Genomic DNA, 72089 nt, shown 5'->3' with positions numbered 1-72089 from the left:
GTTCCTGATAGTCCAAATTTCCTGGAAGTTTCATGTGTCATTCTGAGGCACAGACACCTGCCTTTCGTGCACTGGCAGTGGTGGCAGCAGTAATAGCAGCCATGGTAGCCTTGACTGTGTGTTTAATCTATCTTGTCCATTCCTAACTTTCAACTGGTATACTTAGATCTTTAAGGCAATTGTTGACATGTTATGGCTTAAGTCTGTCGTTGCCTTTTGTTTCTTGTTCTTTTGTTTCCATGTGAAAGGCTGATTTCAGTCATTCCCTAGGATGAAGGCAAAAGCCATAGCACCCAGGACCCAGGCTTCCTTCAGAGTAGAGCTCCCATATTCCAGTGCAAGACTCTTTCCACTTTTCAGTGAGGAACATTTTATAGAATTTAGTACCTGCAGCAGTGGAGCCTTGGGTTACAGAAATCATCAAGACCAACCATCTGGGGCTGGAAACAACTTCTCAAATTTATCATGGGAGGATTACCTAAGAGAAAATACACTGTGGTGGCTTCATCTTATACCCGCTGCTAGTTAAAATATATATCCCAGAGACATCATCTCTATCTCTTCCTTACTTAGAATTATCTACTTGAAACCTTCCCCATCCTGACCGGTTGAACTAAGATGGTATGCAAGTATTTTACATGGTGAAAAAGAGTGGAGGCCACTTCCGTGGCCCTTATGTGCTTCAAGTGAAATGGCAGTACATAGTCATGAGCAAGTATTTTTCTTAAGATGTTTAGAGCTCTCACAAATATGATCTCATTAATCCTTGAGGTAGACATCAAAGTCTTTATTGCTCTGCCATGAGTAGGAAGATTAAACAATGGAAACTTGCTCAAAGTCCCATGTAAGCCAGTACTAGTTGAATGAGAAAACTCCATTCTTAGATATATGAGATAATTGGATATGCTACTTGATGTCTGCAACACTAATTATATCTGATGCTTAGTTTATAATCCAACTGGACTTCTGCCTTCTCAGAAAGATGTGTGCAGCCTGGTTTGGTGAGAGCTGGCTCAGTCAGGGTTTATTTAGCATATATATATAATAATGTATGTGTCATACAAGGATGGTATAGACTTTTGCAGTGGTCTTTCACTGGATTTGTTCACTCATTACTTCCTGCATTCATTGAACACTTTTTGTCAAAAGCCACTAGAGTTGAGCATTGCTTGAGTCAGGAGGTGCAGAGGTAAAAGTACAGCTGGTTGAGAAAGGCAGCCAGGCAAGCAGATACTTGGGGAGAAGGGCTAAGGAAAATAGAAGGATGAGAAGCCAGGAGATTAAAAAAAAAAGTGGTCTAGATAAAACTTTTAAGAAGTGGCTGTCCTTTATTTAGAATTGGGAAGGCAGCCAAGAGGTCAACAGCTATTCTAAGTAGAGAATGTTCCAGATTGCAGGAAGGGACAGCCAATGCAAAGACATTGACTTAGCTCTAATAGTGCATCCATGAAAGGCAAGGAATTCAGTGTGGCTGGAGACCTGGATGGCAAGTGAGGATTTATGGAAAAGCAGATCAAGGGGAGAATCTCGGATGAGACTGAGAGGCCTTGAGTATCTGCCACCTCCAGGATAATGCATTGCAATAGAAAGAGCACATTCATTAGGATCAGAGGATCTAGTTTCAGTGCCCACTCTGACTTGTTTATGGAATTCCTGTCTTTCCCCTCCTCCCAGCCACCCAACCAGTTGTCCAAGGTGTCCAAGGCATTAAGCAAAGAATGGATTTACAAACTCATAAAAATACCAATGCAATGTCTCCTAATAGTTTGTGTGTGTGTCTGGATTTAAAATCAGCCAAGTGGAGCTTGAAGCCACTTTGCTCTGGTTATAGGATCTGATGAAGCTTAAGAAACTGGCTGGGGACCAGGCCATGCAGAGTAATTGTTTGCCAACATCTGCTTCCAAGGTACCTGGAGCCGCTGCCTTCAGCAACCACTTCCTGCTGTTTGCTTACAATGTGTCTTGGGAACACGTTCTCCAGGGACACAGCTCAGCGTTGGGAAAAATTGACAAATAAATCTGAGGACAGGTTCACTGTATCCACTAATAGCACTTTTCTTCACACACTCTCCCTGAACTCCTCCCTGAGAAAGCAGCTTCTGGGATCATTATCAGTTAAGATTGATGTCTTTTCTCTTCTTCCTTTCCTTTTTTATTCCTTTTTTATTTCCTCCAGGGAAAATGATTTATTGAGTTCAGTAGCCAAAACTGGAATACATCTAATACCATGTCCATTAAGCCAGAACCAATGCACTTACCACTCCGTTTAGAAAGCTGTCTACACCTAGACCCAGTAACAGCTGTGTTGACAGTCCCAGGATAAATGAGGAAAATGTTAGAGAGATTTAAAATGTGTGACTAAGTGACTTAATTCTTTGATGCTTCACTCTCAAGAGTGCTTGAAAGCTTTGATACTGCTGGAGTTAAATTCAATGACTGCCAAGGGTGATCACGATTTTCCAGGTTTATCTAAGGATAACTATTTGATGTATACACTTCACCAAGAAAAATACATGCACTGGTTCATACCCCTATGCCATAAAACATGTGCATGCACCTTCAGAGAGACATTGTGGGTGTTACAGTTATGCACTTCCACCTGAGAAGAGAGTGGGAGTAAATTTACATTATAACAGCTATGACCATAGATACATAGATGACTAATACTCTCAGTAACTTCTCAAGGAAAGCATTGTCGTTTTCACTCACAGGTGAAGAAACAAAGTCTCAGTGAGGCTGGGTCACTGGCTCAAAGACACTCAGTAACTGATACAAGATTTGTCTATGCCAACCCAGATCATCTTCTACAAATATGAGGTCTTTTACTCACAGAGAAATATAATCATTTCCTTTGCCTTCCATACTCTTCATTCATAAATATATTTATTCATTCAACCTGTTTATATATGCAGGATCTACTACACACCAGGCAGGACACATTTTGAGAAGCCTGCCACAGCTTAGAGAAAACACAATGAGAAGCAGCTCCATCCAGCTCCAAGTTTTGTTTGATCTCACATGCACAGAAACAGACCATTGTACAAGTCAGATAATCAAAATAATTGAAATTATCAATATCTATGAATGTCATTTCAATGATTTCAACAGGGACTTTCTTGATCTTAAGGAGGATCATTCATTTCTCAGCGCTGTTGTAAAAAAATTGTCATAAACCAAGTGGCTTAAAACATAAAATTTTGGGTTTTTATTTTTCATAGTTTTTGAGGCCAGAAGTCAGAAATCAAGGTGTTGGCAGAGTCACACTTTCTCCGAAGCCTCCAAGGGAGGATCCTTTCTCCTTCTTCCGGCTTCTAGCCATGGCTGGCAATCCTTGGCATTCCTTGACTTGTGACAGCATAATCTCGACTCTGTTATCACGTGGCCTTCTTCCACGTGTCTGTCTCTGAGTCCGCTCCTTTTAAGGACAACAGTTATTGGATTTAGTAAGGGACACCTGTGTTAATTAGCTTTATGTTACTATAAAAAAAATACCTGAGTCAATTGATTTACACAAGAGGAAAGATTTATTTTGGTTTATAGCTCTGGAAACTCCAGTTCAAGATTAGATGGCTCCATTGCCTTTCGTAAAGGTGCTAGATGGCAATGGTGAGGAGTGTCTATTATAATAGATACTTAAATCTCATAAGGCAGAAAACAAAGAGGGGGACTGGCTAGGGTAACACAATGCCTTTGAGGGCATACCTGCAATGACCCAAGGACTTCCCATCAGGCCCCACTTCCTAAAGATTCTACTAGCTCCCAATAGCACTACACTGGGAACCTAGCCTTTAACATATGAGCCTTTGAGGGACATTTAACATCCAAACCATAGCAATTCCTAATCCAGTATGACCTCATTATAACTTCAGTACATCTGCAAAGATTCTATTTCCAAGTAATGTTGCATTCCAAGGCTCCAGCTACACATAAATTTTGAGGGGATACTATTCAACCTGCTAAAATAGGAGTGCAATCAGGAAACATCTGGTTTGGCTTCTTAACAACTTGTTTGCTACCAACACCACTGTTTCCCAAGGCTGTGCCCTGCTGCCCACCATCTCACCCTATTCCCCTAACAAAAATCTTGGTCAGAAAGTCTCTTGAGAGATGCTCTTGCTCAGTGAGTCTTTTTTTCTTCAGACCTGGATGTTCAGAACAATGGATCAGTATTCTAAAATTCTTAGCTAAGATAAAAGAAATACCAGTGGAGCATGAGATCCAGATCAGACCAGACTGGGTTGATGATCTTGGAAAAGTTCTGTGAACCTGTTTCCTCATCTGTGTAAGAATTGGAATGTGTAACTCATGGGGCTCTTTAAAGGATTAAATTAGATAACAATTCAATGGTGTCAAATGGTAGCTAGTAGTAATCGTAGAAAATAGAAAGAAATGCAAACTCTGGGGGAGTCTCAGTAAGCTCTACTGCCCGGTCCATTATGACTTGGATGAATGAAAGTGGGAACTTCCTTCCCATTCAGTTTGCTCCAAAAACTGGTATAATCTTCTAATCACTGGATCAAGGAGACCCACTTTGCTTTGAGACAGAGATATGAAGAGATCAGATTTCCTAATAGCTCTGTCGCTGTCCATGAGCACCACTGCCTTCACATTTTATGTCTTGGCTTCCAACAATCCACAAAGTTTTCTTTCCATATCTGTTTTGTTTCCTGGTGGAAGAGTAAAGTTAAATGGGTAGTTAGGAGAGTTCCAAAACAGAAAGATAAAGGGAGACATATTATAAAATAATAATAATTAAAATAATGTACTTGAAACAATAAAAAGATGAAAATGACCACTGCATTCTATTTGTGCCAAAAGATGAAGTTGGAAAGTTAGATATAAAATGATGCCATTGATAATAAGGTCAATACAAACCAGAGATTTAGTAATAAATCTAATGAAAAATGTATAAGATGTTTATTCAGAAAACTCTAAACATTATTGAGAGAATTTTTTTGTGCATGAAAATTCACAAGTTAAGATGAAAGTTTACATATAAAAGGCCAAGAGTAGAAGATCAAAGTGTGAGGAGTTGTTTTGTTGAGTATCATGTTTTACAAAGCTTTGGTAATGAAGACTTTGTGATATTAAGAAAGAGCACACAAATAGATAAATGACAAAAAATTCAAACAAACCCAGAAATAGACTTGCTTGCATGGAGATATTTGATTTATGATAAAGTATTAGGGCAATAGTAAACTAAGTATGTTCATAAAATGGTGCTAGGTCACCTCAAATTTTTTATGGGAGAAAGCAATTGCAAAAAATACATTGCAGATGAATTATGAATCTCAATGTAAAAAGTAAACTAATAAAGTTTTGAGAATATAATAAAAAGGAATATTAAATGATTTGGCAGATGTAAACATTAGTTAAGTGGGAAATAAAAAGCACTAATTACAAAAATAACTTGGTTAAATTTAGGATCTTTTTCATTTAAATATTTAACTAACAAAAATTATAAGGCAATTTATAAATTGGGAAACTAGTTGATACACAGAAAACAGAACAAAATAAACATAGCTTGTATCCAGAGTATACAAACAATTTCTACAAATTAGTAAGAAAAGGCATATAATATAATCAACAAAACAACTGGCAAAAGATTCAAACACAAAATAGAATATCAGTATAGTAAACAAACATAAAAATTTTCAACAGCATTAGTAAGCAGGGAAATGCAAATAAAAACCACACATCAAAATGGCCAAGAAAAGGAAAAGATCAAGTGTTAACTAGAAAGTGGAGTAACCTGACATCTTAAGATTGTGTATAATGTGTGTGTAATTTCGTATAAAAGAATCTAGACACAGCAATTAAATGAAATAAGCTATATCATATATGCTGACATGAGTGAATCCCCAAAACATTATTGGGACAAAAATATGAAAAATAAAGCATATGAAAAAATGTTATTTATATAAATTTAAAAGTCACCCATAGATAGAGAAGTCAATATTATATATTGGTTATAGAAGTATATGTTTGTAAAAATATAAAAGCAATGACTGGTGTTATGATTTGGATCTTGAATGTCCCCCCAAAACTCGTATGCCAATGTCTTCCACTAGCCCGTGGTGCTAGTGGAAAGTGGTAGAACCTTTAGGAGGTGGGTCCCAGCAGAAGGCAGTTAGGTCATTAGGGCCATGTCCTTGAAGGTGATATTGGGATCTAGTCCCTTTTTTCACTCTCTCTACTTCCCTGGTACCAGGAGGTGAGTAGCTTTGCTCCTCCATGAGTTCCCTGCCATTATGCTCTGCCTTGCAACAGGCCCCAGAGCAATGAAACCAATTGGCTATGGACTGAAACCTCTAGAACCTTGAGCCAAAATGAATCTTTCTTCTGTTTAAGTTGATTATATCAGGTATTTTGTTATAATGACACAAAGCTGATGAACACAACTGGAAAACATGTGTCATGCTAATAGTAGTTGCCACAGAGAAGGGAGGTCAGAAATGAGAACGAATCTGTTTGTTAGAGATTTTTGTTCATTTGGGAATGTTTGCTCTCTTTAAAAGGGAAAGAATATAAAGTATATCCCCTAAGAATGGGGTGGTGGAAATATGTTTGTTTACATTTTGATTTTTAGGACTCTTCTAAACTTTGAACATTTTTTTTTCACAAAATATATCAATGAGCAATACCTAGCTCCAGTTGCCCTGACATTTACAGAGTACCTTTCTTCAGTCTCTCCCTCCATAGTGACCGTCATCATGTTCCTATTTGAAAATTCTATTCTTGTCTTTTCGTTCCATGTGTCCCCTTATGTGTCATAGTGGGGTTCTCTCCTTCTTTGTCCAGACCTGTGATGAACACTTGGTTGGATGGTCCAGATAGTCTCCCCTACCTGGCCTGACCTGGGCTTTTGTGACATCTTGCCCTTGCTCAGACCCTGACTTTACTCTTTCACTAGATGATATGTCCCCAAGGCTCCAACTTTCTGGAAAAGATATCACTTTGACCAAGTGATACCATCTGTAATTCAGACACAAGAGAGCCCAAGGGGGTGAGGGCCAACTACAGATCAGTGCTGTCATTTTCATTAGAAACCAGTTCAGATTGAACAAAATTGACATTTTGGGTTACCCAGATCCAAATCCTGTTTGGTTGAATGCACAGTTCATGTACTTCTCAACTGTGTTGAGGAATATTTCCATTAGAAGTGAGTGAAGTTTTCTGTTTGCCTATTTCATCTCTGGGTGAAGAAACCAAGGTTGGGTTGGACTAACAGATCCCACCCTATCCCTTATTGGGCACCATGACAGCCCACCACTCTTTTGTCTTCATATCCACTAACCAGGGGCATGGTGTGCATTCTATTTCTGACTTTACTCTTTCACTAGATGATATTAGATTTGTTGGATGTGAAATTTTGGTGCTCGTTCAGTCCATTGACTCTTGATATGAAGAAGGACCCAAGTGAGACCCCTAAAACTGAGTCTTGAGCAAATCTCAGATTTAGAGAATTCAGTAGGATTTCTGCAAGCTGTGAGAAGAAGAAACCCTTTTCCTCTCAAGGAGTTCTGGAGGTAGGAATTTTTCCTAGCAAACTTCTAAAAGGAGAAATTTGAGAGCATCTTTGGATCAGAAAGGGATTTCTCTCTTAGTTGAAATCTGAAACTTATGTAAGTGGATAAATGGAAAACATGACCAGAAAGATATGCTGGGAGCCTGTTGTGGAGGCTTAAGAATATTAGTCTGTCAAATTGACACTTCTATCAGTTAAGAGTACAAAACACACATTTTTATAGCAAAGGAGAAACACCATATGGATTGACTAACATCCTTGCTTATTGAACTGTCTTTCAGGCTACCAGGAGACAGGGACTATCTTCTGCTTTACAAAGTCACTCTATCCATTGCATGAATGTCCCTACAGAGCTTCAGTGTATCCATGCTTTGGGGAAAAGAGCTAATGATGAGCAGTGTTCATTGTTCTTAAACCAAACTCCTTACGGTCTGCATGTCACCTCTGTCTATCTCACACTCCATGTCTTTGTGCCACCCTTCCTATTGATTTAAAAATGATTATTAGGCACAGATTGCGGAGTAACCACAGAACTTGACATTTCTGAAGCATACTGTGAGCTGTGAGCAAGTCACAATGACCTATCTGCACCATCTTCAAGTGATCTTTGGTGTAATGAGAATCTAGCCCTGTTCCTCTCACTCACTGCCAAAGAACGAGCCTAAAGAATCTCAAGAAGATAGGATGGCTCAGGTGTGATGTCTTTTTCAGCAATGTTTATAAGAAGAAATGGGTTAGATAAATTGCAAGCAATCCTACCAGGCTCAAAGATGTGCTTTTTTTCTGAGAAACTTTAATAATATAGAGAAAATATTTCTGTTAAAATAAGTTTAAAAAATTACATACAAATGAGGGTATCTATCTACCTTTCTATCTATCAATCATCTGTGACATAATAGTTTTCATCCTTATCCCCGGAGGTTAAGTTCCAGTATCCGCAATGGACACCTGAAACCATGGATAGTACTGAACCCTATATATACTATATTTTTCTTGCATATACCTATGATAAGGTTTAATTTATAAATTAGGCACAATGAGAGATCAATAATAACACAACTAATAAATAGAATGATTATAGTAATATGCTATGATAAAAGTTATGTTAATGCTGTCCCTCTCTTTTTTATTCTCTCTCTCTCCCAGAATATCTTATTTCTGTTCTCCCCTTTTTCCTATGGTGATGTGAGATGATACAATGACTATATGATGATATCAAGTGAGATGAAAGATAAAGGCATTGGGATATAGCAAGAAGCTTTTATCTAAGGTTTTCCTGAGCACAAGCACTACAATACCATGACAGTCAATCTAATAACTGAGATGGCAGCTAGTAACTAACTTTTGGAAGGCTGTATATGAAAAAAAGGATGAGTCACATCCCAAGTGGAAGGGAATGGAATGCAATGGTGTGAGGTCTCATCACATTCCTCAGAATGATACACAATTTAAAACTTACAAATTGTGTATTTCTGGAATTTTCCAGTAAATATTTTCAGACTGTGGTTGATTATGGGTAACCCAAACTGTGGAAAGTGAAACTAAAGATAATGAGAGGTTACTATAGAAATCACGGCCCAATTCTATTAACTATATATGTGAACATATTTATCTATGAAGGGCTGGGAGAAGATATATTTAAGTGTTAGTACACGTTTGTCTGCATTGAGGACATTTAAAATATTTTTATTTGTCTCTAACACTTTTCCTCATTTTCCAGACTTCTTACAGTTGAACTGATATTAATTCCCTATTAATAACAAATATACTACTTTCCCATCAATAACAAAATGCATTATTGATGGGAAAGTAGTATATTTAACAACGATTTATCGTGTACTTAATATCTGCTTGAGGTTGACCTATTCAAATGGAGAAATAGAGAAAGAGAAAGGAAAACAAAGTTTGCTGTTCTCCAGAATGCAAAAACACTGTCTTCTTTAGCCCTGGCTGTGCAGTGGAACCACGAGGCTGACAGAAAGATGAGAGAAAATTTGGCTGCTCAGGCCAAGTCAACCTCACAGCCCAGAGTATCTGATGGAGTCCCCCAAGGCACCAAGGTAGGAGGCAGGCCTCCGGATTGTGTGTCCAGCCCTGCCGCTGCCTGTGGGTGACCAGGAGTCTTTCCCTCAGCCTCAGACTCTCCTCTGTCCCTTCCATGATCCGTGACTTCACACTCTTGAACCGTTCTCCTGAAATCTCACAGCCATGAGATTCTCCTATGTAGGAGAGATTTGCATCCTGCCTTTTAGTAAGAATGTCTTTCTTCAAGATCTCACTGTCCAATTCAGATGTCACCACAGCCACAGTTTACAGGATATGGATTCAGTCAAGAAGGCCAAATGTCATAAAGGGAGACCCACTCATTGGAGCATGGATTTTCTCTCTTCTGACTTGCTCAGCTATAAATGTCACTGTTCTGAATAATAAGCTGGGAATAATTACTTTCAAACCCCATCACCGCCCACAGCACCACCACCTGCTTGATTTCCCCTGGGTGTAAGGTGATCCCTGAAGGCTCCAATCACTTGCACATGTCTGTGAGCCATGCCACTTCCCTTCTGCTCTGTGTTTTGTCTTTTTACTCTTTGTATCTTTTTCGGGGACCATGTTCTGTCCCTTTTGCAATTACCCACATTGCAGGGCAACATCTGTTCCGTGTGTGTTCTCTTTGTAAGTTCAAATAGAGACAGAGCTCTGCTCAGATTCTGCAAGCTCCATCCCGTGCTGCAGGTCCTCAGGTTTCCAGACATAGGGCTAAAGAGGCACCACCTTCTGTCCCGTTGCCTGGCCCTTAGATTACCTAGAAACCAAGACTTGTCACAATCACCTGCTTTCCAGGTCAGGTGATGAGAAGGATCAAATTGAACTCTTCCAGGTCAGGGAACTCTGTGATTGCAAGGTCTTGCACACAGGTGAGCTGCGATTATTATTAGCTAGGAGATACCTATGATTCGAAGGATACGATTAGACTAGTCCTTTTCTAAATCCATGGTCCCTACAGCTTCAGTGAAAGATCCAGATAATCAGGCCACAGAGGAGAGACAGTGACATGGGACTGAAGGGTCAACATTTCATCTGTGTGCACTCCTGGCTGAGCAGGCACATTCTCTCTTCTGGACAAGCTTGGGCAGTGCAATCTAGCAGGTGTGCATGTTTGTAAACTCTCATCATGAGACTTTCCATTTAAATTCCAGTCTAGAATGGAGCATAACTTGAAGGGCATTATAGGAGGTTGTCAGAGCACCAAAGAGACAATATGGGTGTGAATCCTAGTCCACCACTGCCTGATGTGTGTTCTGAAGGGAAAATCTAATCTTTCAAGCCTCAGTTTCTTCATCTGCAATGTAACAAGAGAACCAGCCTACTGGATTGTATTAAGTGTAATTGGGTTAATACATGGGAACCCCTTTGCACAGTGTCTGGGAGAGAATAAGTGTTAGCTGTCAATACTATAATGAATATAAATTTAGACCCACCCATAATAGTCTTCAGTTACAGATCAAGAGCCCTCAACACTCTAAACATTCTAAAATGAACACAGCTTCTCCTAGACCACAGATGGGTGCAGAAAAGGTAACCAAAAATCAGTCAGGAAATTCTTGGGACTTGTCTGATGGAGACTGTACCCACACCATGGTCAGTTTATAGAAGAGCTGGAGACCTCCACCCTTTGAATCCAAGAAAGTGAGAGATTCAAATGATGTCTGGGCAGAAAAATGTAAGGCCGGATAGGGCAGGTGGGATCCAGACACCTGCAGGCTCTGTGTCCAGGAAGAGTCTAGCAGCTGGTGGCAGATTGCAAACTGAAGAAGGACTCTCAGCCCTACTGTCTCCCCTTACTGCTGTGTGACCTGCTCAGGTCCTTCATCTTCTCGGGGATTCACTTCCTCTTCTGCTCTGATTTCCTCCTCAGGTTCTAAAGGACAGAGAGCAATCCAGGAGGCAGGTGACCTTTGTGACCTGCTGTTGCTCTGACTGAGAGTTGTTATTGTCATGGTGGAATGAACATGGTTCTTGGTGTCCAGTCCTTGGAGAGGATGAGGCACAAGAATGGCCGGTCTCTTTCCCATGTGGTCAGTCCTTCTGCATAACTAAACCAAAGGCAGAGAACACAAGATAGTAGGGCTCTTTGCCAGAGGATGGAGAAACCATTTTAGTCAGCTCTGATAGAAGAATCTGGAATGTTTTTCTACACTGGATAAGGAGGTCTTTATCTTAGATCTTCTATAAAAAGGGAGTTAAAATGGGAAGGGGGAAAGACATCCTAAGAAGAGGCATGAGGAGACAAAGGATCAGGAACACACTGGAAAGCATTTATTAGTTTTTTGCACATATGAACACCTACTATATTCCAGGAGTTGGGTACAAATTTGAGGAAGAAACAGCCCTAAGCTCAAGATGTTCCTGGGGGCAGACAGGGACTCAGATGAGCCAGAGAGATGAAAACCATGACAGGGAAGCTGAGAGCACACCTGCAGGGACAGGGACAGGCCAACCAAATGCCCCAGTTTGTTCAGGACCACCCAAGTTTAGCAGTCTCATGTTCCGTCAAACTGGATCAGTTTGTCCTCCCAACTTGGGGCTTTGCATTATGGACTACGGAGTGCCCAGCCAAAATTTATATGCTAAAGCCCTACAATATGACTGTATTAGGAGATGGGATCTGTACATAGGAGATAAGGTTCAAATGAGGTCATTAGGTTGGATCTGACCCGATGTGACCAGCACCCTTATTATATGACATCAGGACACAGACACCCAGAGACAAGACCCCTTGTAAAGACACAAGGAGAGGACTCCATTTGAAAATTCAGGAGAGAGGCTTCATGAGAAACTAACCCTGCCAACACCTTGATCTTGGGTGTCTAGCCTCAAAGAACTCTGAGAATATACATTTCTATTGTTTAAGCCACCAGATCGCTGGTGCTTTATTATGGCAGCTCAAATAGTCTAGAGCCTTTGGTCAGAGCTAGACTTGAAACAAGATGGGGTAGTCATTCACCCAAGGTGTACAACCTGTGCATAAATACAGAAATAGATTTGTGGTCTAGTAGAATTCCGGTACACGTGGTTATGTTGGAGATATAGGCAGGTCCTTCATAATAAAGGCCTCATATGCTAAACTGGAGAGTTTGGAAATTGTCTACAAGGACCAGGGGAAACTGGAATGTTAAGTGGACTTGAGATATATGATCAGGCTTGAATTTTAGCCAATTACTAGGCTAAGTACAGCAGTGGCCTGTGGGCCCAAAGAGACTAGATGCTGACAGAGAGCTCCCGTGTGTTTTCAGCCCAGGATCCTGTCTTGGAGGGAACCAGCTGCACAGAGCCCTTTGCTTTCACCTTTGTCCTTGAAGACATGTGTCTAAGGCAAGTTCCTTTGGCCTATTGCTCTCAGTTTTCCCAAAGGTAAACTGAAATCATAAGTCATTACCTTCTCAGCCCACCCACATTGGCAAGGCTGGGTCCTCCCCTGGAGCCTCAAGTAAAGACTGTGAGGACAGGACCCCAGCAGGCAACCTTTGGAGACCCTCCTGCTCCGGCTCTTCCTTCTCCTCTGCTCTTTCTCCCCATATAGGAGTGAGAGGGGCGAGTGTGACATTTTCAGGCCCACCCACTGTGTATCCACCAGGACCTCCAGGCCACCTCTATGCTGGGTGCTGCTTCCTTATTCCTAGGGGAGAAATGCCACGGCAGTCAGCACATGCATGCGCAGTGAAACTGCAGCTGACACGTCACACAGTGCAAGCCCCCGAGCAGCTAACATAAGCACAGGTGCAAAGCAGAAAAAAAAAGTGAGGGGCGAAGGTCAGCTGTGCATCTGTGCTGAGCCCAGGCTGAAAGCTGAGCATTCACAGAGGACATTCGCTAATGGGGAAAGTTCTCCAACACTCATCCCGGCTGGGAAAAGCAAACATTCTTGAAACAGGTGGGGAGAGGCTTAGCTTTGGGGAAGGTTCAGAAAGGAAAAAAAATTAGAGATGCTATCCCAAACATTCACAGGCTGGACACTTGTAGGTGGTGCTGAATCCCACATTCAGGAATGGAGAGGGGCCCCTCTCCTTTCACTTTCAAGGACTCTGCTGGGACGTTGGTAAGTATGCTGAGCTACAGGTTCACGTCAAAGGGCAGGTGACTGTCAGAGACAACATTAATCCTAATGCAGTTAGAACCAGTGCTTGACCACATGTGCTCATAGCGGGTAGAAATCCATTTGGAAAGGGCCCCCTGAGCCTCAAGTCTCTAAAGGCCAGTGAACTTCACACTCATCAGTGAATTTTATTCAGTGCTGAATGGCTAATTTGTTCAATGACTGGTTTGAAGATTTACCAAACACATATAAAAATATATGTAGTAAAGTCTTCATCAATTTACATGGATGGATTGGCAGTCCCTTATAGTCTGTAAGATCGGGGGTTCATTCTCCCAGATCAGGGCTCAATCTCCTCTCCCTAACCCCAAGTTAGATGTCCAGGCAGAGCTATGTGCTGACCATCTTGTGCTTTTCCTCAACCAGGGAATTCCTCTGTGCTCTGGAACCCTCTGGGATCCCTATAACAGCGCAAAACGAACATTCCTTAAATATTGATAAGCTGATGAAATCATACATCAGTAAGAACTGTCGAATTCTGTATAGAGTCAAAAGAATCAAGTTGTTGACAAATCTGTTTATTTGATATGTTCACTGAACTGGCCATTTGGGAAATTGATTCTTTTTTTGTCTTTTATTGAACCAGAAGAGCAGCTAGGAACAAGCCAGCAGGAGAAAATGAAATTGCAGTATGGTGGGAAAATGGGCCTAGAGAGGGGAAGGAGGGAGTGCTCCATGGACTAGACCAAGCACAGGAGGTGGAGGGAAGTGGCAAAGAGAGAAAGAAGGAGGGAGGAGAATGAATCTGCTTCCCATGCTGAGGATGGAGAGCCTTTGCCATTCTCAAAATGCCTTCCCTTCCTTTTTCTCATTTGATCCTCACACAATCTTGTGATGTGCAAGGCAAATTTTAGATCCCATCTGCAGATGAGTCAACATGCCGAGAGATGTGATTTTCCAAGATTAGAGTTAGTACTTTACAGAACTTAGAGCTCAAACCCAGTTCTTGAGACTCTGAGATCTGCATTCTTGTCCATCTCACAGATGGACTGACAATGAAGAAGGAGAAAGAAACCCAAAGGAAGGGCCACGAGTATTTAATTCACTACTATGTTCTCAGTGCTTTGCACAAAGCAGGTGCATAGAAAATATTAAATGAATGCATGAATTAAAAAAAACAAGAGAGACACTAATAGAAATAGCTAATATTGACTGTGCCAAAAATTATCTCATTTAATTTTCAAGCATCTGTGGTCAGTCCTAGTATTAAACCTAGCCTTGCTTGCTCTTGGAATGGTTGAAGAAATCAATGGGCTTCATAACAATGCAACAAGTCTTGCAATGAAGCATGCAAGTCTCAGAGAAAATGCTTGACCAAGCAACGTTTTGCCAAAGGCAAAGTGCAGAGTAGCTTGATCGTGTAACAGGAAACAGAGTCTGTAACTGAATCCTTGAGTCCTGTTTATACTCAGATTCCTGGGCCATTTGGCTCAAATATTTAGGGAAATTCTAAATAGGTGACTGTGCTCAGTGAGCAGAAGCAGTGAGGGAGGGCTCACACTCCTTAGGATCAACAAGTCCAAGGGCCTTGGGCATCATTCCTGCCATCACTCCTGCCCTCTGTCCTTTCTGTTGTGCTAGTTCAGCCATGCATTGACTCTACATTGCCCTCCCTTGGAGACAGGCTCTGCTCTCTCATTGCAGCCTACTCGATAACCACAACCAGGTGATATGACCCTTCACATTACCTGGGATCGGAGGGTCTCAAACCTGAGCCTGTAGGGTTTATTAAAACACAGCTTGCTGGGCTCCTCTCTAGAGTTTCTGATTTGTTAAGTCTAGGGTGGAGCGAAGAATTTTCTTTCCTTGCAAATTCCCAGGTGATGCTGATGTTGCTGATCCAGGGAACACACTTAAAGAAGTAGAGCTTTAAGTGAAAATAAAAGTCTTGATCAGGAATTTGCATATTTAAGGATCAAGTGGCAATCTGTGCTGCCTATGTTTTCTCCACAAATCTCCTTAGCACACCCAGCTATTATTTATGAAGGTTATGTGTGTGTTACTGCCTCCACATATCCTAGACTCTGCTTTGAATGCCTGCCTCCTTTCCCCTCCCCACAGTGTCTTTGCCCATGTTATCTTACACAGACCCTTCCCTACTCTGCTAAATCCACTACTCCAGGAAGCCTTTTCTGGCCTTTTGTAGCAGGACATGTTCATTCCATATTTGCTCTTGGAATGGTTTATTTATTAGTTTCTACCTTCTGGCTTTGGAGCTCAGATCCTGTTCTTGCTACATCTGTGTCTTATATGCCCTGTTAAGATGTGGGCTTGCTGATGGGCAGTGTAGCACAGTGGTTTAGTGCATTGACTTTGGACTCTGACTGAGCTGGTTTCAAGTCTCATTTCTGCCCCTGATTAGCTGTGTGCACACTCATGGTCAATTCAGTCTCTTGAGGTCATGGTTTTCTCATCTGTAAAGGAGAGAAATTTATATTACTTGGGATGGTTTTAAACCTATTTTCAAATTCTTTGCTACTTCTCCCTTGAATGTGGACTGGCCTTTGTGACTTGTAACCAACAGAATGTTTGGAAGTGATGCTATAAGATTCTGAAGCGAGTCATAAGGGATAATAGAGTGTCTGTCCGGTTCCCTGGAGATGCTCTTGCTTAGAACCCAGTCTTTACATGTGAAAGAACCAAGCAAACACCTAGAGATCTGTGCAGCTTTTCGGCAAATAACTCCAGCTGAAGTCCCAGTGGATGGCCATAGTGAGTGAAACTCAAGGTGACTCCAGATCTCATCAAGATCTGTCTTAGTCTGTTCTATATTGCTATAACAAAATACCCAAGGCTGAACACATTATAAAGAATATATATATATATATATATATATATATATATCACAGTTTTGTTGGACTAAGCATGTGGTGTTAACATCTGTTTGAAGCTGGTAAAGACCCTCACTGTATTATGACATTATGGTGGGAGTACATGCAATAGAGAGAGATCTTATGGCAGGATAGGAAGGAAGAAAGAGCTGAGACAGCCAAACTTGCTTTGTAACAGCCCATTTCACAAGAACTAATCTACTCCACTAGAATAGCATTAATCTTTTCTCAAGGTGGTGCCTGCTACCGTGACCTAATTATCATCCCTGCCTTTTAAAGGTTCTGCTTCCTCAATACCACCACATAGGGTAACCAAGCTTCTAGCACATGAACCTTTGAGAAACACATGCAAACCATATCCAAACCACAGCACCACACCTCATGAGATACACTGAGTTTGAGCCACCATGGCTGAGCCTAATAAGCTCTAGAACCAAGAGGATATATATATATATGTAGAAGCTGGCTTCGAACTCATGATCTTCCTGCCTCAGCCTCCTGAGCTGCTGGGATTACAGGCATGAGCCACCATGCCCAGCAAATCAAGATGAGGAAATAATCATTACTATTTTGCCATCACTAGACTTTACAATGACTTGTTCTGCAACAGTAAGTTACAGAGACACTACTTTACATGCATTTTTTAAAAGTTAGATGAGACAATGAAAGAATCTAGTACACAAGCACAGAGCAAGCTCACAGGAAAAAGTCACCTTTCTGTCCATGTACTCTACTGTCCCATCTACCTAACACACAAAATTTGGGTTTTGCTTGTATATTCTTTCCAAGTTGCCTACTCTGTCATCCAGGCATTTATTAGATACCATAGTCCATATTCCATGAGTTTCTTCCAAAGCTCAGAGACAATAGGTCACCTGATGACTTGGTTCTACAGGAGACCTAAAAAAAATGTGACTGTGACTGTCCCTTCTTTCACTTACAAGCTATGCAATGGAGCTGGGTTCTTAGCATTGATATGTTCTTTGACTCTGCTATTCCTCAAATTTCCAGATAACTACTAGGAATCTCTGTCCTTTGTATGATCCTAGTTGCCAAAGGGGCATTGTAATTTTACCTCCATGAAATCCAGGTTTCACCAATGACATGTCAGGGATGCCTCTTTGATTTCTGAGGCTGAGCCAAAGGAGGCCTGGATACTTCAGCCTTCCACTCTTGGGACTGTCCCTTTCAGGACCCCAAGTATTAGTCAACATTCTCTAGACAAACAGAGCTAATAGGATGTGTGCATGTATATACATGGAGAGATCTACTTTAATATACTAGCTTCTGTGATTGTGGATGTCGGCTAGCCTAAAATCTGTTGAGCAGGCTGGCAGGTTGGAGCTCCAAGGAAGAGCTGGTGCTGCAGTTAGAGTCAGACACAGTCTGGAGGCAGAACTCTGTTTTCCTTAGGGAACATTTCCCCATAAAGTTCTTCAACTGACTAGATAAGGCCCACTATATTATGAAAAGCAATCTGCTGATTTAGATGTTAATTTCATTTTTAAAATACCTTTATAGTGATATGTAGCCTGATGTTTGACCAAATATCTGAATGCTATGACTCAGACAAGCTGACAAGTGTTCTCTCTCTCTCTCTCTCTCTCTCTCTCTCTCTCTCTCTCTCTCTCAGAATCTAGCTGCTGTGTCATGAGTCATTTAAGCCACATGGAAAGGCAAGAAGCAGGCACTATGGTCAGCAGTTCCACAGGAACCCAGGCTGCCAGCTGTCCAGCCCAGATACTGAGTGCAGGCATCTGCAGAAGATGGGTCCAGGCCCCAGCTGGGTGTCACTCCCTTTGTTCAAGTGTTTCTAGCAGAGGCCTTAGAGATCACAGCAAGAGACAAGCCACTCCCATTCATCCTTGTTCAGACACAGGACACTACAGAACCTGTGAGCACAGAGATACAATGGTGACTTCATGACCCTCCACAGTTGGATAGATTTCCACACAGTAATATATAACTGGGATACTAAATCTTTAGGAGAAAAAGCTCCGATGTAGTCCTCAGATTCAGCAGAGGGAGGAATGGTTTAATGATTCTCATTAAACCATATCACAGGACCTCTCACCTCTTCCTGTCTCATCTTTCTTATTTTCCTTCTCCAGAAATAAAGCCTTCTCTGAACCAGTCCCAAGAAGTCTCCATTTTGAAGCATAAATTCACTGATGTCCTTCATTTCATTTTCTCCTATGTAAATGAGTTCTCATATACCAGGTCCACAGAACAGACAGATCAAAAATTACAAAGAAATCCAATTATGCCTAGGCCACAAAATTCTTATTTGATAAGAAACAGCATAGCTGAGGACATATTGAGGACTACTCTCCTAGGGGGAAAAAATGTCATAATCAGTAGAGATATTGAGTGATTCTATTAATCTAAAAGACCTCTCTTGTGAAATTGTTTGGGGTGCTAAGGATTAAAATCAAGGCCTTGCACATGCTAAGCACATTCTCTACCACTGAACTTCATCCCCCACCCTTTCTTTGAGTTTTTATGGATTGCACTTGAGCTGGCTTGGAGCTACCTGACACGAAGGACAGAAGAAACATACACAAATGATGAGGTTGCTTTTGAGGGAAACACATTTCTTTAGGAATAAAAGAGAAACTGATTATTTGCTTCCCAGTCTACAGTGCCTAGCCTGGGAAGGGAGGATAGATCTAGAAAACCTGGCTCTGTTTTCATATCCTGATTGCAGAAAGACTATGGTTTCATCATTTCTCTTCCTGTTGAACTTTTCTGGGAAATAATGGGAGACTGGCATTTAATCCTTGGCATATCCTTAACATCTGAAAATGTTGATGGGGTTGCAAGGATGCAGTATGCAAAGTGGTCTATCACTTCCACGTGGAACATAAGGGATCCTCAATCAAGTGGAGAGAACCAGGGATGACTGTCCAATAGATGAGGGGAAGGAGAATCCTAATTCCATCTGTTTCCCTAGGAGAATTTCAAAGCCCTCTGTTCTTTATTCAAACTCAATCAGAAGAGCTATTCATTAAAAGGGACCAAAAACCAACCTGGAATAGTACAAAAGGAAGCCAAGGCAGAGGCCTAGAAATTAAAAGACCCATCCAAAGAGGAAGTAGGGGATGGAATGCAGCTAGTCCATAGGTCTGTTCATCTCCTCTGGATGAGGAAATGATCTTGTGAATGGGCCTTTGAGATGCTGGCCAATTCAGACTCTGATAAAGACAATGAATAAAACCAGCTGGGATCAGTTTCAAAGACTTCTGGGTGACAGAACCGAGATCCAAAATTAACCAACCTAGAAAAATGGACAAAATTTAACAAAATGAAGATCCAAAGATGAAATCTTTGATCCTGAATGTGTCTCCCAAACCCTGCTGCAGAGGAAGGCAGGTGAGAACTTGATAACCTTAGGCCTCCCAGCCACCAGATTAGCAGGGAGTTAATGAGACCCTGGGGTGCATAAATAGCTTCAGTTCTTAGAATATGTAGGTATTCTCTGCTCTGCTTGGGACACAGCCCTTCCATCCCCATGTTTCAGCGGCTACTGGTCTAAAAGGGCAGAAGATCCCAGTTAGAGGACAGGGCAGCCCTAAGCCCAAGGGCAGTTAAGGATTCTTCTACCCCCTGAGGGCAGAGGGGGCTGAGGAACAGGTAGGGTACCAACCATGTCAAAGACCCCAGCTAACGCTCTCTCTTTAGTTACCAGCATGGTGCAGGGGAATAAACATCACTAGGTTTATGGTTGAGGCCCTGTACAAAAGAAAGGCTCATAAAAGAAAAGCATAGACATTTATTTAGTAAGTTTTATGTGCCACCAAAGAAACAGGTAGGCCTGTGTATTTTCATATGTGATTTTGATAGAAAGTAGACGGCCATGAAGAGGTACGTTTGAAGTTCAGAGGGTCTGATCCAATGGTAATAGACTGGGGGAAGCTTGGCAAGGCCCATTTGGTCAAGTTCTCTGTGACCTGTGGCTTCAGAGATGAGGATGTTCCTTGGCTACATGGCACCTTTGAACGAGGGTTGGATGACTCCTTCATGGGAGAAAGGTGAGGGAAGGTGAGAGTGGTTTCTATGATCTGTGTAAGTGGCCCCCAAGGCCCATGTGTTCAGGTCTTTGTTTTCAGACATGGTACCATTGAGAGCTGGTGGAACCTTCAAGAGGTAAGTAAGACCTAATTATAGGGAAATCAGGTCACTGCAGATGTTCTCTTGAAGGGGACATGGGGGATCCCAGCTCCTCTTCTTTCTCTCCTTTTCTTCTGAGCTTCCATTAGGTGAGCAGCTTCCTCTGCCCCAAGCTCCAGTCATGACACCTTGCTGCCATCACAAGCCCTAAAGCAACATGGCCAAATGAAGATGGACTGAAACCTCTGAAACAGCTCAAATAGACCTTTCCTCTTTTTTAAGTCGATTTTCTCAGGTATTTTGGTACAAGGACAGATGTATTGTGTTTTAGAACAGCATATCCTCAATGTCATCAATAACTCCAGGGCATAGGTTTGGGGGGTTTTTGCATTTTATTTCTGTTCTTTCTTCTAAGTTAGGGCTTAGAAACCTCAAACTAACACAGGTTCTTTTGACTATTTTGCACATTATTAAGTTCCCCTGAAACTCTTCTGGGGAAGAATCTCAAAGGTTTGGACAGGGTGTGGAAGATAAAAGGAAAAGGGAATCTCCTATAGTTAAATGTAGATATAAGTGCTATAATTTAAAGCACTGATTAATCTAATCTTTCTTGCAATCAGCTCAATACCAATATTTATTAGGTACAAGCCTAAAAAATGGCTTTTTAAAACAAGGTCACTTAAATCCTTATGTACACCGACAAAAGGTGATTTGCTTCCAAATGTCAGTCAACTGAGCAAAGAGAAAATTTGAATTTTAGGAACTTAAAGGAAATAGAAGGATCTTGCCTGGGAACTTATAATTATTATATTCAATATTATAGCTCACAATTATCTTTTAATGATCTGGAATAATCAATTCAAAGTTTTAAAGGGCCAAAGTCGTTTAGCTGTGAAGAGGGTCATAATGCATATCGGAAGAGTGATTCATTATTTCTGTGGTGGGATTCTTAGGAAGTGTGGACATTCTGACCTCAGGTTCAGGCTGGAGAGATACAGCTGTCCCCACTGAGGATGAGGAAGGAAGTTGACCTCTCTTTTAAAGATGGTTCATGGTGGACTCTAAGTAATGGCTTCCCTTTTAGTCATTTGCCAATGAAAATGTACAGGAACAGTGGGACCCCTGCAGCCTGAGATCATGAGAGTGCACATTCCTCCTCACTCTGGAGCCTGGTGCTGCTGGGATGCATGACCATAGCCTTCTCAGGAGGCTGTGGTCAACACATGAATGCCAAGTACTGGGCACATTGAAGAGTGACCTGGAACTATTTCCCTAAAGAGAAACCTGACCTTATCCCTCAACAATGGGTAGGATTTAAACCTGCCAAGAAATGACAGCTTAAGCATGGAGATAGCCAATGTCAGAGTAGGTAGAAGACGACTGTGCAGGCTGACTGAGAGCTGAGGGGCAGATTCTTCTGGAAAGAGGTTGGGAACAGATGAGGACATCCTGGAATGCCAGATTTAAGAGCCTACCATTCTTTTTTCTCTAGGCTTTAGGTAGTTAAAAACATTGCATGAGAGCCTGTTTTATATTCTTTCATGAGAGAGCTAGATCTAATAACAAGAGGAGACACAGGGAAGGATCAAAAAAAAAAAAAAAGGTTATGACACTTACAGATCCTAGAGAAAAGAGGTGTGGACATGGTCCACATGGGCAAGTACCCGAGTGGTCAGGAGGAGGAAGACAGAGTCAACAGGATTTATTGGGGTTTCTGTGGGAATGGTAAAATAAGGCAGGGTGAACAGCTTGGGATTGGCTGGTTTGAATAGTTTTGGTAGGCTTCGGGCTATAGGGACAGCCTCTATACCTAGCTATCTTAGCTCGTCTGAGCTGCTATAACTAAATAACATATGTTGGGTGGCTAAAAAAATAACAAATTTATTTTGGGGCTGGGGCTGGGGCACCCAAGACCAAGGCACCAGCTAATTCGGTGTCTTGTGAGGGCTTAGTCCCTGGTTCATAGAGGGATGATACCTTCTCTCTTTGTCTTTACATGGTGGAATGGACAAGTGATTTCCTTTGGTCCTCTTTTCTAAGGGCACTAATCCCATTCATAGGGTCTCTGTCCTCAAGATCTAATCACCTCCAAAAGGCTTCATTCACCTAATACTGAGAGTTAGGGTATCATCATATAAACTTGGGGGCATAAAAACCCAGACCCTAACTCTGGCCCTGGGATGATTAAAATAGATGGATATTGCCTCTTTGGGTGCATGGAACAGACAGAAGAAGTAGAGTTCTATGTTTGTCAGATTTCCATCACTTTAACAAAATACCAGAGCTAATCAGATTGTAAAGAGCAAATGTTGGTTTGGGCTCACACTTTTGGAGATCCCAGCTCATGTCTGATGGGCCTCTTTGCTTTGGACTTGTGTCAAGTCAGCTCATCAGGTGAGGGGCCAAACAAATCACCTGAAGGCCAGAAAACAAACCAACAAAACAACAACAACAATAGCTAAAAGGTAAAGAGGGGGAAGGGTCCCACAATCTCTTCAAAGGCATGCCTCCAATGACCTCCTAGAGATTCCATCACTTCTTAATGGTGCCCTGGTGGTCAAGGCTTTAACACAGTCTTTGGGTGACATTCCAGATCTTCCCTACAGTAGGCTCTGAATGGTTTGTTTGCATGTCAAAGGCAAGCTCCCTGCTGGGCACTTTGCTCCCTCCAAGAATTGTCTAGTCCCAGGAGTAGCAGTCCCTCCCCAGGCAGAATGTTTTTTAAGATGTCCAAAGGTCACGGTGTACATAAAATTTAACAATATAAATAACACGGAGCACAAGAGAACAGTGCTGTCACCAGGAGCTAGTTAGGTCTTGCTTCGTTGCCGTCAAGCTTTGCCACGCTGAAACTCATGCTGAGTTGGAGAACTTCTGTCATACAAGGTAAAGCTTGGAGATGGTAAGGATCTAAATCAGGGCTTTGCAGAAAGAACAGGGAGGATGGCAGGGGAGAAGAGCAGGGACTTGTTGAGTTTCTCAATGAAGTGATTTCCAGGGAGCAGATGGATATGTCTTCCATCAGTTCATCCACTTAGTGAACAGCTGTTGAGCACCTACTGCCTACCAAGTACCAAGAGAGATAGGGGACTACTGTAGAAATAAGAAAGCAACTTTCTTCTTTTTTTAAAAAAAATTTTTACTATGTTCCCTTTTATTGCTGTACATCATTTGGTTCTCAAACGTCAAATTTTAGTAAGTCTGAGGTGTCTGAAATGCATCAAGTTGGCATTAGCAATAAAAAATGTGAGACTGAATTTTGGAAGTGAACATGGCAACAGGGTATGGGAGATCTGGGAGCGACAGACAAGGATCAGTTGAAAATAATGAACCCTGCAACAGGGGCAATATAGGGAGGAGGGAGAAGAGGTTGGAGAGAGTCTGTAAAGGTGGAGCTAACCCCTTTCTTTCTCCTTCCTAGCTGTACATGAAGTCCTCAGGGGATAGACAGCTTATGTTTTGTTTCCTGCAGAGATCAATGCTAGATTGCATCAGTGGACAAAGTGGGACCCTCTGTCTCAAAAGCTTAAACTTCTCATCCTGCCATGGGCCACACACGTGTCTCTGCTCAGTAACTACCAAATTTCTTAGTTTTAGAAATCTATGTTTAAAATGGATGTAGGCATCTGGTCCTAGAAATTGGTTGATTTAGAACTTCCTGTTGGCATCCACAGTTGAAGTCATGCAGGTCTGAGACACCAACTAGAAATGCGTATCTCCATTCCCATCACCTCCTTCCCACTCAGGCAGCAGGATGTTCACTAGAACATCTTTCTAGATGGAAAGAACCCTGGAGAATGAGATTCCAAATCAGAAAAACAGGCAGGATGAGAAGCAGGACAGCCACAGGTTGGGGGTTGGGGGTCAAAGCCTCATTCTTCCCTCTCAGACACTAGCTCCAGAAGGAACACCATCCAGATACTTTTTCTGTTCTTGCCACTTTGCACTTGAGGGTCACGTCTCCTGCAGAATGGCCCTGGGCCTGGCTTGGAAGGCAAAAACACAGTGAGTGGGAACAGTAATGGGGAGAGAAGATTCTACAAAATGGAGAGGCTGTGCTGTTTGGGAGTGGGAATAGGTGCCGGTATGCAGGTATGCGGCTTGGTTCTGGGCCTCACTTGTATTCCCTGGGAACTCCACACTCTGAAGAGAGGCCCCTGATGGGTTAGGGAAGGAAACAGACCCTGAACACAGGCCCCAGCCCCTGGGCCTGAGTGGGGAAGGTGTTCTGTGGTTCTCCCCAGGAGCCTGCTTGACTGTGAGGTGATTACCCAGCCCTGGATCCCTCACCTGAGAGATGTGAACTGCTGTTGGGTGAGGATCAGCCCTCAACCCACTAGAGGAAGAAGCTTCTGGGCTATCTTTCTTACTTAGAGCAAACATGATCAGCTTTCCTAAAAGGACCTGCAGAGGGGCTGGGGTTGTGGCTCAGCGGTAGAGTGCTTGCCTAGCACATTTGAGGCTCTGGGTTTGATCCTCAGCACCATATATAAATAAATAAATAAATAAATAAATAAAGGTATTATGTCCAACTATAACTAAAAAATAAATATTAAAAGTGAGGGGAGGGCTGCAGAAAGGGCAGAGCTCAGGTGTTCTGTTCCTTAGCTCCATTTGACAAGACTTTCTTTTAGGGAGAAGCAAATGTTGATACATAGTATGAATCTGCTTTGTTCAGATCATGCTGGAAATTTTTCACTTTCCTTTGTTTTAAATAAATTTAATGCTGACCTTGATCCCCCACTTTTCAAGAAAGACAAGATATCCAGACTCAGACTCAGGGTTCAGCCTACTGGGGAAACAGTTCTGGCCTCTGTCCCCTCATTGCCTTTTCCAGACTAAGGTAGTCAGGGCTGACCCAGGACTCACAGTGACTGCCCCGGACCTCCACACAATCTGCCGGGCATTTTCCCTATTCCTCTTACCAGTCACCTTGTTCAGTCAAGAAGATTGTGGTGAAGAGGGCAGAGGACTCCATTGTACTTAGATACCCAGAATGTTCTGTAAGTTCGACATTGTGAGTTGAGAAAAAGAGTCACTCCCTGGTCTCCATTGAACACTAGCTCTTATCATTTCTCGATATTATGACTTTCTCTCCAACCTCACTACTCAAATACAGTTAACCCTCAGTATCCACAGCTTCCACATCTGTAGATTGAAGCAAAGAAGGATCAAAAATATTTTTAAAAGAAATTGCTTCAGTACTGAACACATACACCTTTTCTTGTCTTTATTCCCTAAACAATACAGCATCACATCTATTTACACACCACTTTTATTGCATTATGTTCGTAATTAATCTAGAGATGACTTGAAGTGTACAGGAGAATAATGTCAGTTTTATACAAAATAACGCCATTTTCTATAAGGGATTGAACATCCAGGGGTTGATGTCTGCAGGTATTCTAGAACCAATCCCCTGAAGACACGCTATTGCCCTTGGTGTAGGGGCCCTCACCTGTACTTCCTAAGACTAGTAGAAGGATGGCTGCATATGCTTCATGACGTCTGGCCCACCGTAGTTCATAGGACATGAATTCTAACACCTCCCAAGGTGGTCTTTTTACTTTATTTTATAATGCTTTCCAATCCAGTTCTGCATTCTGATCAGATAAATTTTCTCAAGCAAAATTTGGATGCTGTTGTTCTTCTGCTTATGAAAGTGTCAAACTTCCCTGTAAGACAAAGTGAATTTTTTTTGGAATGATAATCCTGGGGATTCAGAGACAAGAGTCATAATTCCACTCACAAGGAGCTCCTCGTCTAGTGATATCAGATATTATACACAATGCATTCGTTCCATGCTATGGGGACAGATAAGCATGTAGGGGTCCAGGGACTCAAGAAAGGCACCTAACTGTCCCCATGATGTAATTCCTTCCTTAGTCAGCTGAAAGGGGAAAGAAATATGTCAGTTTGGCATAGCCATCATCCACTTCTGCTAATAGAACCCCCCTTTACCTCTGGACAACTGCCCCTTCCCCATTTGCATGGTCTTTGGGACATTAGCACTCAAGATGCCAGCAGCTCCCACCATCCAGGACTGAGTACATATCCCTGTATGGCTGGTCATATTGTCTGCCTTCCTCACCCCCAAAATTAAATGTTCCTGGCATGGATTATTATGCACTATGGTCCCATTCCTTCCCCATTCCTACAGCTCTCATATGCATGATATCTTGCTCATTTTTATGTCTGTTTTCTTCCTCAAAGTTAGAGGCGTCATATCCTTATTCTGCAGCAGCCCGATGCATTGTCTATGAGCAAAGGCTTAGGAGCCAGCAGATGTTAACAGGCTCTACCATGTAATGATTGAATGGTCTTTGGACTTGGCTCCACCTAACCAAGCCTCAGGTTTTCAGTCTGTAAAATGGGAATAAGACTCACCATACAGGACTATGAAAGAGTAGAGGAGGTAGAGTTATAAAGCAGTCATTCGGTAATGGATGAGACCCAAAGAATTCCTGATATAGCATCAGACCTAGCATGCAGCATGAGCCCAGTTCAACAAATTAGTCTTGAAAGCCTAGGAAATACACCTTTGTTCTGAGCTGGGTACTTGAAACAGGTGTAAAGTTTTCCTTCTCTCAGGGAGCTTTTTCTTGGGTCCACTGAACATGTGACCTGCCCACATGTCCACTTGAGAACTCCACTAAGATGGGTGTGCATCACCTACAGACAACTTTGCTGCCTGATTTGTGGAGTGTTCCATTTACAGATACTATGGTCTTGCCTTATTCCTTCTGAGTTCTGACAATAAACTTGAAAGGTTGATATCCTCACTCTGTGTTTTACTGAAGTTCAAAATGGTGAAGGACTCTCTGAAGGTCGTGTCGCTAGCTGCTACTGGTGTGGCTTGACCTGCAAAAAATGTTTCTTTCACCTTTCAGCAAGGCCTTTTTCATTTGAAAATTCTAGCATGCCCAACCCTGGCATAGCAGAAACTCACTAGGTGGGTCTCCGTGTTTTGAGAGGTCACCAGACTAGAGAGCAACAAGGAGGCTGCTGGGTGGTGATTCCTAAGGGAACGGCCATCTTCTTTGGAGAGAAAAGCCCAGGTGAGGATATGCAAGTTCTGGTATCCATTTCTTAAAGGATGGTGCTCCCAACTTGGTGTTTTGCAGGCAGAGAGCCAATACAAGAGGAGGTCTGAAATGTGGTAGGCCTTTAGCTTTTGAAAGTTCCATTTGGTTTAGTTGGTTTATATTAGGGAAATTACACCATAACTTCAGCACTCCTCTCTTCCTCTATATCACACCCTCTCCCTTCCTCTCCTCTTCTTATTTCCTTTCCTTGCTAAATCCTTTTCTTCCTAGAATTCCTCTCCTCTCTGTTCCTTGCCTTTCCTTTCTCTCTCTACCTCTGCCTCTGTCTCTCTCTGCCTCAGTTGCATGGTGATTGAGTTAGGAAGACATGGAATCCACTCTCCTGCCCCAGAATTGTGGTTTCAGACCGACAGAGAAACTTTGGGGGAAAGAGACCCAGAAGAGTTTAGCACTTATCAAAAGCACATCAGAGTCTGCAAAACAGACTTCCTGTTTATACAGTCCTTCTCCTCCCTGGAGGCTCAGCTGAGCCTGACCAGCTGTGGCCTGGGCAAGCTGCCTCACTCCAACAGCCCAGGATCTCACTGAATCTGTGTCAAGCCCCTGCCTTTTACCCTTGGCCACAGACTGTCTAGGAACCCCGAGTGGTGCATCCCCAGGGTTCCCCATACCTGCATGCTGGCTTCTTCTGTGCACTTACTCCTTGTACCTCTCCAGTCTTTCTCCATTAGAGGAATCCTGTGGGCATGTTTTTCTGGAGAAAGGTGCTGGAACATCTCATAGTCTCCCCGCTGCTGTGCAGCTAGTAACAGAGAGGCCTAGTTGACTGGGAGTCCCGATCCCCTGTCCTTGAGGCAGGATCGACCTGGGACAGCACTTCAATTCACGCACCCACTAGCTCCCATGCATTTATTAAATACCTACTATGTTCTCCATGCCATTCCAGGGATCTAGTGACACAAATGGAAAACAACAAGGATTCCTTCCTTTACAACTTTATGAAACTCACAAGCTAAATGTGACTGTGGGCATGAAAACAAACTGTGAAGAAACTGTCACTTCATGGTCAATTGTGAAGGGGTGAGAGATCTGGGGCAGAGGCAGGCTGAGTACCAGTTGATATCTGCCCAGGGCGACCAGGGCCTCTTGGAGGGGGTGTCATTGAGTGGAGACCTCACAGAGTGAGGAAGGGACAGTCATGGCAGATGTAGGGAGCTCTGGGAGGGAATTTGGAACTTATTCTAATGGTGTGAAAAGCCATTAGAGATTTTCTCTCAGGGGAAAGGAGAGGAACAAATTTATTTTTTTTAAGACAAAATAAACTGTCAGAAGCTGTTAGATTCCTGGTAGAGTCCAGCACCACAAAAGACCCTGTTGCATGGCATGTACCATGCGGCTGGGAGCCCAGCTGTGTCACTGATGACCTTGGACCAAGCCCCAAGCTACTGGGAGTCACACAAGTGAGCTCTTTGGTCCTCCCAGAGATGGGGCCATTGTTGATCTGAGAAGAGAGACTGTAGCACAGCTGTTTGAACAAGGAAGCAGCTTTGGTCTCTGAGCCTGGAGACATAACTTGCTTCAGACTGACACTCTGTACCCTGCCTGATGACTCCCTTATCAGGGCATCAAATGTGCTGTGTTGACCCACAAAGGAGGCAAAGCTCCTGACAGTGGTCACAGAAGAGTTAGATGAAAATAGGGTGGGCAGCAAGGAAAGGGCACCATCATAGAGGAATTGTCGCTGTGTCCAATTCAGGGACTTCTGGGGGACTCAGTCTGACTTTCATTTAGGAAAAGACCCTTCCTGGGCAACAACAAATATTCGAAACAGCTCCATGTTTAATGAACCCAATCATGGGGCCCTCAGGTGATCCACAGGAGATGCTCATCTCACACCAACCACCTGGGATGGCGGTCAGCATTCTGGGGACCTTACTAGAGGAAACTTTCCTCCTTGGATATCAGGCAATAAAGCCTCAGTGCACGAAGCGAACTGTGAATGATTGCAAATGCCAGACTGTGGACATTCTGTCACCCATGATACAGATGTCGATAAGTGGACTTTTCTACCCTAACAGGAACCAACGTGAACCTTGGAGTCTTATAGCAGAGGACAGACAGAATACAATCTAAAAACAATGAAAGAAGTCCAGGCTAGGCTGAACTGAAAAGCAAATACCTTTTGCTGTCCTTGCTCCATTCAAAAGAAATTACAAGTTAATAGAAATAGAGTAGTCCCTCCTTATCCCAGGTTTCTCTTCCCATGGTTTCAGTTACCCACAGTCAACCATGGTTTGAAAACATTGAATGGAAAATTCCAGGAATAATTTACAAAATTTAGATTTTATTGGTAGCAATGTGATGAATTCTTGCACTGTCCTATTCCATCACTCCTGGAATGTGAACCATTCCTTTGTCCAGTGTATTCTCACTGTGGATGCTACACACCTATTAGTACCACATCTTGGTTATCAGTTTGATTGGTCACAGTATTGTAGTACTTGTGTTCAAGTAACCCTTACATAATATCCTAATGCTACATCAAAATTCCTATGTCAGTCACCTCACTTCATCTTATCACACAGACATTACATCATTCTTACAGCATTCTAAAAAGGATGGTAAATACCATCCTGGGTTTGAAGCTCTCCCACTGTAGACTGTGAATTGAGTTGGTCTCAGCAAATTCTTTAGGTATCCTTACAACTCACAGAATTAAATTGTCCCCCTAGGAATTTTTTATACACAGATGCTAGAGCTGGGAGAGCTTATGTCCCTGTCAGCGTTGAAACCTGAACTCGGAGTGAACCAAGTGAACTCTGAAGGGGAGCGCTGAATGCCGCTATGCTATATCTCTGCTATTTATTTACTACAAGGATAGCACATACTTGTTACAAGAAATGCTAACATCGTGGAAAAATGTAATTTGAAAGTGGGACAGTCGATATCAATCAGGATCCCAACAGAAAACAGATGGAACACTCAAAAGTATCTTCTCAGAAAAGACTAGTAAAGGTACTCGGTGCAAGCAGATGCCAGGAGGGTAAGGGTAGCCCAGTACAAAGTCAGTGAGTGCTGGGCCCAGGGCACCCCTGGATAGAGCTCCAACCTTCAACCATCAGAGACCTGAATGACCTGGTCAGGAGTTTCCAGGAATAGATCTCCTAACCTCATCTCTTCCCACTGTGCCCATCATCTGCTGATAATACAGAGCACAGTGCCAGAGGGGTGGGATTCCAGACAGAGGCCAGGACTAAGAGAGTGGGGGTTAGGTCCAAAGGGGACATCAGGTTTCCACACAGCCTCCTAGAGTTCCATTCCATAAAGCAACCTCTGTTCACTGCAATGTCTCTAACACACGTGACCTGGCCAGGTCACTCAGGTCTCTGATGGTTGAAGGTTGGAGCTCCGTCTAGGGGTGCCCTGGGCCCAGCACTCACTGACTTTGTACTGGGCTACCCTTACCCTCCTGGCATCTGCTTGCACTGAGTACTTTTATTGGTCTTTTCTGAGAAGATACTTTTGACTGTGCCATCTGTTTTCTGTTGGGACCCTGATTGATATCGACTGTCCCACTTTCAAATTACATTTTTTTTCCACGATGTTAGCATTTCTTATAACAAGTATGTGCTCCTCTTATAGTAAATAGCAGAGATATAGAATAGTAGAGAGACAGATTCTTGGATCACTCACCAAAGCTAGATTTTCCTCTCACCAAATTTCCTGTGGCCAGCCTGCTGCCCATGACTTGAGCAGAGAATTGCTTGAGTGGAATGAAGTCTGCTGCATACACAGACTAATTGAGAGCCATGCAGACATAAAAGTGGGGAGGAGGCAGCAGCACAGAGGCTGGGTCCTAAGTAACAGCTGAGAAGTAGAAGGGAGGATGGGGCAGGCATGTTCACCCAGCTGCCAGGTGTGGCCCCCACACTCTGCCCCTGGAAACTCTCCCCTCCACTTGCTGCCTCTCCCAGCTGAGCCTCCCCCTGCCATGCCCTGCAACCTCCTCTCCCCAGTACATGCACACACACACACAAACACACACACACACACACACACACATACACAAACACAAACACAAACACATTAAAAGTTCCTTGCTCACGAGAGAGCTCCTTTGTCCAGTGCAAAGACAGGTCAGAGAGAAGAAAAAATGGGAAGAGAAAAAGGCTGGCATGATCAAGTGTAGAGGCCCTGAGGGCTCTGAGCAGCTATGAGTTTCACTTCATTTTTAAAAGGTTGTGTGGCTTTGCTGCTGCTACTACTGGTGTGTGTGTGTGTGTGTGTGTGTGTGTGTGTGTGTGTGCATGTGTGTGTGTGTATGTGTGTGTGTGTGCCCTTGTGTGCACGTGTTAGATGGAATAGTTGAGGAATTGTGAGTGACTCTCGGTTTGGGGCTTGAACTGAATGATACATGAGACTCAGAGGCTGGGACATGAACATGCGTACATGGAGTAAGGCCCATGCAAGTCATGATTTCAGTTTGTCTGTGTGAAGTTTGAGATGCCCTGACCTACAATCAGGTGATTGGATCTATGCATTTGCAGCTTAGGTGAAAAGTCAGGAAGAAAGATACAAATGTGGGAATCTCCAGGAGCTGAACTCCAGAAGGTGCTGACCCTGAGGTCTTCAATGGGTTTGGGTAGGAACCTTAAGCACTGGGTGGGGATCTCTCCCTCTCTCGTTCCTTTCTTTTTTTTTTTTGTCTCTCTTTCTTTCTGTTTCTATCTCTATCTCTTGCACCCCTCCTCTCTGTATCTCTGTCCCCCCCACACACACACATACACATACTTTCAATTTGTCTTTCTGACTTTCTCTTTCTCTGTCACCTTCTCTCTCACCAGCCCTGGACAAGTGGGATGGGAAGTCAGAAGAGAAGGACACACAGAATGACCCAGGGTGCTTTGACTCTAGGACTGAGGGAGGATGAAGAAAATGGAAGAATCAGAGAAACAAGGCCAGCAGCAGCTTCAGGGCTGAGGGCTGAGGCTGGTTCAGCACTCCCCACCCAACTCCAGGTCAGAGGAGACTGACTGGGGCCACTCTCCAGGACCTCTACAGCTTCCAAGAAACAGGGGCTTAGCTCCACCTGTCCCCAGGCCTTTTCCTGAGAAAATGCTTCAAGGAGCCAACTAGTCTGCGATCTCGGGAACAGCAGCAGGAGGTTTCCATCCATGATGAAGGTGCTTGCCTAGAAACCAGCCGTGAGAAAGGCTGTTGGAGGTCACTGGGCTCAGAGACAGAGTCATTTGAGATTCCTAGAGACAGAAACAGGACCAGATCTTGCATGTCCTCTGGTGCCCGACTTTATATGGCCTCCCCCTACCATGCTGGCCACATCTTGTTTGTTTATGTGGAGGGCTAGTTGGGAATGGGCACAGGACAGGGCCTTCCCCTTTACAGGGTGAAAGCAGAGTTTGAGGAGACATCTGAACACAGGCAGCTGAGGACAGGTCTGGCTTGTCTGTGTGGCAGGAACCAGGGAACAGCTTTGGGGGGCTTTCCCAGAGGCACTTGGGAAGACAATAACTCCCCTAGACCTTGTCACTTGTATAATGCAAACATTACTGCCAGGGCACTGAGGCCAAGGAAGAGACAATAGGGCAGGGCAAACTCAACTCCATATAAGGGCAAATTTCAGAGTAGAGTGGTCACCCTTTATCCTTAGGGGCTACCTTCTAAGACCCCAATGGTTTCCTGAAACTGTGGGTAGTACCAAACCCTATGTATGCCAGTTTTTTTTTTCTGTACATGTATACTTATGTTGCAGTCAAGAATTTTTATCTTGTCACTCAAAGGAAGCAATTAATTTCTCTTGGGCAAATTTGAATTGTCAGCATCACTTTTCTTGTGCCTTGGGGACATTATTAAGTAAAATAAGGGTTATTGGAACACAAGCTCTGCAACTGTCACAGCTGATTTGATAACTGAGATGGCTGCTAAGTAACTTCTGGGTGGGCAGCTCATATGGTGTGGATATGCTAACCAAGGGATGATTCCTTTAAGCAGCATGGAGAGGAGAAGTGAGAGATACCACAATGGCACACAGTTTAAAACTTAGGAATTGTTCTGGAATTTTCCATCTGATATTTTCAGACCTGGATTGAAAAGAGATAACTGAGACGACATAAAGCAAAACTGATAATAAGAGAGGACTTATGTTATTAAACCTGGAAGAAGGTCCCCTACTCCTCTAGAAGGAAGGGCTGCATATGGAAGGGTGACCAAGAGTCAGATTAGTACCCCAGAGGTCCAGCAGTCTCATGGTTCTCTGGCTATATGGACCCAGAATCCTACACACCAACACAGTCCCATACCTCAGAACAAGGCAAACACCCAGGGTCCAGAGCACATGCTGTCTCCCTGTGGTCATGAATCTGCAGCATCATGTCACCTGTGACCTGATAGAAACATGCATGCTGAGGTCCCACCCAGACCCTGTGGAATCAGAAAATGTGGGGTACAAACAACAAACTATACTTTAAAAAGCCCCTGGATAAATTCTGATGTTCCCTCAGGTTTATGAACCATTGACCCAGAGCAGTGACTTCCCACCTGGCTGAGCATTGCCATTGCTATAGAGTTTTAAAAAGTCCACTTTTCCATGTCTGACTCGTTTCCATTGGTCTTATGGTATTCCAGTCTGAATCTTAAATATCCCCCAGAGGCTTAGATCTTAAGCCCTAGAGAGGCGCTACTGGGAGGTGGTGGGACCTTCGGGAGCCGGGGCTTCGTGGGGGGTCATGAGGTCATTAGAATCATGCCTTCAGAGGAGACTGTGGTGCCTCTCTCTCTCTCTCTCTCTCTCCCCCCCCCCGCCTCTTTTTGCCTCCTGGCCATGAGTTGAGCAATTTTGTTCCACCATGATGGCTGCCCTGCCCCTGGCACAAAGCAATGATGCCAATGGAGCATGAACTGAAATCTACGAAACTGTGAGTCAAATGATCCTTTCTCTTTGTGAATCAGTTGCCTCAGATATTTTGCTATTTTTACATTTGTTAAGTTTTGTTATGGGGAATAACACACAGGGCCTGGGATTCTGGATCCTGATGCCAGCCCAGGCTGAAAGCGCTGGTTGTGACCTATCTCGCCGTCCCACCAGGAGGGCCGTGTGATTTCTAGACACATCGAGTTGCTCTTCTGTATTTCTTTACTAAGCCTTCCTCTTGGATTTTCCTTTTTTTTCTTTTCTTTCATACACTGAAAGTAGGTTAAGGGGATGATTCTCATTTTTAAACATCTGTGGGGTGAAAGTGAGCAAAGTAAGAAACTTTTGAGTACGTCTTTTGTCTGGAAATTCTGCACATGTACAGTGAAGATAGGGTATTCTATTTTTACCAGTGTCACCGTCTATCATGCTGGGAGTCATAGTGTTCTATATTAAACTGGCTAAACTATATTATTTTTAGATAAATATTTACTTTATGTATGTCTAACTATAGTTTGTGTCAATGAAATATTTTCCTTGCAAATGTACCACATGAAAGTCTTCAGAGAAACATTAGCTTGCTATGTTAATCACATCATTTAATTTTACCAATTAAAAAATCTTCAGGGCCGAGGGATGATTTCACCAGCAAAAGCAGGACACCATTTGTAAAGATCCAACGTACGAGGATTTTGCTGCCTGCCTTCTTAGCAATTCAGGCTTTGGCCAATGAGAAGGCCAACAAATTGAGAGTTGCCTGAGATGTAAGACTTCCAAGAGGTGAGGCTGTGTAAGGGACAGCTGCCCTCAGGTGGCCTCCTGGCAGGATTGTCTGCGGGTGTAACATGTAGGAAGGTGTTTACCTGATATAGCTCACATCCAGGAGGGGGACAAACCATAGATACACAACCAAATAGAAATGAAGCAGAGACCTGGGGTGGTGAAGGGAGTGGAATGCAGGAGAAAACATAGCCTCTTATTACAGGGGAGGGTCCAGCTGCAGGACAAGCCAGGCTGAAAAGAGGTCTTGGGCAGAGGAAGAATGCATGAGAGGACCCTGGGGGAGGCAGGAAGGAGAGGTGTGATGGACGAGGAGCTGTGGACAGGCTGGAGATGAGTACTGTGGGATGTTCAAATAAAGTTCTCATGTTCTGTGGCAGAGCCAGGTGGGTATAGTTCATAATGATAATGCTCAAAATAGTCACAAGAGAGGATTTTGAATATATGCATCATAAAGAAATTATACAAGTTTAAGAATATGTTAATGACCCAGAATAGATCATTACCCTATGTACGCAGAAACAGAACATCATCTTATACTTCATAAATACATGCAAACATTCTGTGTCAACCAAAAATTTGAACAAATAAACAATGTAGAACATTTTCTTAATTTAATGCTTACAATGAGTATCTACTGCATTGGGCACCAGTGGAGAAACCAAAAGCAGAATAGATATATCTTTTTGCTCCAGAATCTACCATGTGACTACCTTTGAGGGGATTTTCAATCTTCCCGAAGAAAGAAATGATCAGATCCAAACTTCTAAATAGTGCAAGACGGTTATTAAGACCTACCTCATATTGTTTAAAATTAAATGTTTAATATCATTTAATAAGTTCTATTTTCCATCCTTTTGGAACATTTCCATGTTTGGCTTTTCCCCCTCCAGACTCTTCTCAAATCTCTGCATATTTTTCACACTATAGCTGACCTCTAAAAGATATGTCGAGGGAATCGGACAGCTTGTGCTTCTGTTTCTGGTTGCTGCAAAATGCAAAGTCTCTGAACCTGCTTTCATTACACTGAGCATCAGGAACAAACCCAGATAATTGTCATTTAAAGTCAGAGCTCTCCCTCTGGCTCTTCTGAGGGTTTGGATCTAGCTGTGCCCTTGAGATGGAGTCTCTCATAGCATCTTTAGATTTTGCCTCAATTCCTAGCCTAAACCTGACAAAGATGCTGTTTCCTGTTGCCATGGTTTGAATGTAGTTTGTCCTCTCCAAAACTTAGGTGAAAATTTGATTGTCATGTGGCAGTTTTCAGAGGTGGGGGCCTTTAAGAGGTGACTGTGTCATTAGAAGAGAGAATGCCTTTCTCACAGGACTGGCTTAGTTACCTTGGGGATGGGTCATTACAACAAGAGCCCAACCCTTCTTGCTTTCTCTCTTCTGTGTATACCCACCTGCCTTTCCACTTTTCTGCCATGTTATGACAAAGCACAAAGGCCTCCCGGGACATCACTGCTAATCATGGACTTTTAGCCTCCAGAACTGTGAGGTCTATCAATTTGTTTTTCCTTTACAAATTATCCAGTCTCAGGTATTCTATTACAGCAACGGAAAACAGATGAAGACATCTGTCCCATTTTTGCTTATATTCGATGCTGAATGGTGGGAGTATGTGAACAGAAATAATAGGGTAGAAATATTTTAGTGCTGGGAACTTCTAAACTTTGCTCCACTTGGATCTGATTCCTATAAAACAGCTCATGGTGTGTGTTGGGGGAAAAGGCAATTAATTTCAAAGTGCATGAAACATTTTTCCTTATCATTCTAAGCAAATTCTGAGTGGCAGCCAGGTTGAGAGGTGAATGAGGAGGGACTCTGGTGGAGAGGTCTGTCTGTCATTTTACTTAGGATCTTTTTGTTTTCATAGTTGGGAGACTATCTGGCTCTGCTGTCATTGTACGCTGGCATGAGGTGGTGTGGGGCCCGCTGGCAGGACAGCTGTGGAATGAACTTGCTGAGTCTGGAACAACTGGGAGTGAAGGATGGAATATGGAAATCTAAACTCCCAAGAACACATGTGTTCAAAACAGTGGAGATTTGTGGTTTGTGTTTTTGTCAGCAAAATTAAGAAAGGGTAAAACGCACAGGAAAGAAAGATTTTCTGTTCACAGGTGAAAGAACAAAAATGATTTCCAACCACATCTTTGGCAACAGACTTATAATTAGGCATGCTTTCCCCTTTAGATTGCTATAGAGACATATGGCTCTAAGGATCCCTGGGATCTGAGTCCAGAAGTGTGACCACCCCAGCCTTTCTTAAGCTGTAGCTCAGAGGGCTGCAGTGGGTGGCGATTTACATAACCTCAGGCTGTTTGTTTAAACATTTTGTTCAACAAGTAATTAAAATGTCTTGTAATGCATTTATGGTGGTTTAGGACTGAGTCTTAGGGTCTGGAAATTTCCATGAAATTTGAAAGAATTGATGGGTTAAAAGGAATGGGGCCCAAAGACCAGCTCAAATAGGGCATCTTGGGGGAGGCAGAGAAAGGAGTTAGCTGGACCCCTCTATACCCTAAATCCAAGACCCCTGAACATAAGAAATTGAGATGATTCCGGAAACTTACTTCCTAATAATATCCTGCCCTTGATCACTTCAATAATCTCTGGCCATTCTGCCAGAGTACACTGGGAAAAGGGCTTCAGGAAATAGACCAAGTGAGGGATCTTTAGTTCCCCTGACCAGATTCCAGTGAAGGATAATCCTCAATACAGACAGCTGAAGGGACATCACTGAGAATCCCTGTCACTTCACCAAGATATGGATCCGTTTACAGGTAGAGGCAGAAGGAGAGCCTGAGAAATGAGGGGAGGATATACCCACTTGCAGGCTTTCAGGGAAGAGCCAGGAGAGGGATCCCAAGCTTGCTCTCGAGGCAGCACCATACAGAGACAAAGGGGAGCCATGTAGTGTGACTGACGATTGATCTAGATCTGCTCTTGGTCCTGCATGGCTCTGTCTGTGAGAAGTATGATAAGTTAAATGATGTCCTGTGTCTAGAGCGGCTAGTCCTAACTTTGGTACATAATTAGCACGTGGCAAACATTAGCTGGTATTTCTCTTTTTTTTTTTTTTTTAATCATCCTCTGCCCTGACTCCTTTATTTGTGCCAAAAAGATCTAACTCTTCGTTTTCCAATTCTGGGATGCACTTCTGCCACCCACCCCTGTGAACCCAAGGCTTCTCATGATTTATGGCTAGGGCAGTGTGTCAATCAACATCGACACAGTGAGCACATGCCTGTGTGTGCCAGGTCCTAAAGTTTGACTCATGGCACGCTGTGCCCCAGGAGAGCCTATAACCATTGCATAAAGCAAAGATATGTCAAATGCCCTTTGGGCTGAAGGTGAACCCACTTCCCCTTGTCACCACCACTCCTTTTACTCCCTGACATCTTTACCAGGTCTCAGACACAGAGGAAGGAGGAACTAACTGGTTTCAGATAGTTTAGTAAAAATACTGTATGTCTATATGTGACTACATGACCAAAATGATTCTGCAACATGTACTCTTAGAAAAATGAAATTATATCCCATGTATGATATATCAAAGTGCATAAATGCATCTTACTGTCATGTATAATTAATTAAAACAGATAAAAAATTTTTTAAAAAGAAAAATAAAACATGGACCCTAGCTGGATGTGGTTACATGGGGAATCTCAGTGACTAAGGAGGCTGAGGGAGGAGGATCATAAATTTGAGGTCAGCCTCAGCAACTTAGTGACACCTGCCCTCAAATATAAAATGGACTGAGTATGTAGCTTAATGACAGAGTGTCCCTGGATTCAATCCCCAGTACTGCAACAAATCAGATCAGCTTAACTTGCCTGTTTTCTCATCTGCAAAACAGGAATGCCATCTTTCTTCAGGGACCAGGGAACATTAATCAGTATGTGTTAAGCAGCTGGCACATAAAAGGGTCAATGAATGCTGGCTTTGGTGACCTGTGCTCAGGCTCCTTCCTTGCCCCATCTCTGGGGCAGTCAAGGAAACTGAGACCCCGAGCAGCATGCTATGGATGAAGAGCCAAAGAAAAGGAGACCAGAGTTCAGAACTCGGAACCTCAGAGACTCTGCAGAGCTCCAGCATGGATTGTGATGAATAGGTATCGATCACGTGCCCGAGGATTCCGATCTCTCTTCTTCCCAGCTCTTTGCCTTATGCCTGGCTCCCAGGGAGAATGAGAAGCCCAGGGCCAGCCTGAGGATCCAGATGCCCCTGGAAAGCAGCAGGTTTGAGGGGAGAGAGGAGCTGGGGCTCAGGGGAGGAAGTGAAGCAAGGACCTATGACTTTTTCTGGAAAAAGAGGAGAGCAGGGAGATGGGAAAGAACTGGGGAGAGGTGGACCCTCTGCCTTTCTATCCATAACCTTAGTAAGTCTCCCAAACTCATTCATCTTTTGTGCTGCCACATGTTTTATCATTAAATTAGGAATTTGGAAGTGGAAAGAGGACAACATCAGTTATTTTGCTGGGACAGGAGGCAGAATGGAGCCATCCCAGGCATCTCAGGCTACTTGATCACTCCATGCTTTGAGAACTTTGAAAAGACACCTGAACAGCACTTGATTCTTGATTCCCTCCTTTGGGAATCTTAGAGTTCTGGTCTTCCCCTCTCTAGAACTCCCTGTTCCAGCGCTATTCCTTGCAGCTCTCTGAGTGCAGCACAGTGAGCAGGTGTAAGAAGTCAGCAGGGTCTCAGTGAACCCACTCCATTGGCATAGGCTCCCCTACAGGTTCCTTGGTGGGTTAAGGCCCCAGTCTTCCTTCTGTCTGAGAACAAGGACTGTGGTAGCTGCAGGGAGACAAGGTTTCTTTATTCTAGAAAAGTACAGAGTGAGGACTGCACTTTTCCTATAATGGTTCAGACTTTTCCAGCAAAGGTGCAGATAAGCTTGGGAGTCAGAGATAAATGGATTTGGGATCAAGAGCTGCAGCTTCTTGTGCTCAACTGGACCCATCTGAGCCTGAGCATCTTTGTCTCTGTATGTGGTCAGTAGCCTCTTGATAACATGTATTAGACACATGATTTATTATGGAAGACTGAATGAGATACCGATACAAGAGCACGGAGGCTTAATCATTTGCAATTACTACCATATGTTTTGATTCTGAGATATCACCATTTAATCATAAAGCCTACAGCTCTTTAAGACAGAGAAAAAAGTCGACATTAGATGTATACCTTAACAGTAAAGGGTCTTCTGATTTTAGAAAGATTTTTTTGAAGTGCTTCTCAAATTAAGTAAATTTTCTTTGCTTTTTTAGTTTTTCTTTTCCATTTAAGATGAATGCACTGGGCTCATCGTTGGGTCTTTGTACATTAGCATTTTTTTGACAACCTACAATAAAATTTGTGTTTTACATTATGATGTGCGCGCGTGCGCGCGCACACACACACACACACACACACACACACACAGACTGACCTTCCACTTAGTAGGTATGATGTATGCCAACATGCTCCATTTTATTTTCTTCTTTCTTTTCTATTTTATATTTTAGAATTGCTGCTTCTGACAAGCTACTTGGATGCTACAGCCTGCGTTTGCCTCGTGTATTTCCTCATTCAAACCTTGGATATATCCTTAGGCTCTGGAGCCTACAAACTCAGTCCCCTTCCCAACACCTCTACCTGGGAAGATGCTGCCAGGCAAAGTGCAAGGAAAGCTTTTTGGTGCCTTACTGTCAGACAGACCTCAGGTGAACCCCTGCCTCCCCACCTCTGAGCTCTAAGATGTGGAGCCGCTTCTACCCTGCTCTGAAGCTCAGGCATGGGGTCCATCTCATGGGACAGTGCTGGTATCTGTGGGATTGTCTGGATGACTGAAGCCTGAGCTACAAGTACCCTGGACACAAGCTTTCCCTGGAAATGTCAGCCACACAGAAAGCACCTGACCAGTCTGTACCTTTTTCCTTGTGGGAACTTAGTCCTGCTGACTTAAGGGGACACGCATGGAATGCATTAGCCTCCAGTTTCCCCTTGGCCTCCTGAGCAGGGGCAGCCCACACACCCTGCTGTGCTTGTGCTCCCTCCGTGGAAGAACTGGAAAGAGCTGGTCCATGGTGGACCTCATTCTCCTGTGCCCAGGCTCCTTCATACTAGCTGGTAGGAGAGCCTCAGCCCTGAGGCTCAGGAATGTCCAGAATGGTTGTTCACTCACGGTCTACAAGCCCATGTGACCAGGGCCAATGGTCCCATGTTCAGGGAAATGCCTGGGAAGAGGAAAGAACAAGGTCATCCTGTTGCTGCTTCTAGGGCCTTCCAGACTGACCCAGTCTAGCCATTCCTCCTGCTGAGTCACTTCTCTGACTGTGGCTCAGAGATTGGGTGCTACAGGGGAACCCTGGGCACAGCGAACACTGCCAGCAACCTTTTCTGAACTATGAGCCCTCTCCCTCTTCTCCTTCCCAGGGGTCGGCCTTCCCTCCCAGATTGGCTGTGAGCAGCTGTTTTTAGGCCACAGCAGCAGCAGCCTGGTGGACTGAGGCCTGCACCATGCAGAGCAATTTTTTTAAAAAAGCACAGAGAATGATAGAAGAGCAGTAAAACAGCATGGCTATGGGCTCATATTTCAAGCCAAGCAGGCCTTGGTCTGAATCCCCTCTCTGTCACCTCCTGGCTGTGTTCATTGGTGGAAGGACAATGCCTTGGCTTCTAGTAGCTGATTATATATAGTACTCCCTATTGATTGCTTTATTCCACTTGTCTCTGAATTACACTTCTTCAGGGCCCTGGCTATGTCCAGCCTTGCATTGCCCCATGTCAGAACTGTGCCAAAACAGACATCTGGCCCAGAGACCTACACTGGCTCTGGCTATCCACCCTTCCCATTCAGTTACCAGCTACAATGTTCAGATGGGTTGAGTCCCAGCCCAGTACCAATCACCCTGGCAGTCTACTCAGTTCATGTGCACAGGGCCCCTGGACAAGGAAGAGTCCTGGGTAGGAGATCTTTTGGGGAAAGGAATGATTTTTAAAAATCTATACTTACAGGAATTGAACCAGTGTAGTGTATGGTGGTCTGGGACTCCAGAGGAAGGGTCAGACACAAGGGATTGCAGAGAAAGGGCAATAGGTGACTGCTGATAAATGAAATGGAGTGAGCTGAATTTGAGTCTAGAGACTGACTAACATTGTGGCCCTGAGTGTGCAAAGGAATGCACAACCCTGGGAGGAAGGTATTGCTGCCTGTATTATAGACAGAAGCAAAGAAAGCGTCCAACATGTGAGCATCCTGTTGATTTATCATGCAATCATTCAAAAGTTATTTCTTTAGTGCATTCCAAGTGCCAACCGGAAAAAATAATTAGTGAAAAACATTGGCCACATCCTTCCCTTGTGGCATAGCCCGGGGAAGCAGATAATAAGTAAATGGACATGATCAGGGGTACTATGGAGATGAACAGCAGAAAGCAGGCCATGCCAACAGGGAGAAGCAAGGCCATGATGGGCGAGGACTGTGGGAAGGGAATGGGTGAGCCATGTGGAATATGGGCAAAGGGACCACCTTGTGCAAAACTGTCTGCCAAGGCTGAGTTCCTACCACATTTAAGGAGAGAAGGAGCTCAGTGTGGCTGAAGCAAAGAGAGGTCAGAAGAGTGACAGGGGCAGTGTTTTATAGGCTATTATTCTTCATGAAGTGTTTGAGTTCAGGTGCCATCTCCTGCCATTGTCATAAGACACTCTGGTGGCAGTTGAAAGAGTCATGCTGAGAGGGCATGAAGATAGACCAGTTGGGAGGCTACTGACACGTGTCTTGAACCAGGATGATAGCAATGAGAAGTGAATGGATTCTGGACGTATTTGGAAAGTAACTCATTGAGTTTGTTAATGAGTTAGTTCAGGGTTGGAGGAGATAATACAATAAATCTAAGATTCATGTAAGGTCTTTGGCCTGATCCTCCAAAAGTATGAAGTTCCTATTTGTAAAAATGAAAATGAGAAGATTGAGGGAGAGAAGGATTTTTGTTTCATTTTGCATATGATACATTTCAGAAGAAGAGCTGGGTGTGCATGTCTAGAGCCCAGGAGAGGGGTCTGGGCTGGAGACAGCATTATGGGATGGATATCTTCACAAAAGCATGGTATTCAAGGGCAAGAAAGCAAGTTAAGTTCACCTGATGCTAAACAAGAGTGACCAAGGACTGAACCCTAGGTGTTCTTGTGCTTAGATGTCTGGAGGAGGAAAAAGGAAAGAGCATAGGGCATTGAGAAAGAGTGGAGATGAAGACACAAAGGGGGAACTCCTAAAAGCCACTCACAAATGTGTTTCCAGGAAGGTGATCAACAGGGTCAAATGATGCTGATGGACAGAATAGACTAATAAGTGATGAATGGCTTTTGGATTTGACAAGATGGGGCTTCTTGATGATCTTGACAAGGAGCAGTTCTAGGGTAAGCACAGGGTTAAAACTCTAACTGGGATAGAGTCAAGAATAACAAAAATATAGGGAGGAGAGAGAGTGGACATAGGAAATATAGACGACTCTGTTGAGGACTTTTGTGAGTTGAGAAGCAGAGAACTATTGCAGAAGCTGTAGAGATACATCAGTGTAGAGGGACATAGAGACTGTTTTCACATTTTGTTTTTTATCAGACATTATAGCATGTGGTATGTTGAGTAGATGGAAAATTTTATGGTGCGGAGATGAGGAAGGAGTCAGGAGAGACGTTTTCTGCCGTTGAGCAATGCTATACTCCGTATCCCAGGTGCAGGGTGGCAAATCAACATAGGTCTCCACACAGGTGACAACAATGACAACAAATTGGACAGGAAGGTGCACAAAAGATGAAGCCTGAGCAAGTCTCCTTATTCTTCCCTTTTATTCCATGACATGGGAAGCCAGATTGTTAGCCGAGAGTGAGGAGGAAGAGGATGAAAGTTTAAAGAGAAAGAAAAATGTGTGGAACAAGCACCTAGGAGAAGGGAGAGAGAATGGGACAGGGAAGTGTGGTAGGGTCACCTGCAGCAGTGAGGATCCTCTGGAAGTGGGTGTCGTCATGAATTGAAAGAGACTAGGCAACAAGAATGTGTTTTTTTTTTCTTTAGCTCCAATCAACTTGGAAATGCAGTGCAACATGGATTGAGTTTAACTGAAGATAGTTTGTCAAGAAATCAATAGCTACCAACATTTGTTAAAAGTCCAAGGCTCCTCGCACAGTCAGTCAGTCATTCATTCCCTTTTTAAGAATCTCTTATAATCCCTCCAACACCCTTCCATTTGCAGCAATTGTAGAAGGGCTGGGCTTCTTGTTGCTTTGCTTCTGTTTGGCCTCATGGGTCAATAAGTAGAAGCAATGCTATTTTCTCCAAAAATTAGCAGAACATGGTCCCTGAAAATTAAGAGCAGCTCCTGAACCAGGTAAGAGCACCAAAGCTTGGATGGGGCTTGTCCACAGACTGCCACCCACAGGCTTGTCCTTAGCTGACATCAGCTCTCAGCTGGTGTTTGTTAAACATCACTGTGACCAGGCATTAGGAATAAAGCCTCATGCAGGGCATCTGGAGCTTAAAGGAAAATAGGATGATTTAGGAATGGACTCCACCTGAGAACACATTGCCTCCAGAGTATGTCTTCCTTACTGGACACACTGGCAGTGGGGTGGACCCTAGATCCCTGCCTCATGTTGACTGGACTCAACAAACACAGGTCTGCACAGGTTGATGTGCTCAGTCAACATTTGTTTTGTGCTCAGTCAACATGTGTGCTAAGTCAAGTGGTGGTTTCAGCAAGGGAGGCGTGTCCTAATCCTAAAGGGATTCTTTCACCTTTCATGTAGGGAGGGATCTAGAGGATGCCCTAGGTCTTTCTTTGATCCATCCTGACATTGTAGCAAGCAGCAGGCACAGGCTAGTTCATCCCTGTGGTCTGAATGACCTTTCCTTGGAGTTCAAGTTGAATCCAGGTAGAGGGCTTAGGGCTGGCCCAGGGGACACTTGACAAAAGGGCTAGGAGGTTGACAACACCCCATGCAAGTGGCAGTCATGACCCAAAGCCTCCTTGCTCACCACGTGCCTTGCCCACTTTGCCTAATAGGCCTTGTGATGGTTATTTGGATGTAATAGCCCAAATCCTCATTTCTAGCTTGAGGAACATTTATTTGCAATGCATGAACCCAGAGCATGGGGTATGGAGGAACTCATAAGGGACCCATGCCTCCCCAGCCTCTCCATGTGCAGCACTTTTGACCTCTCTCTTGGGCTCCCTGTTCTAATGTCCCTGCCTCTCTCTGTACATCTGTTTCATCAAGCTGTGTGTGGTTCCCTCCGCTTCTCTGTCTCCCTGCTGTCCACAATCCTGAACGCCAGGTCCTTAGTTGTGGGCACAAAGAAACAGAGCAGAACTTAAGGCTCACGGAATCATGGCTCTGTATTCCTAGGACAGAAAATCCAATTGGCCCACAAGGTGCACTAGTCAGCCATGCTGTCCAGTCAGCTGTGACAGGGAGACTCTCTTGAAGGCCAGGTACTTCCTGGCTTCAAGAACTCATCACTGTGGGAGGTCTAGCTCATCTTAGTTGCTTTTGTTCATTTTGTGCCTCACATGTGCATGTAGTTTGGGGAGGAGGGAGAAACCCAGGTCTCTGCCCACCATGCCCTGCTCCTCAGGTGAGCTGTGTCCCTGGTAGAACAGGCCCCCATTTCTAACTCACGTGAGGATACCACATGGGCTCTCAGCGGCAGTCTTCATGGGCTCATTAAAGCACCCCTCAAAAGACTGTATTTCTCTTAAGTCTTAGCTTCAATTATACTTTGGGAGCCTTCTCTGAATGCTTAAATTAGGGGCATTTCTGCTCTTAAGATTTCTTGATACCTGGATGCTCCATACTTTATGAAAATGTCCACTTCCTTGCACTAGAGGAGCAGAGGGGGAAGAAAAGGTGTCCTGGTCACTGAAGTGTCCCCAACACCCAGTGCAGGACTGGCATCAGAACTGTTGCTGGTTGAGTAAATGAGTGTCATGGGCATAGGCACTTTTGATTGATTGACTGATTGATAGATTGATTGATACTACATCATTCTGAAGGGTCAGCTGGTTGTCAATTCATGTGCAACAGTAGTGGCATGGTGTGCAAGAAACATGACCTCACAGCACAAGAAGCTTCTCCCCATCCATTGGCTCAGAAAGTAGGCTCAACTTCTATGTCACTCTTAGCTCGACTTGGTGTCTGAGCTTTATTGAGGGGCTAAGAGCTGAGAGGTGGATGTGACTCCCATTCCAGCTGCGTGGCTTCCACCCTATCTGTGGCATCTACCCTGTATATATGTAATGGGTAGGTTCTGAGCATAGGAATGGCATGGTCATTTCTGGGTCAGAAATAATCTGGACTTAGTAGACATTTGGGGCTTTCGTGCCAGTCTCTCTTTTGCAATGTGTTTATGGATGAGAGAAAATGTGGATCCCGGGGCACCAGAGGTGGAGAGAGGGCACCTTTTGTGGGTAGAGGATGAGTTTTCCTGTCCCTCCAATGCCAGCTAGTTGATCTCATCCTCTCAGTTCTTGGTGGCACTAGGCTTCAATGTGGTAGCTAGGGAGACTGAGACTCAGAGCAAGTAATGTGCCTCAAATCACAGGGCAGACAGAAGGAAAAGAATTCAAGCTCTTCTCTACTCATCTTCATACCCACACAGGTTGTTGTGACTAATACCCCCTCTCCTGGGGCCTCCTCTAACCCTTTCTTTCTCCAGTGCATGTGCAACTGAAAGAGGACACGGTTTTTGTCCGAACTCCATTTTGCTCCGCTTGCCAGCAAATGAGTTCTTCCCAGCCTGTCTCAAATTCTAAAATCAGCAAATCCTATAGGACTATACCTTATGATGGGAACCAGGTTGCTCCCATAGGCAGGAGCAGGCATCTCATGATGGGAACTGAATGGGCCCCACAAGCAATATTGATTCTCCAGATGCCAGCAGGACCTTTCATAAACAGACCTGAGAGAATGATCAACCAGGCTACTGTTTGGCCAGGATTGCTTGACTATGCATATTGCTTATCCCTGCCGCCACCCCGCTTTTCTCTTCCCCTATATAATCCTGAAGCTGTTGCCAGTGCTTTGAAGACAGGGTTTAGGAAGTTGGTCACCCTGTTTCTTCCCAGAGTGATCTCATTGAATACATTCCTTCCTTACTTCACCACCACTTATCTCTCTGACTGGATTGTTGAGGTAGTGGGGCACAGAAGCCCTGAATGTATAATTCAGAAGCCCTGGTTTGTGGGGACCCCTCAAGTGTCAGGTCTCTGGTAACACAACTTAGCACCCAGTGGCATCCACCTTATAAGTAATGGAGAGTTTCTGAGCACAAGAGTGACATGGTTATTTTTAGGCCAAAACCAACCTGGACTAAACCATTTGGGGCTTTGTGGTGGCCTTTCCTTTGCAATTGTAGCCGACAGCAGACTACAGAGTGTGTGATAAAAAGGGTAAGAGCTAAACATTAGGAGAACAAGGGTGAGGTCTACTGGATTCACACCACTGTTCCCAGGGCCCAGGACAGGGCTGGCCAGCAGCAGACAAATTAATCTGGCTTCCAGCAGGGCTCCTGTGCAGGACAGGAAATATGCCGAGTTCCAGCAACAATTGTTACCTTCTGTCAAGACTGATAAAGGCAGAGCAGAGGTTTTCTTCCCCAGAGCTGTTGGGAAAATACTTGGGATCAGAACTCCACCTTGTGAAGTAGAGTACTAGTTTTGCCTTTAAGGCGAGATCCCAGCAAAACCCAGAGAAAAGGGAGTAGCTTTACTTTGCTAAGGGTCAGGAGTGGCCACTGTGACCCCAGAATTCTTGCCTGTGATTACCTGAATGGCCCTTTCCCACTCACCACTGCAGCTAGTGGTTGAGTTTAAGGAAGAAAAACCAAGTCTGAAAAATTTTATGTGGTTAATGCTCATTTCAAATTCTTGGTGGCTACATTTGAATACAGATCTTTATTAGGAAAATTATAAGTGCAGATACATTTTTTTTCATGGATATGACTTCAAAGTAGAAATTGTTTCTCAGAGTTGTTACTTTAAGGAAAAAAAAAAAAAAGCACACACTGCATACAGGAAGCTGCCTTCTCCAGGACCATTTTCACATTATCTGGGAGATGCAATTTAAACAATATAAAATACAGTATTCATCACATTTAACACTGAATCCATCACTGCTCAAGGACTGAGAGCCTGGCGAGGTTGGTTTTGTCAGTGGTCTGCTTGAGGGACTTGGAGATTTCTAGACAGCATTTCCAGGAATGGGGGTCCTTCAGAGTGGATTAGGAGAGCTGTGCAGAGGGAATAGGGCCCCCAGATTTTCATCCAGCTGGAAAAGGGTGCACTACATGAGAAAGGTGATCAACTCCCAACTGGGGAGCCCTGGGTAAGAATTTCAGGGAGAAAAATCACATCCTGGAAGGATCAGTGGGATGCAATGAAAAGATTTAGTTCTCTGGGTATCCCCCAGGGGAGACTGCAACCTTTTGCAATGCAGACCTTCTGCTCAAAACTGAACCAACTTTCTTAGGAGGTGCTCTCTGATCTCTGGTGAACAGGTAGAGAGCAGAGGGCCCTCCTGCACCTCCTCGCCAGTGTCTCAGTGCCTTGGCCAGAGGGCGACAAACAACAGTGCAAACAACACATGGCATACATTTGGATTCCAACATACAGCGCGTCTGTGAGCCCCCAGCCCCCCTTCCCAGTCCTGATGCAAAGGCTAGTGTCGGGTGAAGGATAACCCAGGAGGTTGCATGGAGCCCAAGGGAATGTCAGGGTACAGGCAGCACCAGGGCTAGGAGGAACAGCTGGGTGTCCCTAGTCAACAGCTCCATGATGCATTTGACTGGTATTTTGAAAGCAAACTGGGATTAGGATGGGGAGAGACTTTTCCTTTGCTAATAGGCCATTTAAATGCATATTTTCTTCAGCCAGGCAGTCTCCATTTAGGAGAGACAATTGTTAGTAGAGAACTGTTATTTCCCTGGAGTTTCTACTCTCATCTATTCCTCCCCCTATGCAGGAGAAACAAATGATTCCTTACTTAACTCTAGTTGAGATTTATGGTCAAGTTTGTTTCTTTGGAAGCAAGAGATTTAATGGTCCTGGTTCCTAGATTCCAGAGGGGAAGTGCTCCTAAGTTTTCCATGAAGGATATCTTGGATTACCTGGAAAATTATTGTCTCACTGAACATTCCATTATTTCATGTATAAATCAGAAGACTTGTAGGGATGGGTTAATTGCAAAAGAGAATTTTTAAACTAGCTCTGTGTTCTTATAATTAATAAAGATCTCCTAACCCCATTTTCCCCCCAGTATAACATAACTGGTTTGAAAATCTTATGTTTGACTTGGGGGAAATTTTTTGGTAGATGGATTTACTTCTTCTATAAAAAAACAATTTAAGCTAATATTTATGGAAATGCCTGACACACATTACTAATTACAGATTATGAAATCTCAGAACACCTGCAAGTAAAATCTCTTTTTAACTTCCTTTCTCCACGCTACGTACAATGTCATGTCAACTGATAACTTTCCTTGCTTTGCTCATTTTTTTCCATCTTCCTCATTAAAGTGTCTCACTAGAGTCTTTAACCAAAAAGAGACTGAATGAAAAACAAAACATACAAAGACATCCAAGTACCTACATGTTAAAGCAGTTTAATGTAACTCTATAGACTGCTATTAAAGGGAAAATTTCAAATGTCAGGAATTTTATCCTACTTTCTTAGAGGAATCCTGGAAGTGCATATTGACATGTGCCAGGAGAGAAGTCCAGGGTTAAGGTAAGACGTGATGGCATTGCCCAATGGTCAAGAAGATGGTTAGACTTTAATTGGGAAGGGATTTTCATACCTAGGATTGATTATTTTATGATTTTTATTTTGAAAGTAATAATAAAAATTGATATTTTCCCCCTTGTTATTTCCAGAACAATACTGAGCTTGGCACCAGGAGGAAAAACTCTGAAGTTTTAAGATATCAACAACTCTAGAGACATTGAGTGTTAGCAGTCCTCAGAGATCAGCGCTGCTGCAAACAGCATTCCTGTGGGCTCTATCTGCTGATCCACCTAGTTTTTGTGACCCGTGGGGGAACCAGATTCAGCTTGATCACAGCCCTAATCAGGAACTGTTCAAAGTACCCAAGGGGGCGGCTCCTGACACTCAGCCTTTGCACAGGAGGAAGGGGCAGTGCATGCACCAAGATGTTGGTCATGGATGAGGACATTAGCTTTGAACAAAACATAGGATTGGACAACAAACAATATTCCAAACAAGACATAGATGTGCACAGTGTTTTCAGGGAACACCAGGTATTTGGCTTTCCTTCTTGGTGCCCAGTTTCAATGAAAGCTTTCATCTTGAGAGAGTCCTTTTTCAGGATCATGGAGACAGTCTTGGAGACACATGATGATGGATGAGAGAGAGAATGATGAGAAGGACGTGATGGGATGTGGAGGAGAGCACGGGATGAGGGGTGGGTCTCACTCTGCCCTGGCCTCACCTTCCTGCCTCAGCCCAAGGAAGCCCTGCAATCCTCAGGGAGGAGGCAGACCCCGACTTCCATTTGGAAAGGGGGTGAGCCTCCTGTCTCAGCTTAGAGAGATATAAAATGTAGGAACCTCTAATCAGAGGACAAGGGGAGCTCCATGGGAAAGATACTATAATAAGGCAAATAACATAATGGCCTTAGCCTAAGTTCCTATTAGTCACCAATGACACTGGATAATCAAACTAAATGAAAAATAAACACCATTTACTTTTGCTACATAATCAAATGGTGAAATTAAAGCAAACTGTGCAAAAACAAGGCCCTTGGAAATGAATTCAGCCCTGCCCAGGAGCAGAGGAAATGGCTGTTGGCCCTTCCCTAACACTGACTTCAGACCTGGGCTCCTTCTGTAAGGTTTCCTCAGGCGTCTGACCCACCTCTCACATCTTGAACCTCCTGTTAACAAGAACAGAGGAGACACCATTAAGGAGGTTTCCCCCAGCAAGCCTGGGACTCTGAGCCCTACTCCAGCAGGCGGCTGCCTGGCAGGAGCCATGGGGCCCTTACTCCTTACTTCCAAGTCATGGCCAAGTATCTTCCATCAGAGACCTGAGAGAGCAGGGGCGCTGGGAAAGACACGGCCAGGGCTGAAGCAGAGAAATCCGAGGTAAGGCAGGAAGCAGAGAAGACACATGGTGGCAGCAAGCACAGGGTGTGGCAGATGCACAATGGCACAGGGAGGCATGGCACAACAGTACATAGTACATGACAGACAGGTTATACTGTCTGAACCTTGCAGACATCAGTGCTGTGACTTCCCTGCCTGAGGGGGCCAAAAGAACTTACGCTGAAGTCACACATCCATTGGAGCACAGGCAGGTGCTCTGCGCTACTGGGCATCTCCAGGTCTCAGAGTTTCCTGAGAAGAGGCATTTCCCATGGCTTTCACCAACCACCCACATTTGTTCTTGAGAGCTCTCTGCCCATGCCACACCCATCCCACTGGACTCAGGTAGCCAGGGGTGGGTGCAGGGGCAGTAGAACCTTCCAGGAGAAACCTGTGCTGGGCAGTGAACAGCGACCCACACCTCTCACCTGGCTGCCAATTCGAGCGCCGGCAATTCCTAGTTTCAACCCGTCACGAAATCCAGGACAGGCTTTCAGGCTCTTCCATCATGACTCTGTCTTCAGCAGACCAGGGCCTGCCCCTTGTAAGAGCTTCAGAAGCCTCTTGTAAAATACAGAGAGGCCCCTTGGAGTCACATAAAGACCAACAGTGCTTGCTTGTGTTTGTTAATGTGGTGCCATTTTTAGTCCCCACAGCCATGGCTCTCCCATGATTGGGGTGGATTGGAGGCGGCATTCCTCAGGCACTGCAGAAAGCCGTCTGCCACCTCATGGCAGCCTCAGCTTGGCCCTCAGCTGCCCTAGGATGAACTAGCCAACCCTTTCCAGACACAGAGCTGCTGTCTGGGGCACAGGACAGTAGGAATTCCCCATCAAGGTTCCACAGATCAGAACTACAGCTGGCTTCCACAGGAAGGATGGCAGTCCTGAGCAGCCCAGCCAACAGACAGATGCCTGAAAGATGGGGAGGGCAGGAGGAGGAGGGCATCCCTGAATACCCAAAGGCTAAGGCCTAGGTCCTCAGAACTGATGAGAGGGACATGGGCTGGGAGAGCTATCCAGATCAAAGATAGGGCAGTGGGAAACAAGAGGTCTTTGCTGTCGTGCCCTGACAAGACATTCATGTCCTGTGGACTGTTCTACTGGCTTAATGCTGGAACCATAAGGCAGCACACGAAGACACAGTGTGCACAGCACCCAGGGACCCAGGAGTGACTGATCATAGGGACATTGCTGGGTTGTCCTGAAGTCTGCCGGCTCCATGTTCCAACCACTTCTTTCTGCATCAATTTATTGAAATTATGACTGTGTGTGTGTGTGTGTGTGTGTATGTGTGTGTGTGTGTGTTTCTGTGACGAGAAGGGTCGAGAAATTCAAGGTGCCCTTTTTTAAAGTACTGCTGAAATTGGGGCCTTGCCCTCTCATGTGGTCCATATATTTCCAGTTCAAATTAGAGACTTGGGAAAAAAAATCTGAGATATAAATTGATAGGGGAGGGAGAGTAGGGTGGAGGAAAGTTCTAGAACTTAAACCATATTGGCTATAGGCAGATTGGTCCTGGGAGTACAGATTGAGGCAGCTGTGTCTTGGAGCCCGGATGGCACACCTTCCTAGAGATCTTCCTGGAAAAGGTGGGGAGGGGACAAGTTAACGGTCCCCAAACCTGCAGGCCCTTCACAGAGTTCCAGAACATATCTTTCCTCCACGTGGGAAACCCGTTTAAAGACTTTAAAGTGAACTGCCCGAAGAGGAGGCTCCCTGAGAAGCATTTCACATCTGTTGTTCCAGGAATGCAGCATTCCCTCCTGCTCACCTCACACAGTCTGCAGAAACCCACTTGTGTGAGGTAAGGCTGCTCATACAGCTCAGGGGAGGAAGGGGGACTGAAGAAGTCCCTTCCCTGGACACAGAGTGTGGAGCACCAGGCGACAGGTACTTGGGAAAAGCTCAGGCTGGGGTTGAGAGCAAGTCAGTCATCAACTGTCCTGGGAAGGTTGAAAGGGACAGCTTGGCTGTGGGGAAGACTAGGCGTAAGACACAGGCTCCTACTGGTGAGGGCACCTCTGCTGGACTACCAGGCTGCTATGGGCACTGGCCAGGTGGCCACACACTGGTCTCAACAGGGCTGCAGACTGCAAGTGTGTGGAGCTGCGGGAGTTCCAGCTTGGAGGGCTCAGCAGCCAGGGTGATGCTGGAGACCTGGGCCAGGCTAGGAAGGTCCTGAGCACACAGGCTCCATGTCGCAGGTCCCTACCCCAGTCTCTCAACAACTAATTTCTTCATAACTTAGCAGACCAAGAAGGGCCTTAAAAAGCACATAAATACAGGAGCTGGTGTGGCCACCAGGGTGGCAAAGCGCTGCTCCCCGACAAAGTCTGAGCACCTGCCCAGCGTGCCTCGGGTCTGCCCTGGAGCAGGGTTAGAGCGAATTTACAAAGCGCGGAGAGCAGAGTGTACTGCGGTCCATCTGGAGGTGGCAGATAAAACTAGTTTTTCCTTTTCTGAGCAGCCTTTCTCTTCTTCTGTCTCTTCTTTTTTCCTATCTTTTCTTTTTTCCCCACTTTTTCTTCTCTGCGCCCCCTTAGATAAAATTAGTAGAACCATTAATCATGTTGAAATACACAGGAGTTTGTCTCAGTCTGCACAATATTTAACACAGGCTCATGGGTCTGTTTAATTCTGTCTTCAGTCTTAGGCCTGGAGGCCCCTGAGCAAAGTGCTATTCATAGGTAATTCATTAAAATAAATTAGACATTTTCCCCTATTCAGACAAATGTTAAATGGGCTTCCGCATAATACTTTTGAAATAGTTATAGCCATAGCCAATCGGAGGAGCTGAGCCTGGTTCTTACAACCCCCTGAGGCTCTCGTTGGTAACAAGGAATCCACACCACAGAGGGTGTGGAAGGATGCCCAGGATCAGGCAGTTGGTCTTCTCTCTCACCCCTCCCTCTCACCAGGCTTCCTTCTTTCTCAATGCAGAGTTGAAGTCTGTTTGCTTCCTCGTAAAATAGAATAAAATTAAAAAATAAAAATTTCTGCATTTCAAATCAAATAATGCTTTGGCCTTCCAAAAGAGAAAGGAGGCAGCCTGATCCCACCTTCTCCTTTCTGGAGGTTGGGGAACACCCTCTGGGAATGACTGGGATTGTTCTGGAGAGCAAGGGAGAGAGCTGGTTAGCAGAATTTTATTAGAGCAACTGGCTCATGACTGTCACATTAAAATGATTCAAGCTGAATGGTATTTAATGATTTATGGGGTGAGGCCACCTGTTCTTATGAAAGCCTGATATTAACCGTGGCCTGGAGTCATGGGATTTTTACATGGGAAAATGGGGTAGCTTGATATTACTAGGGTTGAGTCTCTGGGGATTACATGAGGATGTTAGGAGAACTGAGGAAGAGGAGGAGGGAGGGGAAGAGAATTAGTGAGTCAAATATTATTTGTCAGAAAACTAGCTAGTACTCTACTTCATTAGGTTAAAAAAAAAAAAAAGACACAAAAACTTGAGCTGCAGCTTTAATCTGTTCTTGAGACAAAGTCCCATGCAGTGTCACTCACACACGGACTCTGCAGAAGGGATCTACAGCACCTGACCAGCAGGCCAGCTTTTTAAAATAGTCTTCAGAAATGCTATGAGCTCATCTCTAATAACTAATCAATTTTATTTCAGGTAAATAAATTCCCACATACAGTAGGAGGTTTATACCCATGAAAACAATGAGCATTTTATTGCTAGTGCATATAATGTCACATTTGATACAATTTTAGTACAAGTGAAAAAATACACTGTGGCTAACATTGAAATGCTACCATAACATTTATATATCATATATATTTCTTTACAAATTGCCAGTAGTTTATCATAGATAAAGGTCACCTACTGACATTCATATGGCTCCACTTCAAATATATGAATCGTTCAACTACAAATATATTCTGAAATACACTTGTTTTCTAAAGAAACATAAAAAAATGTGCACAAAAATATATATAAAAAATGCCTTGCAAAAAGTTACAAATACCACTAGGGCCATCTGTGGATCACATTTATGCACAAAAATTTCATCTTGCCCACATTTCTGATTGGAACAGGAGGACTGTTTTGTGGCAAGGTTATTCATTTATTTATTTTTTTCACTTCTGATTTCATAAACCTCAAAGTTTGTAGAGCCGTCATAGTATATATAGGCTTCAGAGGCAATCAGAGAAACCAAATTCCTTAAATCAAGCTCTCAGATTTAAAATTGCATTTATTAAAATTCTGCAAAAACTTGTCTTTTTGTGGGAAAATGGGGGCATGATTTCACATCCTCCAGGAGGGGGTTGGCTCCATTCTGGAGGAGGCTAAAGTGGGATCTCACAGAGGGCCCAAGTTCCAGGGGAGGCAAAGAGAGGAGAGTGAGGCAGGGCGGGAGTCCACCGATCACCCTCCTTCCTGCCGGTGTGGCATTGATCAGGTTACAGAAACGAGAAGCAGAAGCAAGATGCAGCATGCTTTTGGAGGCAGGGAAAGGTCAGGAATGGCCAGGTGGGGGTCTCTATGCACAGTCCACAGTGACAATGGCTTCTAGGTGGAGCCCCCACGTCCAATCACTGAACTTGAAAGAGAGGGTGAAGGCAGTGGATTCTGCCCAGCCCTGCTGTGTGAGAGAGCCACACAGAGGCATCTTTGGAGGGGCACCCCTGTAGGAGCGTCCTGCACTCTTCCTCAGCATCCTTGGCAGAAAGGATACTTTTTTGAATTCCCTGTGAAGCCATCATCCAACTGTGCCCAGAGGCCCCAGGAGAGGAAAGGAAAAGCTCCAAAACAAACCAAATACAGATTTCGAAGTAATTATTGATTTAAAAAAATGATAATGAGAATGATGATGATTGTGATGATCATGAGGGAACTGACTGGTGGGGATAATACAATTTTCTTAGGCAAACCCCAGTTATAAAAGCTCCATGGATGAATACAAGCTGCAATATCGTACCATACTCTTTAAATTGCGGTGTCTATATGCTGGCAAAACTCAGGCCCCACCCCAGATCAATACTGCCTCACAGGCTCACCCCCTCTGGGGGTTCAGGCCCACCTCCCACCAACTCTGCCCTTTATCCCTCACAGGTTTTAGCCTTCCTTAAGTGGGTCTAGTGGAAAGTCCTTTTGGCTGTGGTGCTTACTTGTTTAAAGCTTTCTCCAGGTATTCCTGAATCCACTTTAATTTCGGGTCAATGCACACTTGTCTGTTGTTGCTCTTCAGTCTTGCACTGCCAAAACAAGAGGCCACAAGGTACAGTTGAATGAAAAAAGGCACTGCTGCACTTTGCACTTGTGCTCAATCACCCAATTTAGGACTCCCTGAAGGGCCCGGGTGCTCTGCCCTGAAGCTGGAGTTGGTGCCTCTCAGATGGGCTGGGGAAAAACACAAGCGGCAGTGTGGAAGGTTCCATAGCAGAGATAGAGAAACAAAAAAATCTCTTTACAGGAGAGTCCAGGGAGAATTCACAGCAAGGGACATTTGAGTTGGCCTTTGAAGGATAAGTAGGAGCTTGGCAAGTGAATAAAGCAGAAGAGGAAAACAACAGCAAATACACCAAAGGGGTCAAAGTTATATAGAAGATGTGGTGGAGAGTGAAGACAGGATGCTAAAGGACTTGAGACCAGATGTAAGGGGCAATGGAGTGGGGACTTCAAGTGGAAGTTCACGGACACTTCTGAGGACACTAGAAGGTGAAAGAAGCAGATTTTTACTTTTGCTGGAGTATCTTAATAGCACATGGAACAGACTTAAGAGTAGCCCTGTAGGAGGACTACAGTAATCTGGGGGGGTGGGGTGGGTGAGGGCAGTCCAGTGAGGGGAGGGAGATTGGGGAGAAATAGTGCAGGCTGAGAGGGAAGAGTGCAGGTGATTTGCTAGAAAATGGTTTCAGAACGATTTTTAAATACACTGAATACTTCATGGTCTTTTTCTTTCTTTTTTTTTTTTTCAGTGCTGGGGATCAAACCTAGGACCTTGCACTACCCTGAGCTACACCCCTAGCCTTCATTTATTTTTTTAGATGTTCACAGAACTTTCTTCTTCTCAGCTCCACTCAAAGCTTCCATATATGAAAACTCCTGGGGAGGAGTTGGATTTCTCTCTGGACACCTCTTCATAAAGGCCTGGGTCAGAGCAATTTCCAACTTCCCTGTCCTCACTATGAGGACAACTAAGCTCCAGGACAGTGGCTCAGGGACTGAGTCTTTAAATAGCCGACCCATGAAGTGAACACAGGTTTGCAAAGCAGGGATGTGGCTTGCTGCAAAGCACATCAGACTGCAAATCTCTGAACAGCCATTTATTAATTTAGTGTTTGCCCAGACCTGAGAATTGTATTTGGCCTCTTCAACTTCAAAAGACATTCAGAAGAAAGTGAAACTGCATATGTATGCTTCAAAGTTAGGTAAATTCACTATCTTCAGAATATCCTTTACAAGAGATATAATTTTTTTTTTTGTAAGTCAAGTAGGAAAAAAAAGCCATCTTTTGTGGCCCTAAAACATGTTGTAAATGATAAACACACTCAGTGCAGCAAAGGCTAGAAAAAGAAGAAAGATGAAGAAAACCAAACCTTAAATAGTTGATGTCTCATGGAAAAATCTGGGAAGTTGCAACTTTTGTTTCAACTGCTGTGTCCTTACCCCATTTTTAGCACTAGGACTTTTGAGAAAGCAAATCCTCCCTAAGGGACTCCTAGCTGTCATCTCCCTAGGTACAGACACAGAATTACATGAGGGCAGGAGAGCCAAGCAATAGATTTCTAAGCATGTGGCTTTCTTCTGCACCAAGAAAGATTTTTGTGCCTTGCAGATGTGTGATTTTGAATTTTTTCTTATTTCTCATATGAATGAAATAAAATGTTGGCAGCTGCCATCAACACCAAGGGTGGTGGAGACCAACAACAACAAAAAAATTAAACTCACAGGTTGGACTTGAAAAAAAAATAATGCAGTTAAATGAGCTGAAAAATTTGAGGCTTTACCAAATGATTAAGGATGACTTCAATTGAATTTGAGTCTTGTGATCTTTTCCTATGAGAAAAGATTAATTCAAGGTTCTGAAGCTGATGGAACAAATAGAACCATTACTAGCAACAGGACGGCTAATTTACTGGGCTTTGGCCAAACCCATGGTGAAGTCCATAGTTTCTCCAGTACAGAGGGAGCCAGCTGTGCTGTGCCAGAAAGGAGGAAGTTTGAAGGTGAAACAAGAACAACTAGGAGCCCAGTAGGGGGCCAAGGACAGAGTAGCTTTCAAAGCTCACATCTGATGGCATTTTCAAAGTCTTCATGGTAAAAGTAGTTGTCATTAATTACACCAAGTTAAGGCTGGATGCCCAGCATCTGCCATTTCTATACTATATCAATTAGATGCAAAATCTCTGGAGGATGACACTTAAGACTTACACAATCTGGAGAGAGCAATTCGGAGTGTTGAGGATTTTGAGATGCCTGACATTGACTCTGGCAACATGGCTTTCGAAGAATCGGCATGGACATCTGTAGCTCAGGCTGACGGGTTTTCCTAGAAGAGGTAAGAAGAACAAGGCCCCTTATTACCTTGCCAGGCATTACTGGGGATCCAAGGGATGAAATGATAGTAAGTGAATAATCAAGGGCAATGTGATGAATTACACATTACAGGGCATTCTGGCAAAGACCATCTCTTGAGGAAGCATGGAGTTCTAGCTGGACTCAGGATCTGCTTCTATAGGACAAGGGAGCAAAATCAACTGAGAGAGCTGGACCCTCGGGGAATAAGGAGATTAAAGGAGAAGCCACCTGCTCAAGGTGTCTGAAGATAAAGGTAGAAATTACAGAAGATAATGGTTTTAGTTAAAGGCACTGAGATTCCCAGTTTTTCTTGGCAAAGCAAACTTTTCCACTTCTCCTGGGCTACAAGTAGAGAAAGACTATTTTAGGGAAGGGGGAAGGGAAAGAATGTGGCTCAAGGCTCCCTCCCCTCCCCCTCTGGCACAAGCTTTGGGTCAAGAACTGCAAAGCTCAGGGGAATGCTGCCCTCCCCCATCTGCAGTTTTCTCCTGTCACATTCACCTTAAGGCCTGAAAACCACAAAAGAATCTCAGCCCAATTCCTACCTGGGAGTCCTCAGAGTGCAGGCTTAGGGCTTACCTTCTCCCTAGTACTTCTCCGAAGGCTGGAGTCAAATGTGGCTTTTATTGCCCTTACAGGGATGTGACAGTCTCCTGGATCCTATTACAGTCTTTGTTTGCCAATTCACCAATTTGCAAAATGCCATAATTGACACTCATTAGTGTAAATTAGCAAGGGGCTCCTGCGGAACCTTTAAGACAGGCCCTTTAAGTCTAGAATTGCAAGCCCTGGGGGAATGGGATTTATTTGTTTTTTTTCTTCTTTCCTGAATATTTTTCCAATCCCTGCTTAATATCCCAAATTATTTGAATTTGTGGATATTTTCATCCAGGATTACATGTATGCCTGAGAATATTTAATTTGGAGTATTAGGGTTTGGTTTGCCTGTTTAGAGTTGCATTTGGGAAATAGCTGTGGAAGTGGGTCAAGTCTTATGCACGAGGGGCTTATTTTATTTTTTTTCTACAGATTACATTCAGTGGAGGGATGCTGTGGCCTGGGAACAGCAGTGTATTTTGTCACCAAGTCAGAGGAAAAGCAGACACCCTCCACCTGCCAGGACCAACCTTGAAAACCATGAAGAGAAAACCTGGCATCAAGGTAAAGAAAACCACCAACACAGGGCTGATTCCAACAACTACAGGGATCCCTGCAGGGGAACTCAGTGGTGCCCTGTAATCAGATCACCTGGGAAAGTGACCCAGAGAATGGGACCTGGCAGGCTGTGACTGAAGGTCCCTGAGTGCTGTCCCTGGCTTTCCCTCTTTCCCTGCATTTCTCTTGGGCCCTTCTGAGTTGCATGGGGCCTGGAGACCTGGAGCCTGGTTGGGAGGTAAAACTTGCTCCGACCCCGCAGCAACAGTGAGCTTGAAGGGAGACAGCACATAGTGCATAAATGCAGCAGCAGCAGCAGCAGCAGCAGCATTATGTTGACTGGGGGCTGCTTCTCTCCCAACTCCCCATAAGGTTTCTGGCACCTCTAACCAGTGGATATCAGGCCAGAAATCAGAGCTGATTCCCTGCTCAAAACACAGGCTTTTTCAGCTTCTCTCTCCTCCCCCTCTACCCCTTGGGATTATCCATTTCCTTCAAAGGCAATTCTTATTCCTACCCTCAGGACCCCTCTGTCTGTCTGTCAAGCAGGGAGTTTCAACAGTTTTTTTAAAGTGATAGAGCTCCCAGGTGTTCTTAATGGGAAAACTTGATGCTGGTTCAACCTTGTGTCTTTTCCTCCAGTTTTTTTTTTTTTTCACTATTACTAAATTTTCCAACTATTTTGGGTGTGAATCCATGTAAAAGCAAAAGTCCTGACCAGCTCCGATATCACCTGGATTTGGAAGCTAGTGAGATTAGCTCCCAGAGCAGTTTCCAGAGAGTATTCTACTGCAATGCAGAGACAAGAGCCCTGGTCAGCTCCTCCAAGCAGGACTGGGAATCTGACCCACCTCAGGAAGCCTAGGGCACCTGAGGACCCAATTGCTTGACCCAGTCAGCCAATAAGAGGAGGGTAGAAGTGATGCACACAATGAGAAACTGGACCTGCCTAGAACACAGGGCACTGACCAGGCCACTTATAAGTGTGAGGCACTTACTTCCTCAGTGTTTCTCTTAGGTCAGCTGCACCCAGAACTCAAGGACCTGGGTCCTTGAATTTCTGTATCATCAAAGCACCCAACGACCACTACCACCAAGGGAGTGCGCAACCACCATTTACCAGAGAGGTGCACTATGATAACTCCACTCTCACCAGATCCCTCAATCATTAACTCCCAAACAGAATGAATGTCCTGTGACCCAGGGTGGGGGTCAGTAGGAAGACTTAGACTTCGGATACTTTCTTAGCAGAAAAAAAAAAAAACAAAACGAAAATTGCCTGTAGTCTGGACCCTTTTCAGCTCTCACTACCAACTCATGTTTTTCGAGAACACTTCCCACGCAGTCAGCCTCTCTTGCCAGTTTAAGCGGTGCGGTGCTCACACCCTACTTACACCCGCAGCGACTCACTGTCCACACTTGGGTGAGAAACCAGTCTAGCCCTGGGATCACGCTTGGGTACCACACAGACCACAGCTGCACTAAGAGCACTCAGAGTGTCCTTCAGCCCTTTGCAAATAACCTCCTTGCAGGAAGGACGCTTGGCCTGATTGACACGAGTTTTGTTTTGTGCACTGAGACAACAGTTTATTTTGGTTAGCAGCAGCGGTGTCCTCTAACAGTGTACCCAGTTGAGTTGTCTCTTCAGAGTCAAAAGGTAAGGAGCTCTCCCAGTGAAACGGGACACCACCATTTCCAGGACCCAAGGCCTTGGCGATTGAACCATGGTGCAGCTCCCATTCCGAAGCAGCTGGCCGGTGACAAAGGCGCCAGTCTGCAGGTGTGTTTGGGGGGATGGGGTAAGGACGAGAGTGCACGGCCTGGATGGCCCCTAGGCCTCTCTTTGGTGACCCCAGGAAGAGTCACGGAGGCAGTAGGTGGACGCTACCCAGGTCCGCGTCGATGCAGACCGTCGAGCTGTGCAGAACGCTGCTGGCTGGTGGCGCGAGCCCGACAGCTGCTCTGGGCCGCCAGCCGGCGCTGGCAGAGAGCCCCGCGAATGTGCGGGAAAAGGACCCACTTCACTTGGAGTGGATGCAACACTGCTGCATCCCACCTCGCAGCCAAGATAAGCCCTTCGCGATACTTAACCTGGTGTGCAAAGAGCTCTCTCCTGCAGTCATGTCTGATAGTATCTCTCACACCGTGCGCAGCGGGACTCTGAGCCCCTTCTCCGCTGGAAACCGACCTTGGTGCCCAAAGGCACTAGTTGGGGGAAGGCAGGCGCCTAGGACGCCTCGAGACACCGCTCCCCAAACCCGCGCACTACAGCACCAGTTCCGCACAGGCCACCAGCTCGCTCTTGCCCAGTTATCCTGCCCGACCTAACTCTGCAGCCCGCTGGAGGTCCGCCGGCCTCTTTTTGCCAGGCGCAAAGCCTCCTAGCGATGCTTTGGGCTTAGGACGTGGCACTCGGAGGGAATGAGCATGCAAAGTGAGCTGTCTCGGTCCCCCAGTGCCAAGCGGCGGGAACTAGGTTCGCTCAGGACAGCGCGGGCGCAGGCAAAGAAGCCACGGACCTTCGCGGAGCGGGAACCCCAGAGTTCTGAGCATTACCCCAGCCTTGGCCGCCGAGCGCACTCACCGTCGCTGAGGCAGAGCGCAGCCAGCACTAGGGCCAGTACGACGACGACCTTGGTGTCCATGGCGCGGGCGGGAGGGCGCTCGGGTGGCAGGGGAAACACAGGGACCAGACACGGAGCGAGTGTAGCGGCGGACGGAGAGTGAAAGTGCGGCGGCTGGAGGCGCTCGCCTGGCGCTTTAGAGGCGAAAGCCACCCGGGGCGGGGCATGGAGTTAGGCAAGGGGCGGGCCTGGAGCCGAATCCTGGCGGTGGCTGGGGTCTCTGACGCGCGTCCTTCTCCAGTGCTGCCGTTCCTCGGGTCTCCACCCTCCCGCCCCTCCTCCGTTCCCGCGGTGCTCCTGGGACCGCAGGGTGCCCAGGCCTTTGATCATCTCTGGCCCTGCTGGGTCCTGCCTGGCGCGCCACCCCAGCAAAGAGGCTCCCAGCCGCGCATTCCCATTATGCAGATAGAGAGACTGAGAGAAAGTGGGGAATCTGGGAAAAGCTGCGAGACTTTGCCTTCTGTGGCAGGGACTGAGTGAGAAGCGATAAAAAAACAAACCAGTTGGTTCGGGGAGCGAAAGCCCGCTGTGCCGCAGCAGCAGCGTTCTAGGGCAGCCCAGAGCTACCTGCTCTCCTAGCGCAGGTACTCAAGCTGACCTGTCACCCGACTTCACTGCGGTGCCACCCATCAGAGCCATAAGGATTCCAAGCCAACGCCATTGCTAACCCAGACTCAACGTCCCTCGTTGAGTTGTAAAGTTCTGGAAAGTTCTAACAGAGTGTTGGCCGCCTCGAAAGGAAACAAAACCGATCGCTCCGGGGGCTCTCAGTAAACGTGAATTTATTTAGCCCTTTGTACCTCTGTTCTCTCAACTGTGGAAGGGGCTAATCACAGTTTCCACCCCGCAATGTGGAACTCGGGTAATTGAATGAGAATCCCCCGCCCCACCGCCAAGTCCTCATCATCCTGTCTGACACATAGTCAATCCTCAATTAATGGAAGCTGGGAACAATTTTTAAATTTTCAGTATTTCCTGCCTCTCCCTAATGAAAGCCCAATGCGACCCAAAGACATGAGAGAACTCCCATCCTCCTCTACCTCTTAGGATGGTGCTGCTGGGGTTGCCGTTCAGGTCCAGAGAACTTCACCTTCGGAGCAGTCCCTTGGCAGTGTTTAGCCCTCCAAGTAGGTCGCCGCGCCTGGATACCCCGTGACAGCTCCAGTCAAGTGGGGAAGGGTTGTAGGCAGGAGGCCCAGGAGGCTCTGGAGTGAGGAGAGCATCCTTTGGCACCTTCCTTTGAGCCAGGTGACACTGGCCACCTGTTTTGTCCCTTTCTTCCTGCCAGTGAAGTGGGTTCGATGTCTGCGTCCATTCGTGGGTCGCTCAATGCCAACAGACCTCTGACCCTGGGGAGCGCTAGGATCCTAGCCATCCCACAGTGGGGGCCCCAGGTACCTGGGTCAGCGACTCCCTCTGAAGAACAAGGATGGTGTGTGTGTGTGTGTGTGTGTGTGTGTGTGTGTGTGTGTGTGTGTGTAAGGAGTCAACAGGAGGCTGCCAGGGTTCTGGAAATTCAGCGGTAGAAACGAACGTCTTCTGCATAATGCCCTCACTTCCGCCCACCACCACCACCACCACCACCACCACCACACACACTTTGGCTCCCAGTTAAATGGGTCTGAATTCATTCATTCATTCACCTCAGCCTAGCCCACTTCAGGGCACCAAGTGGGAACCCCACTGACTTGGGTCCATGTCCTAAAAAGACTAACAATTTAGTGGAGGAAGAAGTCCCTGGGCACTCTCTAGGCCTTCCCTTGGTCCAGAGACAGGCCAGTAATCTCCAAGTCCTGGAATTCAGCCTGCAATTGACCTATTGCAGCGGCTGGGCTCCGGCGCCCTCTGGTGGCGACATCTTATGCAGATAGACTGAGAGATAAATGAGCTTCCTCGCTCCGGGATTCTGGTAACCTGAGGCTAAGTTTAGGTAAGGCTATGATGCCTACACAGCCCGGTCAAAGACCAGGATCGGTGGTAAATCTCACGACTGACCTTAGTATCTTGTACTGGAGCCCCAAGTCTTGTGCACCGCCACAGCCAAGCCCAGGACACCTGGCACAGGCACCTCTCCTTTCTCCCTTAAGTCTGGCCAAAACAAATGGCAAATCCTCTTGACACCAAATCTGGTGGGTACGACCTATTATTCTCAGCCTGAAGGTGCCCTGGGAGAGTCTGACTTGGGCTGAAGATGTGACCAAGGCGAACCAAGGCTTTAGGACACCCCGGATCCTGAAGATGCATCCCCAGACTTCAGGATGGAGGTTAGCATGGGACCCATCCATGCCCACTGCTCCCTCATTCATAAAATAATACTTATTGAATACCTTCTGTGTGCTGTACATTGGCTGTTTAAAATACATCAGAAAAGGAAGCAGCTGGGCACAGTAATGACACATGCCTGTAATACCAGCAACTTTGGAGGCTGAGGCAGGAAAATCACCAGTTCAAACAAAGCCAGCCTGAGCAAATTAGCATGGTCCTAAGCAACTTAGAGAGACCCTGTCTCAAAATTAAAATAAATAAATAATAATAAATAAATAAATAAGGATTTGGAACATGGCTCAGTGGTTGAGCACCCCTGGATTCAATCCCCGTACCTAATAAATAAATAAATATGAAGCAAAAATCCCCTCATCCTGGGACTAGGTGTGTATGTGTTGGGGGAGTGGAGCTCATGGAGAAGGGACAAATGACACCAAATATAGTAAAAAGCATATAATATGCAGAAGGTCATTAAGTGCCATGGGGAATAAAGCAGAGAAAGGGAGGAGTTATTTTTAAAATATGATTGCCAATGATCTACGTTTAAGACAAAATCCACACAATTTTATAGTTGGCAAATGATTTAAATTTAAACCCTGAACACTGAGGAGGACTCAACAAACTATGGATAGGGGGACCATATCCAGTGACAGCCCCAGCCAAGTAGCTTTTCAACTAGCTCTATGCTCAGCCACAAGGCAACCCCCAAATTCCAGATAGTAGAGCTCACCATCCTTTCCCCATTGTCACTTGCTCTGCTACTGTCTCTGCTCAAAAATGGTCTAGCTTGATCTCTCTTCAGGAAGTCTCATCAAGGCTCAAGAAATTGATTTTCTCTGTCAGATCTTCTAGCTCCTTTCCACACAACACAAGGAATGCTGGGAGCTGCTTTTCTTCAGGAGCCATCTGAGCTATGTAAAATTCAAGGGGGGGGGGTGGAGGCAGAGATCTGGCTGCTGAATTACAAGGCAGGTGCACCTCTGTGGCCAGGATCAGGACACCTGGCACAGGCACCTCTCCACTCTCCTCTTTGTACCTGGTATGGTTCATACCTTCAGGGTTCAATGACTGTGTTTGCTGGTGGAACCTCAGTATAAGATTGAAGATTTGCACTAAATAAATCTATGTTGTACAGTGTATAAATGACAAAGTGACTTCAATTGGTACTCTTTTGAGAACTATATTTTTAAAGTAATAAGAAAAAATATGACTAGTATATTAAAGCCATGCATTTCAGATATTGTACAGGGTCTTTTTTCTTTTTTCAAAAAAAAAAATTCAAGTTTTTAAGTGAGTCAGTTTGCACTAATATACCATGTAATAGTCTAGGTGGCTGGGGACATTGAAAAAATGTTGACAATGATACAAAACAAAACAAAAACAACAACAACAACAAAAACCCCCAACCAAAACCCTGAAGTTTGAAAATGTTGTCTAAATGATTATTAAACATTGTCTCACCCCAACCCTCTTTTGAAAATAAATGATTAGACCAAAGAGTAGCAAAACATAAAATCCAAAAAGGGAGGTGGGCTCATTTACCTATCAGGTAAGGCTAGAGAATGCTCTTCCAGGAGTGCTCAGATCCTAGGAGAGGAATGGGAACATGTGGGATTCTGGGACACTCTTGGCCCTCCTCCCCCCAGCAGAGTGCTCCCTGGGCTCAGGGGAAGGCCTGAAGGGGTTCAATGAAGAAATGGCAACAGGTGCTCTGCCCCTTGTCCCATCCAGCTCTGCTCTTGCATTTTTGACACCTTGCCTTGGGGTTCGGGTGTCCTATTCAGAACAGGAAGACCTAGAAAGGAAGACAAATCCCAGAGCTTTGCTGAGGTCATGTGTGTAGTGGGTACACAAGCTGTTATGGTTGATGTTAGATGTACTGAGTGTGAAACCACTTGGCAAAGAAAGTCCCTTTGGAAGATATCTAACAATTCTATTTTCATAGAACTTCGGCTTGTTGTTCTGAATTCACCACAGTAGGTTCTTAAAAAAGACCAAGTTAGCAGAATAAGTGCTCCTGCCCCAGTTTTGAAGTCAAGATATGCAAGGCTCAGCATGTTTTGAGGCTTTGGCCAACATGATAGACCCAGCCAGAGGCAAAAGCATGATTGTCTGGGACCAGCATCTCTGGGTTCTGGACCATCAGCAAGCTGCAAGAGTGTGTTTAGAGACATGAGTAACTTCTGTGGTAGTCATCAGGGGACATCTTAGAGTCTTTTACCCAAGAGCCATCATCTTTTGGGCTGGTCATGATTTCCTTGATTGAATCCCAAACTGCCTTAGGAAACAGTTTCAAAGAATCCCGGGCCATCTTTGTAGGAAAGGAACCTGGAGAGACTGAGCTAAACCCCACCGGTTTTATTTTTTTCAGGCTAGATTCACTTTCAGGGACTATACAGCCAGCAAAAAATGGCTCTGCCCAGAGATTTCCCTTCAGTGGACACCGTAACAGTACAGCAGTATTTTCTAGGACATCCCCTAGGAGTATCAGACTACCAGGGTATTTTTAGGGAAAGATCAAACCTGAGGGTCAGGTGTATGACCCTGCCCTGACACTAGGTCACAAGCCCTGATTTGATTCAATGCTGCCTGGACCTCATCACCCAAATCAGAGGAGGCAGGTCTGAATTTGTTCTACCATTCCGTTCCTGGCTACAGTCTCTCTCCTTTTACCCCTACCTCTGGGTAGATTGGACTCAATTTCTAGGGCTCCACTAAAGTTTCAGAGTACAATAATTGCTCCTTATCTGAGGATTCACTTTCTATAGTTTTGGTTACCTGTAGCTAACTGAGATCTAAAACTGTGTGATGGAAAATTCCAGAAATAAAAAAATAAGTTTAGTAAATTGTGTGCCAATCTGGATGGCAGAATGACATCCCACATCATCAACTTCATTGGGCCCAAGACATCAATCATCCCTTTGCTCAACATATCCATGCTAAATACATTATGTGCTAGTTTTCACTTAGTAGATGTTAGTTATCAGATGGAAAAACTATAGTTGATGTAGTAGGATTTGGTATCATCTGTGGTTTCAGACATCCACTAGGGCTCTTGGAATATATCCTCTGTAGAAAAGGTGGGATTACTATATGCACCTAGGTCTTCCTACATATCTGAATAATAGAGAGTGTGAACCTGAGAGTGTAACTAGCATGGCCATGGGTGTTACTCAGCATTGTGCACCTTTGCTTCCTTTATCCTCACATCTACCCTGTGAAGTGTACTTGATGTAAATTCCATTCCTGGAACTTGGGGCCTTAAGTCCCAAATCTATTACTTGACAAAACTGGGATTTAAATCCATTCTGAATAATTTATACTCCATGTATGTATAACATGTCAAAATTCACTCTATTGTCACATATATCTAAAAAGAACAAATTAAAAAAAAATAGAAAAAGCACATCTGCAGAAAAAACTAAGAGGGCTTTTCTTGGTGAAGGATGAGAGTGAAGGATGAGAGTGAAGACGTTGAATTTGAATTTCAGATAACAAACTGGTATTTATTTGTTTTATTTATTTATTTATTTATTTTGCTTTAGAATAAGTATGTTCCAATTATCTCATGGGACATACTTATGCTAAAAAGAATTATAAGTAGTTCTGAAATTCAAGCATGCCTAGGCATCCTGTATTTTTCTTTGGCAAATCTGGCAATCCTAATCCAGAGTCTATCATTACATAAAAGAACTTCACCCTGTGGACTTTCTGACCTGGCCTTTGGGACTTTGGCAGAGACTAGAAAGGCAAGTTCTGGAATCATCCACTTTCTCATTGAGGGGATATAGGGATATCTTGTTGTTGTTGTTGTTGTTGTTGTACAGACATACTGGAAAGCGGTTCATTAAAGCAATAGGGGAATGATCTTTCTTTGCTATTTTTTTTTCTGCTAGGAGCAGCTTAACCTAGCACCTGCTCCAATCCTACTCTTCCAGAAACAGTTCTGACCATGTCCAAAGGTAGGGCCATCAGTTTTCTTCTCAAAGCATCACCAGCCTTGCTCTTCCTCTGGTCCTAGCAATGCTATTTGAAACCCAACTGCTGACAGTCTTTCCTTCTGCCTTAGGTGGCATAAGCTGCCTGTGGGGAAAGGGGAAACTGATACCTCAGGAAGGAGCACCACACAGCAGTCTTCTGAACTAGAATTCTGCAGACAAGGAGACAGACAAAGAGCTGCTGTGGGTTGTGGAGTGCACCGAGGACCACTGCCTGCACAGTGCCCCTGCTCCAGGCAGAGAAGTTGGAATTCAGCCCCATTGGCCCTTCTTTTTTCAAAGGAGGAGCTTGTACTTCTTTCTACATCCTTCAACCCTGTGGTCAGTCTCTGGAGTCTTATTGCATAGGTGAACTATTCCACATTACACTCCGAGGCTTCCCAGAGAGAGGCTTTAGAGCTAAGTGCAAAGGTAGGCACCACTGACAACCTGGTCCAGAGAATGTAAGTAGAAGACGCACTCAGGTAGAAAGGACTTTCTAGCACCTCTGAAGTTTCAACCCAACCATCTACCCACCTGCTCATCCATCTATCATTTCATATGTTCACCCATCTATTTGCATAACCATCTATTTATCCCTTTCCCTCTGTTCATTCTATTTACCACCCCCCTTCCCCGATTTGTATTAGTTAGTTTTCAGTAACTATGAAAATGTACCTGAGAAAATCAGCTTCAAAGGATGAAGGTTTATTTTGGTTCATGGTTTTAGAATGTTTCAGTCCATGGTTGCTTGTCCCTGTTGTCTTTGGGCCTGTGGCAAGGCAGTTGTTAGGATTTGTTACTGGAATGTCCCTCAAAGGTTCATGTGTTGAAGGCTTGGTCTTTGGTGTAGCAATGTTCAGAGGTTGAGATTTAGGGAGTAATTGAATTGTGAGTTCTCTAAACTTATCAGTGGATTCGTCTATTGATAAATTCATAACTGAAAGGTTATTTGGCTGGGAATAGAAAATGTAGGATGTGGGCCCAGGTAAAAGAAAAGGATCCTTGGGGTATGTCTTTATGGATTCTTGTCCCTGAGCCGCTCTTTCTCTCATATTTCTGGCTGCCACAAAGTGAACAGTTTTCCTCCATCATGACCTTCTACCATAATGTTCTGCCTCACCACAAGCCCAGAATCAACAAAGCCAAGTAATTAGGGGTTAAAACCTCTGAAACTGTGAGCCAAAGTAAATCTTTCCTCCTTTTTACCCCTCAGGCATTTTGTTACAGCAATGAAAAGCTGACTAATATTTCATGGCAGAAGAACATGGCGGAGAAAATTGCGCACTTCATGGCAGCCAGAAAGCAAAGAGAGAAAAAGAAGAGGGACAAGGGGCTCAATATTTCCTTCAAAAGCATGTCCCCAGTGACCTTATTTACTTCCACTAGGCCCTACCTCCAAAAGGTTCTACCACCTCCCAACAGTGCCATCAGCTTAGAAATATCGCTTAACACACGAGCCTTTGGAGCACATTTAAAATACAAACTATAACACCTATGCATCCATCAATTCATCTATCCATCTATCCACCACCATCTACCTGCCCACCCATTCATTCTTCCATCCATTGTCATTCATCCACCAAACATCCACCCATCCATCTGCCTATCATCATCCAACTATCCATTCATCCGCTCACCCACGCATCATCTATCCATCATCATCCACTCATCTACCCAACCTCTCTTTGGCTCTCCCCTTTCAACCACACCACATGTACTTCCCATGTACTCAAGCCCCGAGAGGCCTTTTCCATAAGGAAGAGAAAGATGCTTTCCAGACTGCAAAGGAAAGAACCGAGTGTCAAGGGCCTCAGACCTGGAGATTATACAGAAAGCCTTATCCTCCAAGGAAATGAACACCTTCACCTTTCTATTTGCTGAAGGAATGGTCCTCTCTGGAAGGCTCCTTAGCACTTCTTGGGGAATGCCCACCCAGGTAGGAGGTGAGGAGAGAACATCTGAGCACACTTCATCCCCCATGCCCATCCATAAATCACACACACAGAAAGAAAGAAAGAAAGAAAGAAAGAAAGAAAGAAAGAAGAAAAAAGAAAGCCTTTATTTCTCTGTTTACTTCTTTGCATTTAATGAGCAGTTGTTAACATTACTGAAACCATCTGATGATTTTTACCAAATGGAAAAATCTCCCTACAGGGGCAATAAAGCAAATATTCAGGACACAGAGAGGCAGTCATAAAAGGCATTACCCGGTTATAAACAGAGGCAGTTGTGGTGATCTATTACCCCTGCCTTGGCAGCTTTCAGCAGTTCTGAGATTCCAGGAGGGGCTCTGACCCGAGGCAGTATTTACTTCTGTGGCTTCTTCGGCAGGTCATTGTGGGTATAATTCTGTCTACCAGTTGACTGCAATTGAGGTTTTGAGCAGGAAGCCCAAGCCCTGAGCACTCATAACTCAGGAGGAGAAAGGCACCCCTACCTGCAGTATGCCAAGAAATGCACATCACACTGTCCCAGATGGATGGGATGAGGGTCCCTGTGCACCAGGCCATTATCAACTGGGATGCATGGCCTCAGTCTGTACTTGAGCCAACAGTGCCACTGGTGGGTGCAGAGCTCTTGGAAGGCCCATCCTTGTTCAGTCTACCACTACGAAATTGTTAGTCTTAGCTGAAGTCCATCTCATGCAATAGGCACACATCAGTCCCCACGAAGAACCCACTAGACACCATATCCCAGGGATAGGCATTCCTTCTCCTTCTCCAGGGACCAAGTGCTAGGCTTCCTCTTCAAGTAACCACAGTTAGCCAGCAGGTCCCATGTGCCAGCCCCTGTAACCACCTCAGTAAGACTGAATGTGGGATAGATATGAATGATCACATAGATGACCATACATCAGCTCTGCAAGCTTCCCAGTGGTATGGCAAGGTAAGTGTGCTGATGCCAGTTTTCAGAGACAATATACAGGGTCAGAGAAGGAGGTCACTTCCCAACACAACATGAGCCGACTGTGCAGTAGGAGCTCTGATTAGGACTCC

The 72089-nt window shown here is 44.6% G+C and overlaps 1 protein-coding gene and 1 pseudogene across 3 annotated transcripts; both read right to left on the bottom strand.

Moving 5' to 3' along the window:
- LOC110599021 (protein NDRG3 pseudogene) overlaps positions 1–103 on the bottom strand; it is a 751-nt pseudogene extending 648 nt beyond the window's left edge.
- Positions 104–48298: 48195 nt separating this feature from the next.
- On the bottom strand, positions 48299–63116 carry Cxcl12 (C-X-C motif chemokine ligand 12). Of its 3 annotated transcripts, none has more exons than XM_005334409.5 (4): positions 62809–63101; positions 58923–59040; positions 56657–56743; positions 48299–51315 (listed from the first exon to the last, which is right to left on the bottom strand). In XM_005334409.5, exons 1-4 carry the CDS (start codon positions 62867–62869, stop codon positions 51300–51302), a joined length of 282 nt encoding a protein of 93 aa, XP_005334466.1. In that variant the 5' UTR covers positions 62870–63101; the 3' UTR covers positions 48299–51299. The 3 variants fall into 3 exon arrangements, with proteins under 3 accessions (XP_005334466.1, XP_077898992.1, XP_005334465.1); XM_078042866.1 differs by lacking the exon at positions 48299–51315 and adding an exon at positions 51322–52089 and having other exon boundaries at positions 62809–63104; XM_005334408.5 differs by lacking the exon at positions 48299–51315 and adding an exon at positions 52887–54066 and having other exon boundaries at positions 62809–63116.
- Positions 63117–72089: the final 8973 nt, after the last annotated feature.

The sequence above is a fragment of the Ictidomys tridecemlineatus genome, chromosome 1, assembly GCF_052094955.1.
Source record: "Ictidomys tridecemlineatus isolate mIctTri1 chromosome 1, mIctTri1.hap1, whole genome shotgun sequence".
Taxonomy (NCBI): Eukaryota; Metazoa; Chordata; class Mammalia; order Rodentia; family Sciuridae; genus Ictidomys; species Ictidomys tridecemlineatus.
The sequence above is the reverse complement of the archived record's forward strand: the minus strand, read 5'-3'. Positions and strand labels throughout refer to the sequence as shown.

Excerpts from the sequence above, each read along its gene's own strand:
- Cxcl12 (XM_005334408.5), bottom strand. The coding sequence starts at position 62,869 with ATGGACACCAAGGTCGTCGTCGTACTGGCCCTAGTGCTGGCTGCGCTC. Across the intron at positions 59,041-62,808 it reads TGCGCTCTGCCTCAGCGACG|GAAAACCCGTCAGCCTGAGC; the intron begins GTGAGTGCGCTC and ends TACCTCTTCTAG. Across the intron at positions 54,067-56,656 it reads CTGGAGAAAGCTTTAAACAA|GGGGCGCAGAGAAGAAAAAG; the intron begins GTAAGCACCACA and ends ATTTTATCTAAG.